Here is a 72,089-nt window from a genome sequence, read left to right on the forward strand (position 1 = left end):
GTCTTCCTGACTCTAGGGCCAGTATTTGTCCACTGAGCCATCTAGCTCCCTGAGGACATAAGGTTATAGGACTTAAACACCAAATAGAAGGGTGTGTGTATATATATACACATATATATCTGTACATACACACATATGTGTATATGTATTATGTATATGTGTATGTATTTTCCCTAGAGGCAGTAGAGAGCCTCAGAAGTTTCCTATTTAAAGGGGTAGAGAGTGTGAGCCTGCATTCCTAAAATAAAAATCCAACCTGAAAAAAGCATAGAACTTATCTAGAGAGAAAAAGAGGAGAACAGACAAACACCTGTAGAGTCACTTCCCCAAGAGTGAAAGACAGCATTATAAATTGCCTCTTCTGAGAGTTAAGTCCCCTGAAAAACCTGGTTTCCAAATCGAGCAAGTTGCCCTGTCTGTGTGTTTGCTGTTGTTGGCTGAGGTAGTGTTTTCTCAAAGCAATGTAGCCATTTTCAAGTGAAACCACATTCCCTGGGAGATGGAGCCTCATTACCTATTCTTACCATCCAGGAGGTGGTTTGTGTTTGGCGCACGTTTCGTTGCTAAGGTTGAGAGGGCCCTCCACATCCTGATTTCCATTCTGAGCGTGGAACAGTCTATTCTCTTCTTTTCCCTCACTTTGAAGCCATCTTTGCGTTGGGATCCAGAATAGTCTACATACATAGCTGGGTGACTACGTGTCACCATTTGGTTAGGGACATTTGAAATACACTGGAGGTGTAAGTCATAGCAAATTTTTAGGGGTCAGTAAAGAAATTCATGCCTCTTTCCAAGATGAAAAATGACTTTCCATTATGAATTTCGGGGCTCCTCTTTGGCCATTTTGAGATCTATCTGGAAGAAATAGTTGCCAATTACAGTTTGTGCTTCAAGATCATGACAATCTTATGTTGTCATCCTCCCCTCCTCCCCTTAGAATCTCTGCTTTCCTTTTAAGCACAGCTCTGGTATAGCCTTCTACTTAGGACTTTTCCGTATGCTCAAGCTGTTAGCACTGTTTTCTTTTTGAAGTTACCATTGATTCATTTATATGCTAGCATATCCTCTTTGTAGGATGCAGGCCAGTTCTATAGGTCAGGCACAATTTTGTTTTTGCCTTTTCTCAAAAATTTAAAAAAAAAACAAGTCTTTATCATTTGTATCCCCAGCACCTAGCTAAGCCCCTAACTTCAATTTTTGAATTCATCTAGAATTGTGGTCTAGACCAAAATGGGCTCGGGTAGCATCCCTTCTCCATCACAGCACACTAGGGACATGGAAGGACTCTGCAAAGCTTATAGCACCAAGCAAAAAGAGTTTTGGGCAAGACTTTTGATTCCATCTCAGTGAGGACACTACTATGCAAATGCATCCTGGCACTTTCCCATTAATAGTCTTAAAAAGTTATTTGGAGGCACTGAGAGGCTTATGAAGCTACTATACATTAAAGGCAAAACTTCTTGACTCTAAGACCAGCTCTATCCATTATACAGTGGATGCCATGAAAACCTACTGAGATGTAAAGCTACTTACTCAGGAAGACCTGAGTTCAAATCTAGCCTTAGACACTAACTGTGTGACCTTTGGAAGGGCCTTTAACCCCTGTTTGCTTCTGTGCGGTGGAGGAGGGGGGCAATCCAACAAAGGTATTTTATTTCCAAAAGATAAGAGCACCACAGGGGAGTAAAAAAGTGAGTAGAAAAGGAGAGATAGGGAGATAGAGAGATGTATTAGATGACTGCTGAAACTCCAATGAATTGGAACTCTTCCCGCCCCTACCCCTTATGATGGCCACATTATTGTTGTCAAGCAGGGCAGGGAGCAGATGAGAAGATCAGAACTGACCTACTATAATGAGAGGGCTGACAGATATGTCAGAAATCCCAGTGACTCTGCAGCAAGGGCATGGGTTAGATCAAAAGGTATAGCCTGACAGTCAAGTATCTTAGATTCAGCTCTAGGTCAATTATCAGGAAGTAATTGGCTGAACAATCCTGGCCTTTGGATATAGAATGACATGATGTACACCCATGCCAAATGCCACATAGCCCTCATAATCTAGGCAGGATAACCCAAACAAAGACCAAGGTGTCGACTGGGAGGATTCCAGAAATAGGGAGACCTAGCTGATCCTGCATGGAAGTCACCAAGCAGGAGCAAGGTCTCACCTCATTGCTCATTATACTGGATAACAAACCATTTTCAATCCAAAGTTGAGATGAGCTTTTTTAAAAGCTAAATCCTATGTTGCTACCTTCCAGCTGCCACTAAAAGATCATGGAAGGGCCATTAAAATGAATGATCACCCAGTAAAGAGATTGAGAGGGAAAGAAATATATTTCATTTGATGCTTATGACATTGAATCTGTGTTTGCTCATCTGTAAACTGGAGCTACTACCACCTTTCCTACCTCAGAGGAAATATGACTTGCTCAAGGCCATATGGCTAGGTAGTGTGGAAAAGAATACTGTGCAGGACTTGGCACCAGATCTCTTGTAATATCTGTGGAGGAAGACAGCAAGATTTTTCACATGACAAAAATGTGGCACCAAATCCAGGAAGTTTTGTTGCTGAAAAATATACAAATAAAGGCAGTAATATAAGTCATAGAGGAAGAAGACAATGACTTCATCACCTGCACAGAATTGTGGTTGTGCTCAAATTCATTTGTATGCAAATGAAGAGCTTGGAAATTCATAATCCTAAATCTGAGATAATTGCAACTCAGCTTGAGACACCAGCAGTTAAAACAAAATAAAGAAGTGATCTTAGTCTGGAGGGACATTCCCTGGCTTTTGTTTGGCAGTACTCTTAACCAGGTGCAGGCTTATAACCTCAGGATTTAAAGAGCTTCATTAAGGAGAGGCTTTCTAGTCACTACACCCTAGCAGTTAGGAGAAAAGATGACTGTCAGGTGGCCCTGAAGAAATGAATCTCATACTCTGGCATTGAGCAGTGACCATGAGACCAGCATAGTGAAGCACAGGGGGAGTCTACAGGGAGCAGCAGAGGACATGGGCAGCTCCGTAGTAGTGATGGTGTGAAGTAGCCAGGTCACTTTGTACTTTGGATACACGGGTTCCGGGAATATACCCTTTGCTCCTATTCCCAAACCATCACCATTTCCTACATGTGTTCCCTCCATTTCTGTTCCCTACCTGCAGATGCTCTCTACGTATGTGTCCTCATCACTGGTGGCATGGAGCACTCTAGAAGAGTGTACATCAAACCTTTTAATGGACAGCATTATCATTGAAAACAAACATGAAGAGCTTATTCTTCTATTTCATGTCCTTGCAATATCGGGGGGGAGGGGGTGACAGCCTTGAGGGAAAAACCCACTCCTTAAAAATACAAAACTGGAACCCTATAGTCATGCCTTAATCTTTCTACTAGTGAGACAGCGAAATATGGAACTTTGACAGCCTCTGCCTCAACTTAAGCAGCTTCAGAGTTGGAGCAGAGAATTTGGAGTCAGCAGATGTAGATTTGAATTCTCGTTGTTATACAATAGCTGTTTGGGCTTGGCCCAGTCACTTGACCTCTCTCTGCCTCAGTTTACTCACCTGTAAAGCAAAGGAATGGTACCGGCTACTCTGAAAAGCTTTCTCTGTTTCAAATCCTGTGACTGGTTTGCTGAAGAAATCCAACTCTCAGTACCAAAAGGCCATACAGAACCTTGGCCCAGCTCAGGTCATAAACCTTGCAGTGGGGAGGCAGCCCTTTGCAGGCTCTCCCTCAGAGTCTGGCGCTCCAACCTCAAGCTGATGGGCTGCGGCCAATCACCAGCCCCTGGGAGTTGGGGGAGCCAGGAGATAGAGTTGAGTTGTGACACTACAGAATATATCCACAACATCCAAAGAAAACAGAAACCAGGGAAAGGAGAACCCAAGGACTGACTCAATGAAAGGTTCCCAAAGGTTTCAGGTTTCGACGAATTTCCACAGACTTGAAAAATATTCTCCATGCTTCATCTGGGCACAAGAAGGAGCTGGGCTCCAAACAAGGGATGCAGACCAAGCCCCAACTGCAGGCTGCCCAAGACCCTGCCAGGTGTGTGGCATTTAAAGGGACTCCCTGGGGCACTGCAGACATGTGGCAGTTAATTCAATTCAACTCAATCCACAAGCATCTATTAGACACCTACTATGCGTCTACACAAGATGGCTTCCCCTATCTCCCACCCCTTGCTATGGCCCATGCCTGGGAGGGAGCCCTTCCTCACCTCCCCCTCTTGGACTGTGCCCCCTCCTCCCAGAATCCTCTCCTGATGCTCCTAACTTCTAGTGCCCTCCTTCCTCAAGCCATTCTGGGTTCAGTTCACATCCATTCTGCGTACACTCCAACAAGGGCAATACAGGTTTTCTCTCCAATTGGAAGCTAAGCTCCTCGAGGACACAATCAACTCCACATATTTCTTTGCATCCCCACTGCCTGACAAAGTGTCTAGCACAGAGAATGTACTCAATGATTGCTTTTTGATTAATTGACTCCAGACTTTCTCTTCTTCAACTGTTGGAATTAGGATTAGAAACTCTGAGGTAGCTAAGTGGCACCATAAATACAGTGCTAGGCCTGAAGTCAGAAACACCTGGGTTTAAATCCCTCCTCAGACACGTTTACTGTCTGTGTAACTGTGTGCGTAACCTCTGCCTCAGTTTCCTCAACTGTAAAATGGGGATAATCATAGCATCCTCATACATAATACCTAGCATAATTATACCGACCTCTCAGGGTTGTTGTGAAGATTAAATAAAATGCGTAAAGCACTTAGTCCAGCACACAGCTGGTTAGTGGGATGTTAGCCGTTCTCAGAGAGGACCAAAATGATATCACTACTTTGGATTCAAGTCACAGCATGCTGGACTGTAGCTGATCAGACCAATGTGAGCTTGGAATGCTCTACTGCAGGGTGGGCACAAATCGTAGGCACTTAATAAATGCTGATTTCCTTCCTTATTTCCTTCCCTCCCCACAGTGCCTCATTGGTATAGTGTTCCTAGGGTACAGGGCTGACTGCGCCACTCCCTGCTTCTCTTTTGTTCTTGTGTCTCCAGCGCCTGGCACACTTACGAAATGCTCGTTGGAGCCATTTGTTGAAGACACTCTAGTGGCTGCTCATTACCTTTAAGATAAAAGTCAAACATTGCTGGTATTAATAGCCCTTCACAAGCTGGCTTCCTTCAAGTCTCAACTAAAATCCCACCCTTCCCAATCCCTCTTAATTCTGGTGCCTTCTCCCTGCTGATTACTTCCTATTTGTCCTGTAAGTAACTTGTCTATACATAGTTATTTAGGGCAGCTGGGTAGTTCAGTGGACAAAGCATGGGGCCTGGAGTCAGAAAGACTCATCTTCGTGAGTTCAAATCTGGCCTCTGCTGCTTACTAGCTGTGTGACCCTGAGCAAGTCACTTAATCCTGTCTACTTCAGTTTCCTCATCTGTAAAATGAGCTGGAGAAGGAAATGGGAAACAGCTTTAGTATATTTGCAAAGAAAACCTCAAATGGGGTCACAGAGTTATTTGTATGTTGTCTCCCCCATTAGATTGTGAGCCCCTAGAGGCCAAGAATGTCCCCAGCACAGTGTCTGCCATGTTACTCCCCTTAATAAATAAAAATAAATGTATTTAAATAAAAATTAATTAATATTAAGTTAAATTTAAATAATTTAATTTAATTTTAAATTTTTTTAATTTTAAAAAATTAATATTAATTAACTTAAATTTAAATGATGATTTGATTTGATTTTTAAAATAATTATTTATTTAATTGATTTTAAGAGTAATTTAAAATCCAAGGAGCACCTCTAGAACAGAACACATCAAAAGAGATCAAGTCACTGCTTAATAAACACTTATTGCCAGCTGGCTCCAGTCTGCCTCTGCTCAGTGAGTGTTACTGCCCTCAATGAACTCTCTATTCCAGTTCAGCCAGCCTTGTTCCCTGGGTGCATCGCCCCACGTGCTGCTGCCTTGTCTTAGCCCAAGCTGTCTGTCCTCCGTGCAAGCATGCACTTCTGTTCTACGCTTAGAATCCTGAGCTGCCTTCAAAACCTACCTCATGCCACTTCCTGTACAGGATCTTCCCTGTTCCCTTACTTGCTATAGCCTTCCCCTAAGATTACATACTTTGTGTATGTTTTGTGTTTATTTTTCCGTGAACACATTTCTGCCCTCGAAGGCAGGGACTGTTTCATTTTGTTTTTGGATCTCTAGTGCCCAGAACAGCACTTGAAACCTAGCAGGGGCTTCTGAAATGTTTGTTGATTGAATATGTGAATCAGTGGAGCTGTCTAATCTAAGATGTAAACAAGGAAGCTGGGCTGGTGGTGAACAGTAGTGCGTTAGGCAAATAAATACTCTTCCGATTTCTCTTCCCATCAGGAACAACTAACCCGATGAAGCTGTTGCTGTGTCTGACACCATTAAAGGGCCCTGTTTAAGGGACATACACATTTGTCCACACTACTCATCATTGTGGAAAGAGCATCAGACTTGGAACCAGGAATATCTGGGTTCAAACCCTGTCTCAGTGGATTCCTATTGGGACTGTGGGTGAGTCACTTAAACACCGAACAGCTGATTCCTTACCTGTAAAATGGAGATGATCCTGACATCTTCCTTCTCGTGGGGTTTTGAAACAAATGAAATTGTGCCTTTATAACACTTTCACTAAATTCCATAAAAATTCTCCCATTGATAGGTTCTTTTTGTCCCTTTTCTATCTGAATCCATGGCCTTCATCTTTTCAGGGCTGAGTTCCTGGCACCCAGTCCATTGTACATATCTGAGGACCTGACCCTATGTTTTCTAGCCCCCAAACCTGGGTTCTTTACCCCCTCTTGGACTCTACCCCCAGGATCTATGCACCCTGTTGAACCTCTGGCCCAGCTTTCCTTAAACCACCTTAGGGGATTCTCTGGGCTCTGAAATCCACCGCTTTGTCCTAATCTAAGCAAACCATCCCCCTAATTTTCCAATCTCTGGTTTCAGCCCTTGCTGCCCAGGACCACAAGAGATGCCCAGTCACTTTTGCTTATCTGGATTCCTGTTCCTGACCTCTCCTGGTTTTCCCTGTCCTGTTGCCACCCAAGATCCAGAATGAGAAAAGGAGGATATATACTGGGGTATGTTTGTAGAAGTGATTATCCTGAAATCAACACAGGTTGTGAGCTGAGCTTTGGCTGTCATGAACCAACTGGTACATTCCTTAGAATGCCAAAAACACATTTGTCCTGGCCAGAACACAGCTACATAAAGAGTTGTCATAATACATTCTCTAGAAAGCCAAAATTATCTCACTGACACTCAAATCTGACATTACTCCTCTGTTCAAAAACCTTCACTACCTCCCTGTTGCCTACCAGACAAGATACGGGGCGGGGGGGGGGGGTGTTAATGCAGCATGTGTGCCTTTCTATGATGAAACAAGTCTGGGAAAACTGCTATATTCTAGCCAAATTAGAACAGCTCCCCTACCTCCCCCCCCCCATCACTCAACCCTTCCCTATCTCTGCCTGGTCATAGAGGTTGCATCCTTACTGCTCTGTGAAGACCTATGATCCTCTTGTATATTTCGGCTGATTCCATACTCATTCATTCCAAACTAATTTGTTTCTTTAACTCTCTCTGCACATCTCCATCAGCTGAAATATTCATCTTCCATCATGCCTCCACTCTGAGGCCATATCCTCCTTAACATTCCTTTAACTAAGAAGAAGGGAAAGGAACAAGTGTTTGTTGAGAGCCTAGTGCATGTCAGGCACTGGGCTAAATGCTTTATAAATATTATCTCATCATCACTAAGAGTGATCTCTCCCTCCTCAATTGCATGAAGCTCTGTCTGCTCCTGCCCTTTGCATACCTCTCACCTGCTATCTTGCAGATAGGGTTTAAGAAGTGTCTAATTGGAAGCAAAAACCAGAGGTTGCGTGGGGAGTGTTCCCAACAGTATTACCAAGACAGAGGCCACCACTCCTTCAATCTAATGTCCAGCTGTCAAAACACAGTTAACCAAGACCCAGTTAAAAAGTCCAGAATTCCTCAGAGCCCCTCAAGAATAGAAAGGCTGTGACACATTGAAAGAGATCAAGTTACTGGACTAGGTCACTACCTCCCTGGTGCTTTTTTTTTATACAGGGATTCTTAACCAGCTTTTGACACTCAAACCAAGAGGCTATTTTTAGTGGGCTTGGGATATTTATTCTTTAAAAAAACTATACTGGTACCTTTTGTTTTCATACTGTCACGTCTGAATGTCCCAGCAGGCCATTCCTTGTAACAAAGAAGAAAAACAGGAAAAAAAAACGGGTCAGTAATAACCAACACATGTATCCAATCTGACAGTATATACAGTGTTCCACACCCATAGTCCACCATCTCTACAAAAAAGAAGTGGGGGCAGAGGTTGCGATATTTCCGTAAAAAGGTAGCAGCTAGGCTCTTGAGCTGGCTTTGCCTAGAGTTTGATTGCCCTAAATCCTAAATTAAACTGGGCCTCTAGACAGCTTTATTCTGTGCTCATATACAACAGGATACCTTGCTATACAGAATAAAATGTCTGAGGAAATCCCTATTTGCTATTGTACCCATCCTCTTAGTTCTTTGCTCTTATATTCTCATTTGACATGTGCTAGAGGCATTTCACCGATCTGATGGCCCTTCTCTAAATGTTTAACAGCCCACACAGCCTTCTGAAAATATAGTGTCCCAAACTGAATGTAACACCCCCAGTTTGGTCTGACCAGGGGAAATGACAAAGGAACTATCACCTTCTTATTCTTGACCCCTATGTCTTGCTTTAATCAACCAGTTTATCAATATTTATTAAATCCCTACTACGTTCCAGGCACTGTGATAAGTGCTGGGAATACAAAAAGAGGCAAAAGGCAGTCCCTGCCCTCAAGAAACTTACAATCTAATGGGAGAGGCAACATGCAAAGAAATATATACAAAGCAAGCTATATATAGCGTAAGGAAATAGTGAATAGAGGAAAGTCCCTGGAATCAACAGGGGTTGGGGCAGACTTCCTGTAGAATGTGGGATTAGAGTTAATACAACCTAAGATCCCATTAGCTTTTTTGGCTGTCACAGGCCACTGTTGTTGATTCACCTTGGGTTTTCAATCCACTAAAACTCTCAAATCTGCCTCAGACATGTCTAATCATGCCTCTTCTACCTGGTATGATGATTTTTGGAAGCCTAGTGTAAGATCTTACATTGACCACAATTAAGTTTCATCCCATTTGGAGCAACCCAATAGGGTAGAGATCAATGCTCTAGCCTGTCAAGGTCTCTTTGAATACTATCTCTGTCATTCAGTGCGTTAACTACCCCCCCACCCGAGCACTGGATCATCTGAAAATTTGACTAAGATTATTGTCTATCTAAAACATTGATAACATATACTCAATCACACAAGACAAACACAAATTTCTGGGCAACTCCATTAGAAATCTCATTCCAAGAGGTGATTAAACTGTTAATGATTTGTTCTTTGAGTCTAGCTAATTAACCTGAGTGTTCTTTTATCTATCCCAGATCTCTCAATCTTTTCTATAAGAATAAAAAATGTGACTGGCTGCATCAAATACTTTGCTGAAAATCTAGGTGAACTCTCCGATGACCCTAGGATTCTTCTCATCTGTCGGGCCAGTATCTTAGTCAAAAATCAGGAAATGAAGTTATAACCTATATAGTTATGTCATGATGGCTCATTGGAATGACAATTCCTTTTCAAGACATTTAGTAATTGGGGCAACTAGATGGCACAGTGGGTAGAGCTCCAGCCTTGGAGTCAGGAGGACCTGAGTTCAAATCCAGCCTCAGACACTTGATACTTTCTAGCTATGTGACCCTGGGCAAGTCATTTAACCCTGATTGCCTCAGCAAAAAAGACATTCAGTAATTGTCATTTTAATATTTTCATAAGAGAATCTAAATTCTCTTGATTTCTTTTGCCCTCATGGTAATTTTTCCTCTTTGCTTTCTAATTTTAATGATTTGTGTTCTCTTAATTTTTAAAAATTAATTTTGATGATTTGTGTTCTCTTAATTTTTAAAAATTAGTTGTGGTGATTTAAGTTTGTTCTCTTAATTTTTAAAAATTAAATTTCATAATAGCACATCTATTTTCTACTGACCCATTCATTACAATTTTATTTTTATTGGGGAGTTTAGACTTGGTATTAGGAAAATAATTTTGAGGACACTCTCTCCAGTGCCTGAGGTGTAGATGGGTGAGGAGTTTGGGAGAAGTTTTGCACTTTGTTTTTAGCTATATCTTTTCAATAAATATTCCTTTATTAAAGCTGAATGATTTTATTCGACTAATCCATGCTGAGGAGAAAGCAAATGGCTAAATTGATAGTGGAACACCAATCTCTGGTACTGATGATATCAAGATATGACTAGCACTGGTGGTGATATTTGGGGAGAAATACACTGGAATGGGAACTCAAGCTGAAAGCATTGGAGAAAACCACAAAACCCCTCAAGGGTACTCCTTGGACTCTGAATAGAAAATGTAACTGAACTCTAGGAATCCACCCACAAGTGCAAGCAGAGTTGGAATTGGGAGAGTAGGTTCATAGCATATAATAGTTACACTAACAATTGGTTCATTTTAATTTGAGAAGTGGTCGTTTAAAAAAATACTTTATGACCTAGAAAAATGAACATCATTCAAAGTTCCTAAATCTCTCTCTAAGCTTTTCAGAGTCAAATGCTTCTCAAAAATATCATCATAGGTTTTGCTGGGTAAACAGTTTTGGGTTCATGGACCATGCTTCTTAATTATGTAAATGGTGAATTCCACTTTCTCCAAATGACCCTTATTCGTTTTTAAAACTTTTTCTGTCTTCCTGGTTATTATTGCTTGAAAAGTGATTTCTGGATTTCTCTTGGTAGTTTATAATGGTTTTTCCTTTATCATTGTAACCTTGAAGATTAACTGTGATGTGCTAAGGTGTGATAAATTTTTGATTCCTCCTTGTCAGGGTCCTGTGGATTCTTCCTATTAATATTTAACCAGTTATTTTTGCCAGTTGTAGGAAATTTTCTTTTGACAGTTTCCTGGAATAGGTGATTTAGTGTCATTTGGGGTTTTTTTCCTAAATTTCCTGGAATATCAGTAATACTGAGATTGTTTCCTTTTGATCTATCCTCCAGCTATTATTTGGAACTGCAAATTTTCCAATACTTTGGATAACTCACTGGGGTTGGGTTTTTTTTTTTGAGCCTATATTTCTAGCTACTTCACAGTATGAGCAATTTTATTTTCCACTATAATAAATCTTCTGTTGGTTCACTCTTCATGTTGTCCTCCCAATCTTATTTTACATATTTTGGGTGCTTGTTCACTTTTTTCTTTTTTTACTTTCTTCAAGGTCTTCCATTTAGTTTAGTGGTTTTCTTACAAGTGGCATTTTTAAAAAATAAGCTTATTTGATACATTTTGGTTTTGCATTATAATAATTTTTGGATATCTTCTATCCAACCCCACCACACCCCAGAATTAAATCCTACAAGGTAATGGAAAAAAAAGGTTAAGTAAAAACAACTGATTTGATGACTATGTTTGATAACATATGAACTGTTCAGCCCCTTTAGTTTTTGCCTCTCTGGCAAAGGGATAAAGATATGTTTCATTTTCTGTTCCCTGGAACTAAAATTATAATTTCTTAGAGTTCAGCTTTCTTTCAGTGTTATTTTCATTTCTATTACTGTATTCATTGTGTATATTATTTTTCTGGTTTGGCATATACCACTTTATATTAGCTCATACAGTTCTTCCAATGTTTCTTTGAATCCCTCATGTTTATCATTTCTTACTCTAAAATAATATTCAGTTACATTCAAATGCTACACTTTATTCAGCTTTTCCCAATCTGTGGGCATGCATTTTAATTCCAGTTCTTTACTCCCACAAAAGGGGCTGCTTTAAATATATTAGTATGTATGGTATCTTTCTTTGAAAGAATGTGATCACTGGCTCGACAGGAATAGTTTAAACACTTTACTCACACAATTGCAGATTGTTTTCAGAATAGCCTGATTTGTTTATAACTTTATCAATAACATCCATATGGCATTAGTAGGCTCTCTCCTCATTCAGAACAAATTGTTTATTATCATTGTCAATTTCACCAGTGTTGATGTCTCATGTATCCACTGAGGATTCCAACTGAAATGAAGGTTAAATAATATGATCCTAAAGAATGAACAAATAAAAGAACATCTCAGAAACAGTAAATTATGTCATCAAAGAAAATTACAACAGCGAGACAACATATCAAAACATTAGGGAGGTAGCCAAAGTAGCCTTTGCAGGAAATTTGTAGGTGGCATATGCCTATAATTCCTAATACTGGGTAAACTGAGGCTGATGGATCTTTTGAGCTCAGGAGTTCTGAGCTGCCATGGGCTAAGACAATTGAGTGTCCCCTCTAAGCGAAAAGCCATTATGGTAAAACTCTTGGAGTAGGTAGCTACTAGGCTATGTATGTAGTGGCAAACTGGCCCAGTTCAAAAATGGAGCAAGTGAAAACTCCTGTTGCTGATCAGTAATGGGATTAGGTCCATGCCTGGGTGGCATAGGGAGATTTATTCTCAAAGAGAGAGAGGAGTGAGGAAAGAAGAGATAGAGGAAGGGAGGAAGAAAGGGAGGGAAAGAGAAGGGGAGAGAGGAAGAGAGAGAAATAATTTTAAAAGAAAAGATTTGAGGGCAGCTAGGTGGTGCAGTGGTTAGAGCTCCAGCCTTGGAGTCAGGAGGACCTGAGTTTAATCTGACCTCAGACACATAACACTATTAGTTGTGTGACCCTGGGCAAGTCACTTAACCCCGTTGCCTAAGCAGGAAAAAAATAAAGAAAGAAAAAATTTGAATATCTAAACGCGCATCAAAAGAAGAGATCAATGAATTAAGTATAAAACAAAAAAAAAACCCTTAAAAATAAATAAATAATAAAACCCCAAATGAATAGAAAAATAAAAATTCTGAAAATGAATTAAAATGAAATTTTAAAAACTTAAATCAACAAAACTAAGCTTTTTTTTAAAAAAAAAGATGAACAGATTAGACAAAAAATAACCAATTTCATTTAAAACGGATGGAGATGGTGAACCAAATTACCAAAACCCCAAAATAAAATAAGCAGATAAAGCTTCCTAAGAAATAAAGGTAATTGTTAGAAACTATTATACTTATGTGCCAACAAAATGGATAGTAAATTAAGTGGAAAGATACTTACAAGTGTAATAGATGTATGGTTGTTAGCTGTCTACTATAAATAGAACTGGCCCACTTGTGACATGAATAGATATCTGTTCAGGGATCTATCCTAACCCATCTCTAAAGATTACAATTTTTCCCTTTGTAGGAAGTCAGTGCCTATACCAGCAACCTACCAAGGGAATGGCAGACAGTATCCAGGCCTAATCTCTTCTTCACTCTCTCATCTTCAAGAGTGGTATGAGACTAGAATTATATCTATCACATATCAAATATCTGTAGTCTTTGGGTATGATAAAGGATTCTAATTTCTTAAATACTTTTTCTAGTCAATCTTAAGATTAAATAGAAATAAAAGAAACTCTACCAAACTTCTTATGAGAGATAAATACATTCCTAATACCTAAACCAAGGAGAAAGAGAGAAAAAAAGAAAAATGAAATTATAAAACAATATTACTGATGAAAAATTAATAAAAATTAATAGAAATGTTATAGAAGTATATGCCAAGTATTGGCCTCTACGGTATGGCTGTATTTATGTCAGGAATGATTCAACACTGGGAAAACAATAAATAGAATAGGTCATTCTATTAACAAAGAAAGAAAAATCATGCATCATATTGATGAATATAGAAAGAGCCTTTGACAGAGTATAGTTGGAAACATCAAAAAACATAGGAATAAATTAACCTTTTCTTAGTGAGTGAATGATTTCCTTGTGAAATCAAGAGTTAGAGCTATTGGTAAAAGAGAAATGCTAGAAGGCTTTCTAGTAAGATTGGAGTAAAGTAAGGATGCCTATTGTCATTGTTATTATTTGATATAATTCTAGAAGTCCTCACTATAGCATTAAGAAAAAGAAATTAGGAGAATATACATGGACAAATAAAAGGCAAAATCATCTCCATGTGTAGATAATATGTTGCTTTACTTAGAGAAACATGGAGATTTGGTGTTTTTAAAAAATCAAAACAATTAGTAGCTTCAGTAAAGCAGCAGTACTTAAAATAAACTGACAAAAATAATCATCCTTTATGTACAGTCTGGGGTGGGGGGGACCCAGCAGGAAGACAGAGGGGAAAACCCCATTCATTGTAACTAAAATATATATTAAGTATTTGGAAGTCCATCTGCTAATGACATTTTCATTGTATAGAGATACAACTATTTTTTGAAATACAGAAGTATTCATTGTCCATGGATAGACTATGTCTATATAATAAAATTTACACTACCTAAATTAATTTGTAGATTTGTTACTATACCAAGTTCCCAAAGGGTTGCTGAATAGAACTAGATAATAAAATAAAATTGATATAGAGGAATTATCTCAAGGGAAAAGAAACAATGCAAAAAGTAGGCATATTGATGGTCTAGCATTATGAGATCTCAAATCATACTACAAAGTAATAACCATGAAATTTATTTGATACTGGCTTAAAAATAGAATATCAAAAAAATAAATAAATAAAACTAAAATATCAGTGGAACAGACCAGATAAACAAGACCCAGATGCAATTAAGCATAGTATCCTATGTTCAGTAAAAACAAGGAGACTCCCTATTCAACAAAAATTGCTGGAGAAATTGTAAAATAATTTGGCAGAAATTTGACAAATGTCTTGTCCTATATGCCATAATAAACTCCAATTGTATATGTGACTTAAGTATAAAAACTCACCTAATTAAAAAAAATAAATATCTAATCTAATTCAGCTCGCTAGGGAATAAATTCTTAACTAAACTAAAAGTATAAAAAAATACAAAAGGTGATTTAAATTGCATAAAATTGAAAAGATTTCACAAGAGCAAAATCAGTGCAGTTACAATTGTCTATGGGTTCACCTTTTGAGCTGAATAGATATATACATATCTACTTCTGTTAAATTCTTCTGTAGGAAATCAATCAATCAGATACTTCCATGTGTTGAGCTGGGAAAGCCACTTTTCAGGATCTATCTCTGGATATATCCTAGCACATGCTTTACCTCTGCCATGTTTTTTTTTCCTTCAAGAATCTCTAAAGGCAGGAAAATGCATGTAGACATAAAGCCACAGGTCTATCCTAGTGTATGATGGTTTGTCTTTTCACAGAGAGAGAGAGAGAGAGAGAGAGAGAAGAGAGAGAGAGAGAGAGAGAGAGAGAGATTGGAGAGAGAGGAGAGAGAGGAGGGGAGAGAGAGAGAGAGAGAGAGAGAGAGAGAGAGAGAGAGAGAGAGAGAGAGAGAGAGAGAGAGAGAGAGAGAGAGAGAGAGAGAGAGAGAGAGAGAGAGAGCTAGTCTCACAACTTGCTTTTATAGATGCCACTCCTCCGATGAGGGTCCAGTTTCCTTACACCCAATTAATCATTTCAGAGGCATTCTAATCAGAGTAGTTAATCAGTGTCCTCTCAGCAGAGTACCGTTGGAAATACTGACCATGATGAGGAAGTCCCCTTCAGGTAGCTCCAAAAAATATTACAAGTTCTATCATCTTCTCAGGTTAATTGGTTGGAAAACTCACATTTATCATTAGATTTAACTTATTCTAACCTATCGATGTCTTTTTGGAACCTGACTCCCTTCCAACACATTCCCTCCCCTTGTGTTACCTGAAAATTTGATAATGCCATGTATACCTTTGTCTAAGTTCATTCATTCACTCAATAAACAGTACAAGCACAAGGACAGATGCCAAGACACTGCATTGGAAGTTGCCCATGGGCAGTGCTGACTGTAGAGTAAATGCTGATAGTCATGTATTAGTAGCTGCCCTCTGGATCCAGCCATGGAGCCATGCAGCCTTACTGGCCTATCAGGAAGCCCACATCTTTCCATGTTGACCACAATAACGACTACTCAGTGTTGTGGTGAAATCTACCACATACCCCTAATCTATGAATATAAAAACCCTGTCAAAAAAAAATAAAAGGTGATGCATTTAGTATGTCATTACTTATTCTTGAAGAAGTCGCTGTAGCTCTTCATAGTCATTGCCTTGCTTTCTAAATGCTCATAGACCATTCTTTAGATGCCCAGCAGAGGTCTCTGTGGAGGGCAGTTTGAATGAGGAATGATTTTTCACCCTCTTTATGGGAGAGGGAGAGGGAAAGGGAAGAGGGGGATTTGCTCATGCTTGCTTCCACTCATTGGAGCAGGCTTAAGACATGACTTTTTCTTGAGGTCTCTGTTCTCCTTCTTTCTCCTGGAGGTGAGATGGAGGATGAAGAAAAATACAAAGGTGGAAGTAACCTGTATCTTTGGAGAAAATGAAATTAACTCCATAAGAGTTTTAGTCTAGAGGTCCCAGTTCCACCTGGCTTCCTTTCTCCACAACTCTAGAAAGCTTTAAAAAATGGGTTGTAAAGAGCATTCATAAAATGTTCTAAGACCGCAGTCAGTCTATTCATTGCCAAGCCATGAAGGTGATGTCTTGACCAGTTGAATTTGGTATAATCAATTATTCACAGGCTTCACCTACCTTTACCACATTCTATAGCAAAAACATCAACTCATGATGCAATTAAAATTATCTTTGTCTCATAACCAGTGTTTTTAAAATGCAAATAATCATTTAACAATAATAGTTAGCTTTTGTAAAGTGTTTTAAGGTTGGCAAAGCACTTTATGAATATTATCTCATCTTATCCTTACAACAACTCTGGGAGATAAATGTTATGATTATTCACTTTTTACAGATGAAGAAATTGAGGCAGACAGAGGTTACATGTTTTGATGCCTACTAAGTGTTTGAGACTGGATTTGAATTTACATCTTCCTGACTGTTAGCTTAGCACTGTATTCACTTTAACACCTAGATGCCTCTAACCAGTAAGCAAAATTTAAAATAAGAGAAACATTTAGTAATGAACCATGTCACTCCTTACATATTGCAATAAAACAGAACATGGAGTAAATTTGTTATTATTTCTGTGGCACCTCTAATTAGCCATAATTCAGTCATTCCCTGCTAGATTCTTTTAATAACCTAAGCTCCAAGCCAGGGAAAGGAAAGAGCAGCAGCTACCCAGCTTAGAATCTGTCTCCTAAGAAATATCCTCCATCTTCTGAAGCTGTTCCTTTGTCCATTCTCTCCAACTGTCTCCCCTGCATTCATCTCCAGAGAGATTTTAAAATACCCATTGTAGCAGAAAACACTACCCTTCTGAGCTTATGATAGCTTTCCTTCTTCCCAATCTAGGAAGAAATATAACTCCCAGGGTCTTTAGCAATTTAAGCTTCTCACTGGACAGCTAATCCATGCCTTTCCAAAATGATTGTCTCACTTTTAAAAAATATTTTTCTAGAATGTTTCCAGGAGGTGAAGCTGTTGGGTACCAGTGTGATGCCACTGTGGGTAGTCATTGTTACTTATTTGGGCCAAAGGTAGTGAATGTAGCTACAAGAATCTATGATGGTGCTACCTCGGTGACTCCAGCATTCTAGGGTTAGGGGAGCTGTCTTCACGCCTTACTACCTAAAGGTTAAGGCTCTCTTAGAGGTGGAGGCATTTGAAGCTAAATGATCATCATCAGAGAAGGCCTTGGATTCCTCAGTGACAGGTGAATGCTCATAAAAGGCTCTACACTGAAGAGGATCCATCACATAAAACAGCCTGCCTTTGAATAAGGCTTAGCAGGGTAGCCAGTCAAACACCCAGAGCCAAGTACAGACTCAGAACAACTTGGAAATGTCCTCCATGAATGCACTACCCATTTCTATAAAGAGATAAGGGAAGGAGGCTGCACTCCTCCCAGCTTAGCCCCTGAACTGCAGGTCAATAAAAAGGGGGTATGATAACCCTGCCAGTCAGCAATGGTGCTCAGAAGGCATCGCCTGTCTATGCAGACAAAAAGTTGATTTTGAATTCATAATCAGTCTTTCAAAAAGCAATACTCATGTTTTTCTTGAGCCATATGGAAAAGTATAAATTATTCTGAAGGAAATACCAAACTTGTTCCATGGAGGAGGTCACTGTTCCCCATATCTGAACTAGCTTTGGTCTCCTTGGTCATTTTATACTAACATGGATGGATAGTCCTTACCCCCCCCCCACCTCTCTCAAGAAGCATTATGATGATGATGGAAGGTTCTATATTTGGAATTAGAGAACCTAGGTTCCAATCCTGGCTCTATGACTTACCTCCTATATGATTTTAGACAACTTGCTTTACCTTTCTGTGCCTCATTTTCCTCCTCTGTAAGATCATTTGTACCTAAATAACCTCCAGGTCCCATCAACCTCCAAGATAACCCTGCAGGGATGGGCAGCAGTGAAGCATTACCTTGAAAGATAGCTATCCATCATGCCCAAAGGGCGATTAAACTGTGCCTATCCTTGGATCTGGCAATACCACTGCTAGGTCTATATCCCAAAGAGATCAAAGAAAAGTGAAAAGGAATACAGATAGATAGATAGATAGATAGATAGATAGATAGATAGATAGATAGATAGATAGATATAAATATACATATATATATATATATACACACAATAATATTTATAGCAACTCTTTTTGGGGTGGCAAAGAATTGGGAATTGAGGGGATTCCCATCAACTGGAGAATGGCTAAACAAGTTGTTGTATGTGATTGTGATGGAATACTCTTGTGCTGTAAGAAACAATGAGCAGGATGGTTTCAGAAAAACTTGGGAAGACTTACATGAACTGCTGCAAAGTGAAGTGAGCAGAACTAGAGCAATATACACACTAACAGTATATTGCAATAACAATCAGCTGCAAACGACTTAGCTACTCTGATTAATACAATGATCTAAGATGATTCCAAAGGCCTCTTGATGAGAAATGTAATCTACCTCCAGAGACAGAACTGATGGACTCCAAGGACAGATTAAAGTCTATTTTTTTCTTTCTTTATTTTCCTTCCTTTTTTCCACAACATAGTTAATGTGGAAATGCTTTGCATGACCTCATACATGTAAGGAAAAGAAGAGGAATGGGCCCCTCAAATGTAGTGAGACTCCATGTGCAAGGAGAGGATTCTGTCCTCTTGTGTGACTTGAAGGAAGGCAGAAACTAGCCTCTTCTCCTCCCACCCTTCTCTAACAGAGGCTTTCTTTCCTATGAGGGGGGGAAGCAGGAGGTTTGAGCCAGAAGTCACTTTGCTCTCTTCAGAAAAACAGGGCTAGAATTATATCTATCTGCTCTCTCAAATATTGATCACAAGGGATATGATCACTTTTGAGCCAGCTCTCGATTACTTGGGGGAGCTGGTTGGCACAGTGAATAAAGCACCAAGCCTGGAGTCAGGAAGACCTGAGCTCACATCCGGCCTTAGACACTTACTAGCTATGTGACTCTGGGCAAATCACTTAACCGTGTTGGCCTCAGTTTCCTCGTCTACAAAATGAGCTGCAGAAGGAAATGTACTCCAGTATCTTTGCCAAGAAAATCCCAAATGGGATCACAAATAGTCAGACACAACTGAAATGACTGAATAACTGATTACTTTGTCATTTCGTGGGGGAAGGAGTGACTCCAAGCTCTATACCCAAGGTTTGGCCCCTTCCCCACTTCATACCAGTTCCATAATGAACAAATATAGCACGTATCAAAATAACCCACTAATCCAAATCATAGCAAACCAGAAATCAGAGAATGTATATACCTGATGATACAGAATGAAGGTTCTCCCATTGGCCATGAGCTGACTCAGCTCAGCCAAGAGAAAGGGTCATGGATCTCACCCGAGGGGAACCTCACCAAAGTTTCCACAACAGGAAGCTGGAATTAGGGACATGATGTAGACTGCCTGCTTCTCTCACATCTTCCCAGTGTCTTTTCCTTCGGCCACCTGAAGTGGGGCTGACCTCCCCCATTTTCTCTCTTGTAAGCTGGAGGCCAGGAGTACCCAAATGATGAGCCCCTAAAGGGAACTTGACCTGAATGATGCCTGGCAGGGTGATCAGTGAAGCACCCAAAAATAATTACAGAGAGAAGCTACCTTCTGATTAGTTTCCCAGAACAGTTGATTGGCATCAAGGAAGATGAAATTTTGGAGGCAAATTTCAACAAAAAATTTTGTGTAATTGGTTGGGGGAGAGGAATTGAAAAGTGAGCATGGTGGTATAATAAACCCAACCAAAGATGTATTTTATGAAGCATCTTTTTCCAACTATGTCAGACACTATATGCAAGGGACATCAACACCTTCTTGAAACTAATGGGAGGAAACCTGCCCTTGACCCATAGCTCTCTCCTTTCACTACTGGCTAAGTTTCACTGGTTTCTAACCACAGACTTGAAGCACTAGGCCTCTTCCTGTCCTCCATGGTCCCTAAGCCTGCTGGGTCCCCTGGGGCTATCACTGCTAGCAGCCAAGGCCTAATTCCATTTCCTTCAGCCATGGCCACTATATCTTGGTGGCAGATCCTGGCCTGACTTCTTTTGCTTTCCTTATTCCTGCTCCAAACCAAGCCCTTTTGACCACAAGATTGTTTTACTGGATCCATTTCCAAGGGGATCTTGGAGAGAGAGAAGTGTGCAGAAATAAAGGATCACAGGACAACCAAGAGTGTATTGGGGTGGGGAAGGACTACTCATCCTCCACCAAATGGCCCCTGAATAACTCCCTCAGTTATATGACTTTGTTGGACCCATGCCAGTGCAAGCTGGCCTCAGAAGGCTCCCAGAGAAGGAATCTCAACTCTAAATCTTGAGCCCCACCCCTGCCCCATCCCTTACTGGTTTGGAATGTCCCAGCTTACAAACCCAGGCTCACTCTCAGCCAATCAGGAAGCTTCCTGACTATTGAAAGGTTGTGGGTGTTGGTCCCCATTTCCATCTAATCTCTGACTAACTAGTTACCTTTATCACTCTGCCTATACTTCCTCACAAAGGAAAACACTTAAATTACAACAATGTCCCAACACCCAGAAAAACAAGAGTTCTACCCAGCATCCATCTCACCCCCAGAGAAAGACCAATTCTTTCATTGTAGGGTCCATCAAGGAGAAGGAAAGGCTTTCTTCCTAGCTGTTTGTTGAATTGTCCTGGGCAGGGCTCCCCAGACAGGGATTGAGGTGAGGGAAAGGAGTCAAGGCCAGGTCACCACACAAGACAGACTGACCCAGCCAATTTGTGGTCAGACCAAGTTTGGACCATAAACCTGGATTCTAAACTCTCCCCTTTTCTTTTGTTTCTTGAGACCATATTCTGTGGGGATGGGAACAGGGGCAGGGGTGAGAACAACCCCAGCCTTGTTGTCTAGGCTGAAATCAGAAGGGGTGATGGGCTACCATACCAATGAAGGGCATTGGTGCTTCCCACATAAGGTATAGACAAAACTGTCCCTGTTCTAGAGGCCATTAGGTTTTAGACAGAATTATAGGTGTAGAGGTGCAAGGAACCTAGAGGCCATCAATTTAATCCCCTCCTCTTACAGAAGAGCAAACTGAGGCACAGAGAATTGAAATGACTTGTCCAGGGTCACATAAGAAACAGAAAAGGATAGGAGCCCAGGCCCTTTCACTCCAACTTCAGTGCCCTCCTCCCCCAGTGTGGAACTGCTGCCATTTGAAGTCAGTGTGGGTTGAGTCCAAGAATTGGAGTCAGCAGCCTAGAGTTGGAGCCCTACCTCAAACATTTGCTAGCCCTGTGACTGGGGGCAAGCCATTTCACCTCGGTCACCATTTCATTCACTATGAACATCTGTTTGTAAAAACTTGTACTACCTACTTTGCGGGGTTGTAGGAGAAAAGTGGGACTTTGCAGATCTTAAACACTGCACCAATGTAAGTAAATCAGTATTTCTAGTGGTAGTAGTAGTAGTAGTAATATTCATACCAAACAATGAAATTTGTACTTGTCAGTAAAGCTCTTTCCCGCACTTCCATCCATGTAGCACTAGGCACTTCAGTTCTCTTACTACTTTAGTTCTAGCAAAGTGCCCCTCCTTAGTTCTTCCAAACAGCCACAGGCTCATGAGGTGAAGGCAGGAGTTACCACAAGTGAGACTGTAGATGGGAAACAGCTTCTGCAGAGTTTCACCAAAATGGCTAAAAATCAGAGAAGTTGAGTTTGGAATGGCAAGAAGAAGGGAGAAAGAACAGGAGGAAAACAGCAGACAACAGGGAGCCCACTAAAACCTGATGCCTGGACCATGCAAGGTAGTAGTGTTAAGCTATGGAATTCCATTGGATTCCTTCTTCTTTGCGCTGATGTTGTTTCTCATTTGGGGAAAAGAAGAAGGAATCCAAATGCTGTGCAATTACAATGAGCAATCTTTGGCCCCTTTCATTGAGAGTGCGGTGACTTATGGACGTGGCATACTGAATACACTATCAGGAAAAGCTGGTGTATGAGTTGATTCTGCTCACTTTTTTCTTGGTTACAAGAAAAGACTCACTGAGAGTGGGACAAGTGGATCAAGAAAACATTTTTTGGAAAAAAAGAGGGATTTAATGAATTAGGGTCATAGAGCTGCAGACGTAGAAATGACCTTAGATCTTCATTAGGTCCTTTGCTGGGTCTTACCACGGGGAATTCACAGACTACTTAGAAGAGGCAGTCGATGCTGAAAGAGGCCACAGAATCTGGCTCATCTAGGAGAAGACTGGTTTAGCACGAGGCAAGGAAGACAGCTGACAATTGACAAGCACTCATTAAACATCTATTATATGCCAGGCATTGGGCAAGATGCTGAGAATAAGAGGACAAAGTAGAAAAGGCCCTACCCTCAAGGAGCTTCCATTCTATTGGGGAAGAAAACACAAACACAATTAGATGCAAAATAGGTAAGAGAAGGATGCTGGGATAGCATATACCCTTCCCCAAAAGGTGGATGAGCAGATGATACCCTCCCCAGATGGGGACAGCACCCATCCCCAAGCCAAGGTGGCAGCCAACATTTGCAGAACTGGACGGGCCCTGGGCAAGGTAGTTTTTGGGCTGGCTCAGGAGCAGGAGGTTCCCAGAGGCCTTGGGAGGCATTGTTACTTACTCCAAGTTCTGGACAACTGGATGAGTGGAGCCCTCCTGGCTCTGTCCTCCCTACAGGCCTCAGGACAGCTTTGGGAACAAGATGAGGAGCTGGTACTGCAGAGGGAGGGGAAGGGACCTGCTCAGTTTCCCTCATTGGCTCCCACCTCTGAAGTCACTGCTATGGAAATTCTAATTAGCCAAAGAGCAGAGAGCTTCTTCCTTAAAAGATTTTCTGCTCAAAAGAGTCCAGAAATGGGGTGCTACAGATAGAGATAACGTGCCAGAGACAAAGGCCAAAAGAACAGAGGCTGTTTCAGAGCACAACAGTCTTGTCCATTGTGAACCTGTGGACAGACTGCTGGCCTTGGAAACAGAAAGACTTGAGTTTAAACGTTGCCTTATACTTACTAGCTGTGGACCAGGGGCAAATCATTAACTTTACTTAGCCTTAGCTCTCTCATCTGTAAAATCAGGGTAAGACACATAGTAACTTCCTTACATGTTGATTGGGAGATAATGTATGCAAGTCACTATATACAAGGTAACTATACAAGAAAGGCAGGAGGCCATGGAGCCAGGAAGACATGGGTTCAAGTCTTGCCTTGGACACATACTGACACTGTGACATGGAGCAAATCCTATAATCTTTAGAAACTCTGAGCATTTCTCTAAGACTGTAAGATGCAGAGAAGGAGACAATCTATATTGGTAGAGAGTGTTTCCTCACTAGTCATTCCCTATATCAATAAAATGACATGTCTCACCCACCCCAGCACAGTGCCTAGTACAGAGGCTCCCAATGAACGCTTAGTGATGGAGTCCTGACACTACCGTCTGCATTAGATCACATGGCAAGTAGATTTCTTGCTCAGAGACCTGCTCTTGCAAGTGCAGATGGTATGTCTTACTACCACCCTCTCAGGAGTGGAGTGAGGAAAGTACACCATGAACTTCAAAGGCTTATAGAAACATGAATTATTAAGATGGTACTGCATTCAAGAAGCCTTCACATAGCATTGTCCAAGTACCTGCTCCGTTCCAGGCAATGTACACACAAAGTCAAAGGTGAAATGGTCCCTGCCCTCTACAAGCTTACAATGTAGCTGGGGAGACAACCTATACATTTATACACACATACGTACATGCATATATCATTACCAAAATAGACACAAGATAGCGATATATGTATATACATGTACATGCATAAAGAAAAAAAGGAAGGGTAGGAAGAAAGGAGAGAGGGAAGGGAGGAGGAAGGAGGGAAGGAAGAAAGGAAGGAAGGAAGGAAGGAAGGAAGGAAAGGAAGGAAGGAAGGAAGGAAGGAATATACAAAATAGATATGGCAGTGATATATGTATATGTAGACAGTGATATATACACATATGTAAAATGAATAGACAGCAATGAGTTGGTTCAGTCAGAACAGTAGGCTTATGAAAGTAAATTGAAATAATGGAGGATGTTATATACAAGCTCTTATGTACCAGAAAAAAATCAGATCCTTGAGTCCTAAAACTGTGATATTAGCCCAGGTCAAGGGGATGTGAAAAGAGGAAAGGGTCTATGGAAAAATTGTTGCATAGGTCTCAAGGCTGAAGTTGACAGCAAATGCCCTGAGAAACACTGGAGACCTCACAATAATATTTTTAAAAGATCTGCTGCACAGCAGTACAATGTGCAAATCAGTCAGTCATGAAGAAGGAATTTTGGCTGCTCTGAGGGGTGTTCCAGGCACTAGAGCACATCCTAATAGAGCTACACAGCCGTGCAGGTCATCAAGAGGACCAAGCAGATAGCCAGAGCTCAGAATGAGCATACATTGGAAACTTGGGAGAAAAGAGATCCAAATGGAAATTCTACAAGGAAATGGGCTTCAGAAGTCCTGGCCATGCTTTGTTGGTGTTATTGATACCATATGACTTCCATGATGTTCAAGTGTGTAAGGGTCAGAATTGCTGCCAAGGCACAAAAGCTCAAATCAAGCATTCTTGCTCTTGACCACTTATGCAACAGGGAGAACTTTGAGCTGCTTCAGTTTTTCCCTCTAAGGATAAATTCATTCCTCCCTCTGAACTAACAAAGTGAAGATTCTCTGCCAAAACTTTTCCGGATGGACAAGTTTTCAATTTTTGCTTCCCAACAATACCCATTTTTATAGTTTAACTATGTCGGGCTCATCCTAGAAGATAGAAAAGATAGATAGACAGACAGACAAACAGACAGACAGACAGACAGACAGACAGACAGATAGATAGATAGATAGATAGATAGATAGATAGATAGATAGGTAGATAGATGATATATGTTAGAGTTGAGAGAGGAGAAAGAGAGAGACAGAGAGAAGAGAGAGAGAGAGAGAGAGAGAGAGAGAGAGAGAGAGTGTGAGAGGAGAGAGAGAGAGAGAGAGAGAGAGAGAGAGAGAGAGAGAGAGAGTATTTATTATGTTTCTACTAGAAACAGAGCAGCCAATCAGATCTTGACTTGGTGCCAGTGCTAATTTCGCAGTAATATTTTTTCACAGGTAGAAGGGCAGATTCATGCCCTCAGCTGCAGCCCTCCCTCCATGCACAGAATGACTAAAACGCAGTCTCCAGCCCTGACCAGCTCACTGAACTCCAGACCCGCATTTCTAGTTTCTTACATCTGGATGTTCCTTTGACTCCTCAGCATCAACATTTCCAAAACCAACATTTTGGCCCCTCAAGTCTGCTTATCCTTGTGACTTCACTGACCACAGTTAGATCACAAGCTTTCCTCATCTCTGCCTTTCAGCATCCTTGAGGGAGAGTTGCTGGGCTTTGAATCAGCTCTAAGGGCCCAATCCTGGATAGATTCAATGTCTGCTTTCATGGTCATCATATATTTTAAGATTAAGCACAAAGCCTAGTACACAGTAAGCACTTAATAGATGTTTGTTGGTTGATTAAGATTTGCTTTTCTGAATCAGTTTTCATTTGTCCAGGACTAAGTGCTACCTTAATTAAGCTTTTCACAAGGCCATCTTGAGGAGTACATCCCCTCGTAAACCAGAGATAAAACCTCCCACCCGGGGCATCCACCTTGCTCAGATCCATGCACCCTGCCAGACTAATCCTTAGTGAAACTGCAACTGCATAGAGCTTAGCCCCTCACTTCTGCATCATTCAGTGCTAGGGCAGTTCTCCCAACTGCTGCTAAGCCCTCCTGGGTAATAGTGCCTGCCTCACCCCCTCCCCCAAATGTAAGTTCTTTGAGAAGAGGGTTGGTGTCATGTTCAAGGATTAAAAAAAAAAATACTTTGTCTGTAGCACAGAGCCATGCCTAGCAAAAAGCAAGAACTCAAAAAGTGTTTGTCGGTTTGCTTAAAAGGGTTGTAACAAAGGCAATTGAAAAGGGAAAAGAAAAGGAAGATTAAGACATTGGAAGAGGGCACCCCATCTGAATCCCCAGAATAAAGAATATGAGGCCCTTTGGTTCAGTCGAAACCTCTCCAGGAACTGCCTCTGCTGTATATCTAACAAGTGATCATTACTTTAACAATACAATCTAGAAGTTTGCCAGAAATTCCTGGCAAAGTTTTAGGAAGCTATCTAGTCTAAATTCCTTACTTTACAGATGAGAAAACTGAGTCCCAGAGAGGTTAACAGACTGGCCAAAGGTCACACAGGTCGAAATTGGCAACGCTTGGGTTCAAACACAGCTAGGTCTCTCACTATAAAATTACCATTCTTTCCACTGGGTCAGGCTAGACTACTGGATTGTATTGAATAAAATGAAATATTCTTACTACACTCTGACATGGTCCTATAAAAATAGCCTCAGGAGTACCAGAGCTCAGAATGAGCTGAGAATGACAAGGAAAGCAAAGGACAAGAAAAGGGGGCTTTTCCAGCTACATTGGGAGAAAATGAAGACTCAGAGAAGGGAGAGGACCTTTGGTGGGGGCGGATGGGAAGATGATGTTTGACAGCAGAGAGAAGGAACAGCTCTTCAATCCTTCTTTTGTTTCTGTTTTCTCTTCCAAGAAGAATGACCTTCTTGGTGGAAAGGAAAAAATCAAAATGTCTACAAAGGAAACTGATGGTCAAGACATGGAGATAGTAAAAGAGAACCTGGCTGCCCTTGATGAATTCATCACTTGTCCCAGGTGAGCCACATCCTTGAAAGAATTGGCAGATGTAATTGCTGATACAGTGTCAGTAATATGGGAAAGATCACAGAAAACAGAGAAGACACCGCAGGAGAAGAGCAAGTTTCTTGATTTAAAAAAAAGAAGAAAAGGAAAAAACCAGAACCTTCCAACTATCAGCCATTGAGCTTGGTTTCAATTCCTGGGAAAGTTCTATAATGGATCACTGAAGAGATGATTGGCCAACATCTGGAAAAGGAAGCAATGATTAGAAAGAGCAGCTCGGCTTTATCGAGAACAGGTCACACCAGCCTAACCTCATTTCCTCTTTTGACAAGATTGTTAAACTGGTGTAACCCAGGGCTCAAGCCTACGTATTTACCTAAAACTTTGCTCTTTGATGGAGACATTGATTACTCATCACTCCAAGCCTGAAAGGTTGATAATCCCTCAGTTCCTTTGAACAATATCATTTGTCTCCACATCAATTGCCGGAAGTGGGCAGCAATTTTGAAGTGGCTCAGGAGATTCTGTCTCATGCCACAGACATGCCCCTGGAAGGTAGCGTCTAGCCGACTGGAAAATGGAATCCACAAGACCTCTCGGAGGACCGTGTCATTCATGCCGTCTGGGTGGACATCCACATCAGCTCTCCTTGAAGCAGATGATAATGTTTCCTCCCCTAGAGTTTCTGGCTCCCTCCTCTATGAGAATCAGTTAACAAGCCTTTGTTAAGCACCTACTACATGTCAGACACTGGAGATTCCAAGACATCTAAATGACATTTATGTTATGTTTGGGGAGGTACAAAATACATACTTTGGGAGAAGCCCTGCCAGCTGAGGGGAATAAGAAAGGCTTCATGTGGAAAGCAGTAGAGTTACATATTAATAGAAATAGTATTTCGAAGTTTGCAAAGCACTTTACAAATATCATCTCATCTTATCCTTACAACAGGAGGTACATGTAATGTTTATCCCTATTGTACAGATGGTGAAACTGAGGCAGAGAGCGATTAAGTAGCTTGCCCAGGGTTACACAGCTAGTAAGGGTCTGAAGTTGAATTTGAACGCGGTTCTTCCTGACTCCAAGTCCAGTGTTCCATCCATTGCACCACCTGGCTGCCTGGCATCTTGAAGAAAAAGAGGAATTCTGAGACAAAAGGGAGAGGGAAGTGCACTCTGATGGGAGAAGGAAAATACCCTCTTAGCTCCAAGCGTTGGGTAGCCCTTTTCCTTCCCTTCTAGGTTGCACTCTTCTACCCTCCAGCTTTCTGTAGAGGTCAGGCAATCCCCTTGGCCTTGTCAGATGTTGTCTTCCTTTGTTTGTGGCCTGAAGTACTTCTGGTAACCGCCCTGGATGCCCTCTCACCTTGTTCTCCAGGGACCTCAGCCTTCCCCTAATACATGTATAGTCACTGGAACTGGAAAGAAAAAAAGACACTGGTGTGTGTGTGTAGTCCCAGTCAGAAAATCACCACCAGATTTCTCCTGCCCTCCACACTCTGCTACCTTCCCAATCTTTTGACACTTTGGTCCCTTCTATGCACTCCCTGGTCCAAAAGCACTAGCCTCCTGGAGGCTCCTGGCACATAATCCTCCATCTCCCATCTCCCAGACTTTGCACTAGCTGTGCCTCACATCTAGCGTGCTCTCCTTCCTCACCTCCACTTCTTAGACTCAAATCCCCGCTCAAACACTCCCTTCTGACAGGGCTTTCCTGGTGGTGGTGCTTTCCCCTCCAAAGTTACCTTCTAGCCACTCTGTAGGTGGGAGTGTGCTGGTAACTGTTTAACAAGCATCTCTCCAAGGGGTAAATGTGTCCATGACAGTCTTTGAACTTTAACCCGAATTGTGGCCACTTTCTAAAGTTTGGATAACCCACAAAACAATAAGTCAATAAATCAGCCCTGATTTGGAGCCGTTACCAGGTTCGCGGGCATAAAGGCCCACACTTAACATCTCCCAGTGGGTCAGAACTCACTGCAGTGCATTAATTTGTGTGTATACACAGTGTCTCCCCAATTTGAATGTAAGCTCCATGAGGGCAGGAACTGTGTTTTGCCTATACCGGCAGTGCTGGACGCCACGCCTAACACTGTGAGGGGCCTTGCAGGGACACAGGGTGGCTGAGGAGTCGTGATGAAGTCCAGAGAATGGGGAGAAGTGCTGCTTGTATAGCGAGCTTTCCTGCTCTCTCCCTTCTCTTTGACAGATGCAGTCCCAGAGATGTGGTGAATTGTCATGGGATCAAGGGCTCAGCTGCAGGCTTAGAAGACCTGGGCTCTACTCTTTACCCCAGGCCAGCGCTGCTGGCAGGAAAATTTAAATGCCTTGTGAGAATGAATGCTTTCTTTCTTTCTTTCTTTTTTTTTTTTTATCTTTGTGTGCCCGGGGCCAGCACAAAACGAATGTTAATAATAGCTGGAATTTACACGGCATTTCTTCGCAATTATTATCCCATTTGTTCTTCAAAACAAGAGGCAGAGAAGAGATTAAGAGAGGTAGATGCTGTTATTGTCCCCATTTTATAGCTGAGGAAACTGACAGGCAAAGGTTGTCATGCCAACAGCCACATAGCCAGTGTCTGAGGTAGGATTAGAATTCAGGTCTTCCTGAGTCTGGGCCCAGTGCTCTATGCACTGTACCTCCTAGCTGCCTGCTGTTGAATGTTATAAGTGTTTGAGGTAGGATTCAAATCCAGATCTTCTTTACTATTTGCTGCACCACATGTCTGAGCCCTGCATCTCCGGAGCCCAGACTTCAATGACCATGGCTGCCACATCAAGAGAAATCTCCTAATGTCTACACCCAAATGTCTACACCCAGAATCAGAGGCTTCACAGCTGGAAGTGGCAGATTGTAGAGATCCCAGAATTTCAGGATGGGAAAAGACCTATGAGGCCAGCCGGTCTTATCAATCAGCCATTCCTGGAAGGTCTCCAACGAGAGACCCCTACCTCCCTTAGCTTTTGTAGGTAGGGAGTTTTTCTTTACATTAAGCCTGATCTGCCTCTTGGTAACTTCTCCCAGTTGTTCCTATTTCAGTTTCTTGGGGCCAAATGAATCAAGTCCGATCTCTCTTTTACATGTAATGCCTCTCTAGTACTCCCTGTTCCTTGCACACAAGACTCATCTCCCAACTGTAAGTATTTTCACCTAGCCATGCCCAGGTACTCCTTCCTCATCTCTGCCTCCTAGCTTCCCTGGTTTCCTTCAAGTCCTAACTAAAATCTCAGCCTCTACAGGGAGCCTTTCCCAGTCTCTTCATTGTAGAGCCTTCTGTCAGAGATTTCTAATTTATCCTGAATATCTTATCTATACATATTTTGTTTGCATTTTGTCTCCCCCATTAGATAGTGAGCTCCTTGAGGTCAGGAATTGCTTTTTGCCTCTCTTTGTACCTTCACTACTTAGCACAGTGCCTGGCACTTAATAAAAGCTTGTTGGATAGACTTACTTGAAGACAGCTATTGTGTGCCCCCCTCCTTCTCCAGATGAAACAGTCAAGAGCTTGCACGTGGAGTGAACTTGAGGGTCTTCATCCACCTGGTCAGCCTCCTCTGGCCACTCCTCAATGCCCTTCCCCACTAAATACAATAGTCCACATGTGGTCTGACCTGGGTAGTGGACAGTGGGGCTACTTTTCCTTTGACAAAAGAGGGAGTTTTCCTCCAAGTGGTTCGTTGAGAAGTTTATTCAAGTATAGAACTGCTTTCTGTAGGTTAAGCCAGATTTTGCAAGGGGGAATTCCATGGAGTTGCACAGGGAGAGAACACACCCATGTATTAAGGCTTTCCAGAGCCCTCTCCCATTCCATCTTTCACCCCTCCCTACAGTCCTTGCCAATGACAGGAATATTTTATGGGCTGGACATGAGTAGGTCCCCAGCTGTGGCTAAAGTAATAGACAAAAAGATTCTCAAAGGTTAAGCCCTACTTCCTTAGTTTACAAATCCAGAGGTGAAGTCAGGGCCAGAGGTGGGCTAGAGGAGAGCAGGTACATTGGAGATAATAGCTCTTATTTCAAAATTTTAGAAATGTGGCCAGTTTTGATGAATATGAAATTTCCAAAATGCTGTAATGATTAGCTAAGTTCAATGAACAAGTTTTTCCTTAACTCAGTGTTGGACAAAAGGTCACTAATGCATCAGAGGGTGGTGTAATGGGACTGAGGGAGGTCACAGTGCTCCCCCAAAGCCTCCACAGCATCACCCCTTGATCCTTCGAGCCTGTGCCCATGGGCTCCTAAGATGGGAGTTACAGCCAGTGATTGATTTCTTGGTCCTTCAAAGACGACTCAATCACCTTTCATCGAGCTTTGATCAAGGGGGAAGAACTACTCAGCTGTCCTCAGATGACGCATCTATCCTGGAAAACTGCTACTTGACCTTAGTTGTGCAACACCAGCCGTGGAGGTGGTCCCAGTCTGTGGTGCTAAAGACGTTCCTCCGAGCCTTCCTTCTAGGCTCCCTGCTCCTCTGAGGGTGTCCCAGAGCTCCCTCATCCACTTAGGAGAGACCCTCCTGCTCTTACTGAAGACAGTGAAGCAAAATACAAGCACCACCCCACCTGAATCCCGAACTCCGCGGCTACATGGGCTCGAATGAGCACAACAGTACAGGTGTAAGGGGACAGACTTCCTTTTGACAGGTAACATCAAACAGCAGCCAGAGAATTGGCCTTGCAGTCAGGAAGACCTGAATTCAAATCTTGTCTCTGATGCCTACTAGCTGTGTGACCCTAGGCAAACCACTACACTTTCCTGAAACTCGGCTTCTTCATCCTCAAAATGTCAGCAGTCGTAGTACCTACTTCACATAAGAAAGGAAAAACGTTTTATAAATAAACATTGTAATAAATAACATATTAATAATAAATAAACAAACCATGTAAACATTACCTACTGCTGGAAAAAATATCAAAAGGACACCCAAGCTTGGTCTGAGGAGGGAGCTCAGAGTGCTGGCTTTGCCTCTAATACCCATGACCTTGGACAGACCTTTCTCTGAGCCGCACTTTCCTCTTGCGTACAGTGAGGAGATTTGTCTAAATCTACAACCCATGGTTCTGTGGCTGACTAGAAAATTGGTAGAGTTACAAATGTTTACAACTGAGGCATTCAATCCCTAGGCTTTTGTATTTATTGTTAATAATAATCATATGTTGAATATACTGTGTAATTATTATAGCTGTCGTTAGTAGTAGTAATTTTTTTTTTAAAAAGAGGAGAGGTAGTGTGGTGCAGGGGTGTCGAGCTAGCCTTGGAGTTAGGAAGAGCTGGGATTTAAACTCAGCTCTGGCACAACCTTGGGCAAATCGCTGCCCCTTGCGATGTGCCAGGCCTCAAGACTAAAATTGCTGAGCCGATGCCGATCTATGTTGATAGAACAAGCTTCTCTCATGTTTCCCTGCAACAATGGAGTCATAGGTCAGGTCGCAATAATAACAATGTCAACAACAACAATAAATAATAGGTCACATTTTTAAAATGTGGTAAGAAAACAAACAGCTTGAGATGACTCGTCAAGACTTTTAGAAATCCTTTCGTACAAAGTTTTGTTTTCTTTGGGCTAAGGCTCTACGAAAGCCGCAGCAGACAGCTGAAGTCAGTCTGTTCAGCTACTGAGACCTGCCCCAAGCTTTATTTTCTTCCCTTTTGTATCTTTGGGAAGACTTAGGGAAGGTAGAAACCTTACCACTTTTTACCTCCTGTTTCTCACACCCTTAAGTTGTTTTATTTGGGGAGGGGGCATTATTAATAATTTGAGGAAATTAGGCCCCATGGTCTCCCTAAAAGCCAGAGTCCACAAGAAGTTCTCTATCATCGAAGTCTTTGCTCCAACTCTAAGACTGGCAAAGTCTAATCTGATCCTTTAAGCAGATCTGGGGTCCAAGGCAAAAGGCTGAGCTGGGAGTCTCCCTTGTAAAATTCCATCCATTAACAAGAGTTCCTTTAAAAATAAGCCAAGGATTAAGTAAAGACAGAACTTGAATTATCAAGATTTGCACTTGAGACAAACAGTTCCAAATGTGCCCAATAAGCCGGAAGGTTGGCACTGAGGAGTAAACTAGGGTGAAATCAGGCTAAGGAGTTGCTCATGGATGGAGTAGCATCTGAGGAAGCATTGGCCCATCTGGCAGCTTCCTATTTGGGGAGACTTAGCACAATGGAGGGGAATTTGGGAATCTGTGGAGTTTTCCTTTAGGAAAGGATCTGAAATGCTGGCCTTGATTTTTCCCAACGCACTTAGATGTTGTTGGCCAGTGTTTTTCCATTCTTATCTTAAGATAATCATGATGTAACAGACCCATAAGCAAGCCTCCTGCCTAATTAGACCCCCTCTATAACTAAATAATGCTCATTCTGCTTCTTCTGTTAAAGGACTGCCAATGATTTTGGAGCTCTCTCTAGATTCCGGCACACTGAGACAAGGTCCCAGTCACCCCACCCTAGTTGAACTTCTGAGTGATGCCACTTTTCTCTCTCTTACCTTCCATCTACTCTGTATAGATTGTGTTTCTCCTAGTTATTTACATGTTAGTTCCCCCTTTAGAGTATGAGGGGGCCACGTTACTCCTTGTCATTGTATCTCTATCACCTAACACATAGTGACTAGTTAGTGCTTCCTGACTGGCTGATTAAGAAGACAAATACAGAAGCCAAGGAAACTGAGGCCCAGGCAGTTTTTGTGACTTGAACAAGGTTACACTGGTAGTAAGTGGAAGAGCCAAGACTTGAACCCAAGCCCTGTGCTCCCAAAGCCGGCCCTCTTTTTTTATTATATCACTGTAATCACTTTCATTGTAAGGTTTGGAGTTAGGCTATAAATTTGCTTCCAAAAATTCTTAGTTCTTTCCAAGCGCTGTTAGAAATTAGTGCTAAAAACTGAGTGTAAGAAGTATCTGATCGAAACAAGAGAATGTTGTACACAATAACAGCCTCATTGTTCGATGACTAATATTGATAGACTTAACCCTTTTCAGCAATACAAGGATCTAAGACATCTCCAAAGATCTCATGATGGAAAATGCTATCCACATCCAAAGAAAGAACTGTGGAGTTTGAATGCAGATCGAAGCATACTGTTTGTTCTTTTTTTTCTTCTGTTGAGTTTTGTTTCCTCTTTCTGGTGGTTCCTCCTATTGGTTCTAATTCTTACTTACAACATCACTAATGTGAAAATATATTTAATAGGAATGTATATGTACAGCCTACAGCAGATTGTGTGCCATCTAGAGGAGGGAGGTGGGGAGGAAGGGGGAGAACAATTTTAAACTCAAAAGCATGTGGAAGTGATTGTTGATAAATCAAAATAAATTAATTTTTAAGAAAAGAAGTATCTGATCTTAAGGTTGTTTCCTAAATCCAGAACTTCTCCAGGTAGCACCCTTTGGCCCAATTTTCTCCATTTCCTGTCCATTATGACCAAGCTTTCCTCTTCAAATTCATTTGGGGAAGTGATACATGTGTCCCCTCAGAACTCTATCATCATCAGGAGTTATAGAGGGGGTCTAATTAGGCAGGAGGCTTGCTTATGGGTCTGTTACATCATGATTATCTTAAGATAAGAATGGAAAAACACTGGCCAACAACATCTAAGTGCGTTGGGAAAAATCAAGGCCAGCATTTCAGATCCTTTCCTAAAGGAAAACTCCACAGATTCCCAAATTCCCCTCCATTGTGCTAAGTCTAGGACCCTTTGTTTTAAGGGGCACAAGGTACTGGAAAGTCGTGACATCACTCAATATTTTGGCAGAGTGGAAAGAGCATAGGATTGGAAGTCAAAGGACCTGGGACCAAATCCTGTTTTGCTGCTTGTAGATGTGACCTTAGGAAAGTCATTTAACCTCTGCAGATCTCCTCTTCCTAAAGAGAGCCAGTTAGACCAAGGACCCGTGAAGGTCCTTTCCAATGGTCAACATGGGATGTTACCACCAGTGGCTTTGGTCAGTATGATAAAGAATAGAAGAAAGGGGAGAGCTTCTGGGGAATAGGAAGGAAAGACAAAAGAAGAAAAGGAGGCTGCAAGCTCCTCACCTCTCTGTGGCAACTTTGTTTTTTCTGTCCAGCCCACATCTTACCAGATTGGCCTAATGAAGCTTGAAGCTTCTTTCAATTCAACTTAGAAAGAGAGGTAGCTGAGAGATTGCACATTTTGGAAAGAGAAAGTCAACGAAAGGCCCAGATTTAGCGAAAAGGCCACAAATTAAAGCTCTCCTCCACATCCAAGGTTTTGGGAAGCCTCTAAAAGTGGTTTTCAGGTGGACATGAGCAAGATTTCCAGGCTGGATGGGGCCTCAGCAGCCACTGGGCCCAAGCCACACCCAAACACAACACAAGAGGGGTCAGCAGCCTTAGCTAAAGACTCCTGGGAGGGGGAACTTGCTGGTCTCTGGGCTGTCTTCCACGCTGGCTGGCAGTTTGATGTTCAGCTTTAATTGGCTTCTTTCCACCTTCTTCCCTTTGCCCCTTGTTCAGTCTTCTGGGGCCAAGTGAAACTACCTCTTGTCCATTAAACAGCTTTTCAAATAATGAACACAATGATCGACTTCCCCTCCCCCTTTTCCCTCCTCCTTCCTTCCCCCCCTCCTCTCCCCTTTTTTCACTCTTCTCCTCCCTCCCTTCCCCCTACCTTCCTGCCTGTCTATCCTTCCCCTCCTTCCCTTGTCTCCCTCCCCTCCCCCACAACTTCTAGTCTCCTCTGGAACACTACTTGGCTGCATCCTCCCTAGTCGTAGACACAATGCCTCTCTGTGTCCATTTCAAAGAAGAGGGTTTGTTTCCCCTCAAATTCTTCAGTCGCCCTGCTTTCAACAGAGAGCTGTCAATAGAAAAGCATGTCCCCAAGTTTCTCATCAGCCCCACTGAAGGCGAGAGCAGAGGGTGGGCTTGGCCAAGCCAGAGCGACTTTTAAGAGGCTGGTCTTTCTCAAGGAAAAGTAAATAGCTACTAAGGGCCTCTGGCTCACTGAGAAAATGTACTTGAATTTTCAAGTGGTCTCCATTGTCTAGATGAAGGGGTTCTTACCTGGGGTCCTTGAACTTGGATTTTTGTTCATATTTTGATAACGGTAGTCAATGTAATTAGCTTTCTTGGTAATTCTATGCATTTCATTTTGTGTATTTAAAATCATTCTTCTGTGATGGCATCTGTATAGAATTTGCTAGACTACCCAAGGTCCATGACACAGAAAAGTTGTAAACTCTCAGGCTAGAAGGAGGATTTCAAAGGCACTGCATACTTTTTGCAAACACACACACACATACACATCCTAACTCCATATAGATAGCATATATGTGTATATATGTGTGTGTGTGTGTGTGTGTGTGTGTGTGTGTGTGTGTGTGTGTGTGTAAAACATGTCCTGACTAGGGAAAGGTAGCTATATCTCTCTTTATCTCTGTCTCTATCTCTATCTCCCTCTCTAGCCTGACTCCAAATCTTATCTCATGATACAATGAAGAGAGGGGGGATTTGGGGGTCTATGGCTTGGTTTTAAATCCTGGCTCTCCACTCACTACCTGTGTGACCTTGGGCAAGTTACCCAAACTAGCTGGGCCTCAGTTTCTTTACTTCACTTAACTTATGCAATACATAGATATAGGTATATAAATATAGATAGAAAGAGATTATTAACCTGTTTTGTGGGTGAATGTGTGTGCGAAAGGGATGTGTTGCATAATTAGGGGACTCAAGCCCCTCCAGTCATTTCTAGAGCATCTCTTAAAAGGAGTTGTAGACCCTCATTAGAATGCATGTTACTCTCCCCTGTTTCACAATCCATCCATTCCTTTTCTCCCCCGATGGAAAACTGCTAACTTGGCTTCTATTTCTGCTTCTTGGCCTGGAAACCTGAACCCAAGAGCCACGGGCATTCCAGCTGGGCCCACACACCCTCTCTCCCACCCCATGCAAAGTTACAGCCTGGGCTGAGCTCAGAGAGACATGATATTTTCACAGCCATGGAGTAGAATTCCCAGGTCTCATTCTAAGAATTGGGATTTATGAGCTGATTAAAGGTCTCAGCAGCAAAGCTAGTCCTAGTGCCCTATGGCAATACAGTCAGAGCCTTGCCCTTAAAATCCATGGTGCCTGCAATATGTCCCTATCTTGAAGGCAGAGAAAAGATGTTAAACTATGATCAGAAGACCACAATATCACAGTTATAGAGTCCGAAGGAACAACAGAGGTCAACTCACCTAACCTCCTCATTTGTAAAATGAGGAAACTGAAGCAGAGAGGGGGGGAAATGATTTATCCAAGGTCATACATCTAGGTAGTAGCAGAGCTGGGTAGTATAGGAAGCTTAAAAGACTTGTGTGAGAAACCATGGGTTCTAGTACCACTTCTTCTAGTTACCAGCCTGGCAGAGGTGAGCCCCACAATTCCTCTGAACCTCAATATCTTTACTTGTAAAAAGAGGTCAAACAATCCTTATACTACATGCTTGTGTGACCCTGGACAAGTCACTTATCTCTTAGCCTCCATTTCCTCATTTGTAAAATGAGCGTGATTGAACTCCATTGCCTCTAAGGTATCCTTCCACCTCTAAATCTAGGTCTGATCCTAAGCTCCTGAGTCAGCAAATCCGGCCACTTAACTGCATAATCAGGGGCCAATGTATTTAGCATCTCTGAGACTCAGTTTCCTCATCTTATAATAATACCAGCACTCCCTACCAGCCCAGATTGTTGTGGGAGGATATCTATAACTCCTAAAATACTATATGAGCTATTAATCTGATATTATTATCATTGTAGTTGTTACTAAACTGCAGAAGAAATGTAAGGTATTATGCATGAGCAGTAATTAGGCATGGGCATAAAGAATACAGAGGAAAGGTACCATTGAGGAACAATTGGGGAGAGGTATTAGATCCATTGAAGACACAGCTCTTGTCATGGGGGAGAGCCTACAATCCAAGGAGGTAATGTGTACAGTGGGGCTGTTTGGAGAATAAGCATGTAAAATGTTAGCAATGAAAAAGAAATTTCCACCAGCATGATTCAGGACTATCACTGAGCCCTCGGCCATGTAACTTGTGCCTCCTGGACTGGCTTGGGTTTTGTCTGGACTCTTGTAACCAAGGATGACAGGCACCGGATGAGCTGTGTCTCCACTTACCACCGTGATATTTCATTTCCCCCATGCTCAGGGTTGACTGTATCCCATCCCAGACAGAAATCTTTCATAGATTGATCTCCAAATCTCAGAGGTAGAAGGAACCTAGCCTTCCTCTATACCAATTAGTAGCTCTTTACAATACACCCATCAAGTGGTCACCCAGTCTTTACCTGAAGACTTTCAATGAGGGAGATCTCATTGCCTCCAGGGCCAACCATTCCACTTTTTGATCATTTTAATTTCATACGAATATGTTTCTAACATCAAACCATAAATCTGGCTCATAACAACTTTCACCCGCTGCTCCTGGTTCTGCCTACAAGGGTCAGGCTGAAGTCTGATCTCTCTTCCACACAATAGCCTTCAAAGACTTGAAGACAGCTGTCACTCAACACCCCCTTTCTCCCAAATCTCTTCTTCAACCTAAGACTATGTATAGTCTCAAGACTCCTCACCACGTGGCTCCCTCTAATCTGGATGTTTGCCAGTTTATCAAAGTCCTTCCAAAGACAGCCCCCAGAATGGAATATAATGTGGGCTCCAGATGTGGTCTGACTAGGACCACCTACATTGCAGTTGATCGTGTCCACCTCTTCCTACCAATAATTTCTTTCTCCTCTAACCCATCCAGCGAGGCTAACGATCATCAAAGAGCAAGCAAACATATTGAGAGCCTACAGTATCAGGCACTGTGCTCATGGTGGGGAGCACAAAGACAGAAAGGAAACTGTCCCTGCCTTCAAGGACTTCACAGTCTATTGGGGAAGACAGCACGTACCTATATAGTCACAGGCTATGAACACAAAGTGGGTTTGAGAGGGGTGTACAAGCAGCTTTGGACATCAGAAAAGGGCTCCTTGGGTAAGCTTGAACTGGGTCTTGAAGGAGACTAGGGATCCTGAGAGGTAGAAGTTAAGAGTAAGTGCATTCTAGGCAAGAGGGACGGCCAGAGCCAAAGCCAGAGATGAAAAATGGGTTGCTCAGGATGAGGGACAATGAGGCCAATTTGACTGAACCATAGGAATGGTTAATGGAAGTAATGTGTGATAAAAAGGGAAAGAGTTTGGGACCAAGTTGTGAAGGGCTTTAAATGATAACAGAGGAATTGAAATTTGATACTAGACATAATAGAGAGCCATTGGAATTTCCTTAGTAGAAAAGTGAAATGGTCAGACCCGTGCCATAGGAAAATCACTCTGGCAGGGCTGGGGAGAATGGAATGGAATAGGAAGAGGCCTGTGGGGAAATGCTGCCAATCTGATCTTAAAGTACAGGTCTGAACACATCACTCCCCCTCCCTCGCAAGAATCTTCTGTGGCTTCCCAGTACCTTTAGGATAAAACACAAAATTCTTTGTTTGGCATTTTTTAAAAGACTTTCCCAATCTACCTCTGGTTTCTCTTTCCAGGTTGATTACACATTATTCACCCTTACTGCACTCCAAGGTCCAGCCAAACTGGTCTTCAGTTAGGTTAGAGGCATGGGAGTGAGCTGAGACTCACAGGGCTGGAGACCTGCAGCTCTCTCTTTATTCTATAACCAGCCATTTAGCGTTCATCCAGGTATACCAGGCTCATTTTTCATCTTTCAGGTTACATCAGAAGAGAGGGAACAGTAGTCTGACTTCTCAAAGTGGAACAAGGTTTCCTATTCTTACATAATTGGTTCATTGCCCACCTCACAGCAACCAGAAGAAAGTTACTAATTATGTAATAGTGAAAGTTAGGACTCAAAGTCTAAGGGGTTTCCTAGTAAAGGGGAAAATAAGAGGTATCCAATGTATAAACACACATCAGATAAGAAATAGTTCATTTATTCCAACTCAGAAAAGGACTTTCAAAGCCTTAAAGAAAAAGGCGATGGTGTCCATCACAGAATGATCAGCCAGAATTTAGCAGCTGACGTCTGACTACTGTTGTAATCTGCTGGAACATTGTTAGACAGGCCTCGTCAAGGCATCGCAGTTTAGCAGTTCTGCCAATTAGCCACCTCACATTTCACCTTTGCCCTGGATATGCTTGGTCTGTATTCTGGAGGACTCTTTCCTGGTGGGGGGTCAAAGTGCTCAATACAGGCACTTCCCCCTGCTGCCTGCCAGTGCTCTGCTATTGAACACCACTGCTGCCACCTTGCCAGTGAAGGATAACAGTGCACAATTTTTCTGACTTTCAGTTCAAAAGGTTGATGTTAAAGGAAGGAAATACATAAGAGGCTAAGGCAGCCTCACCCCAAACCCAGATGGTTAAGCTCTGGCTCTATATGGAGAGAGGTTATCATTATGGCAAGACAGAGAAAGGTCTTTCTTCTCCACTCCTTAATCTGAGCACATCTGCTTACTTGGAGGGCTGCATCCAAGAGGAGTAGACATCCAGAAGCTGCCTCTTCTTCCAACAGGTGTGGCACCCCACATCAGCTCTTCAGATTTAACAGCCAATTAGGAAACTATCAGCAAATGAATTCTAGCATACAGTAAGCACTTAATAAATACTTGTAGGTTGATTGATTATTTCCCTTTCCCAACTTCCACCAAAGAATGAGCAAATGCATACCCCAAGCAAATAGTATTTTTTGTCTACCATGAAAGAGTAGGAAGCTTAGAGCATAGTGGTGCCTAATTAATGCTTTTCCATTCCAATCCATTCCAATTCCTGATGTCTGCTTTGTATATTAAGTAGCTTTTCTAGAAGAGTCACTCCCTTTCAGAGGAGGACTAGACATGAGTCATGCCTTCTCTTTGTTTAAAAGATTTCCCCAAACTTTCAGGTTGGGGCATAATGAGCCAGGGAGCATGGCAGGGGAGGCAAGTATTCAGAGCCTAACTCCCTCTTTGGAATTTTTCCAAGACTGAACATAAATCCACAGAACCAAGGGCCAGAGTTCATTTTCTAGGAAAGTGTCCTTGGGTACACCAATATATGTATATGTCATCTGCCCCTGGCTATATTTTAAGCTCCTTAAAAGATTTTTTCTGTCCCTGTATCCCCAGTATCTAACACAATGCCTGGCATATAGTAGGCATTTGTTAAATGCTTATTGAATTGAATCATAACGGGGCTCTCTTATCCATTCAAAAGAGTTATTTTGTTCAAAGTACTTAGAGATCTCAGTTCTATCATTCTACTGCACCAAACTACAGGCTTGGGTTCCAGTGAGGTTCCAGAGTAGTGTTGAAGGCCTGAACCTACAGCTGAACATCCACACAAGGGTAGCAGCACTGGGCACAATCTTAAGATTCTACAGTTTGCATTGACCACTGATGAAGGGTGGTTGAGACCCTAGAAGTAGCCATCCTGGGGGTCAGACCAGCCAAGATTTTCCTTTACGTCTGATTCTTCCACACTCATGGAGGCCCAGCCACAGTGACCTTCTCATACACCTTACCATCACTCAGCTACAATATGAGGGCAGAATCAATCAGTCTCAAATGTCTCCAGCCCATTGAGTCTTTGGTGCTCAGAGGCACCCCCTTCGACCACCATTGTTTATGCCTCCCCCAATATGACTCACCCCCTGTGGCACGGATCACCACTTTTATGGAGGGCAATTGTGTGTTAATAGACAAATTGAGATGGACTTGGTAATATCCTCTGGAAGGAAACAACTGAGGCAGTTACCAAGGGGGGGATCAAGAAAACAACTTAGAGATTCACATAATCAAAACCAGGGAAGATTTATTATTTTAAGTAGGTGGAAAAAGTAAATCCTGCCTGTTTCACAGAATTAGGCAAAAGAATGCAGCATCTCTAGCTTTTGCTAACCATATAGAATGTACTAAAATAGCAATTATAGAATAAGAAGTGACTTTAAAACCCCTTGTTTTATAGGTGAAGAAACTGAGGCACAGAGATCAAGGGAAAGAAGGAGGGAAGGAGAGAGGGAAGGGGGGAAGGGAGGAAGGGAGGAAGGAAGGAAGGAAGGAAGGAAGGAAGGAAGGAAGGAAGGAAGGAAGGAAGAAGGTAGGGGGGGAAGGAGTGTAGGAAGGAAGGAAGAAGGTAGGGAGGGAAGGAGTGTAGGAAGGAAGGAAGAAGGTAGGGAGGGAAGGAGTGTAGGAAGGAAGGAAGAAAAAGGAAGGAAGGGAGAAGGGAAGAAGGAAGGAAGGAAAATGAGACAGAGGGAGAGAGAGTATTCAGTAAGCTCTTACTATGTACTAGGCACTATGGTAAGAACTGAGGACATAAATAAATACAACCAAAAAGAAAGATAATCCTCACCCTAGGAGCTTACATTCTAATGGAGGAAGAGAACACATATAAAGGAAAGAAGAAGGGGAGAAAGTACTTGTTGGAGCCAGAAGGAGTCCAAGGGTCATGGGTGGAGGCAGATTTTGAAGTTAAATGACCACACAGCTAGTGTTTGAGGCAGGTTTTGAATTCAGATCTTCTTGATGCCAAATCTACCAAACTACTAAGCACCCTCCTTGACCTTGGCATCTCGGGGATTCTCATCCAAATTCAATAAGAATGGACTAAATGCCCAGTGTGGGACAGACCCTGGAGATACGAAGATGTGGCAGGTGGAGTCACACTATGATGGCCAGATCTTTGTGCCTTGTTTTGGCACACCCCACCCCCCAAAGCCAATTGAAAAGGCCACAGAGAGTAAAGGAAGAGGCTTCAGCCAGGTGGAACTTGGATACTGCAGGAACAAAACTGAAGAGTTCAAGGACGGAGAAGCCAAGAGAAGCCCATCAGTTGGAGCATGCCTCCCTCTGGGTCTCACCTGCCCTTGACGATACCTGACTCTTCATTATTGATGAACAAGCCAGGAGGAGGGGAAGGGAAGTCCTGTGTAGACCAACCAGTGAACAGCACCAGATGCCCAAGAGAAGAACAGACTGCAGGCAGCCACCTGTGACAAAACCAGAAGGGGGAGAGAAGGGGGAGAGCACCTGAGGACCTCTCCCAACCCCCACCCCATCAGCATGGGGGAACTCCCTGGACTAGCTGATGGGAGCTGAGGACAACTGGGAGACTAAAGTGCTATGTCCTTCTGAGAACTCTGGCTTCTGAGTGTCTGTGGACTAGCTGGTGACTGCCTAAACCTGGGGTAAGCTACGGGCCTGTGTACTTCATTGTACAAATGTATTTCTGACAATTTTTCCCTTGATTCTATGCATGAAATTTTAAAGATAAGAACACTGTATGTAGCCAAGCACATTTGTCTGTTTCCTTGGGTAGTGGACATCATTATGGCATTATATGATAATAGCCCATCTTTATATAGCACAATAAGCTTTTCAAAGCACTTTCTAGAAATTATTTCATTTGATCCTCATAACAATCCTGAGAAATAGGTGCTATTATTATCCTTATTCTACAGATGAGGAACTTGAGAGTAAGTGATGTACCCGGGGTCATTCAGTTTGCATGTGCCTGAGGCAGAATTCGAACTCATTGTTCTGTGTGCCAGCTTAGCACACTACCCACTTTGCCCGGGCTGCCCAGCTGGTCACAAGAAATATTGCTGATTCAGGGAGGAAATGAGGATTTGCTAGTGGGAACAGTACTCATAGGTATACACATTTGATAAATTCATCCTGCTAATGAACCACCCAGGCCCACATAATGAGAGATGAAGCACATGGATAGATGCCCTCTAGGTGTCTAAGAACCAACACAGACACTTCTGCATATCCCTTCAAAAATACATATCCATGTCTATGCATGCACACACACACACACACACACACACACAATGAACGAGCAAATGAATTCTGCCATTATCCCCAGAACTGGCGTGTGCATCTATGGCCTATGCCTAATAGCTCCAAATCTCAGTCCATGCAATTTTCTGGACCAAAGTTCCCCCCCACCCCATCAACTACTTACTTGTTTATTTCCCAGTATTAGAATATACGAGGAGCTAGATGGCACAGTGCATGGAGCACTGGGACTGGAGTCAAGAAGATTTGAGTTCAAATCTAGCCTCAGACATTTACTAGCTATGTAACCCTGGGAAGGTCATGTAATCCTGATTGCCTCAGTTTCCTCATCAGCAAAATGAGCTGGAGAAGACAAGGCAAACCACTCCAGTACCTTTGGCAAGAAAACCCCAAATGGGGTCATGGAGAGACAGAAATGACTGAACAACAACATTAGAACATAAGCTTCTTGAAGGCAAGGTCTGTGCTTGCTTTTTATATTTGTAGCCTCAGCCCTCAGTTCAGTGCTTGATACTAATACTCACTTAATAAAGACTTTAATTCATTCAGGCTTCACTTTTCTCTTCTATAAAATGAGAATAAAAATACCAACTTCCTCACAGAGTCAACCAGTCAATAAACATTTATTAAGCACCTACTATGTGCTAGGCATTGTATCAAGTACTGGGAATACAAATGCAAATAAACAGACATTGCCTGCCCTCAAGAAGCTTAGCCTCTGGGGGAAGATAACTGCACAAAAGGAAGCTGAAAGGGGAAAGGAAGTACCTGGCAGGTTAACTAATAGTAATAACTAGCATTTACATAGTGCTTTAAGGTTTCCAAAGGGTTTTATACATATTAACCCATTTATTATGAGGCGTAAACAAAGGTCAAGTGCTCCACAAACCCTTTTGTTGTTGTTCAGCCATTTCCATTGTGCCCGGCTTTTCCCGGCCACTGCAAACCCGATAGCACTTTAAAACCTGTGAGCTCTTATTATTTCTCTGTGTGGAATTAGCTTTCCAAGCCTCCTAGATCCCAGGCCCACGATTGGGTTATTGTGCTTCTTAGAGTTTATCACTTCTGCAAAGAGTTAGAGGTAGCTTAGACATTGCTTTCCTAAAGGACTTTGGGAAACCTTGGTGCCTTTGAGCAGAACAATGGAAGGTTTGTATAATCTGCTTGTATAACTTGGGATAATTGATTAGATATTAATAGCTAGTTCTTTAAATATTGACAAAATCACAGAATTTGAGAGTTGGAAAGAACTCAGTGACCACCCAGTCCAACCCATACACAAAAGGAGTGCGTGGTATTAACAGATGTCGCAAGTAGTTGCCCAAGCCTCTGAGGGAAGACTCTCTAGAGGGGGCCCCACCTCCTCTCCAGGGGGATCCTTCCACTTGCTGACAGGGCAAATTGTTAGGACATTCTTTTTACATTTGATATCATGCCTGAATTGACCTTTTAGCAACATCCACTACTCCTGACTCACAAGTCTGTCAGGACAAACTGAATAAGACTAGCCCATGCTCCAGTGACAGCCCTTCAAATATTTGAAGACAGCTCTCATGTCCCCTCTTAGTCTTCTCTTCTCCAGGCTAAACATCCCCAGTTTTTTCAACTGCTCCTCCTTTGACCCATACTCAAGGTCCTTCACCATCCTGGTTGACCTCCTCAGGAAACAGTCCAGCTTTATCAATGTCCACCTTAAATGGCATTGCCCAGATTGAACATAGTATTACCAATGATCCCAGATGAGAGTTGAGAGCAGGGGGCTGTTCCCTCCTTATTCTTAGAAGTCACGTCTCTTTTAATGCAGTACAATTGTGCATTAGCCTTTTGGGCTACACACACTACTAAATCAATTGAGCTTGCAGTCTACTAAAAGCTCAGCACATTTTTTTTCCACAATATTTTTATCTAACCTTGACTCTGCCATGTTGCACTGATGCAGTTGATTTCTTGTGCTCAAGTGCAACACTCGACATTTATCCTTATTCAATTTCATCTTATTACATTAAGCCCCATGCTTGAACCTGTCAAGATCTTTTGGAGTCCTGTCTCTAATTTGATGTGTTAGCTAACTCTCCAAGCTTTAGGTCACCTCTGAATTTGATTGCTTATGCCTTTATCCAAGTCATCAATAAACATGTTAAACAGCAGAGGGCTAAGCACAGATTCCTTGAGTATTCCACTAAAGACTCCTGCTACAATGACATTGAATCACTACCAACTGCACTTAGACTCTGGCCATCCAACCAAGTCTGAATCCATCTGACTCAATTACTGCAAATCCATCTCTCTTCATCTTCTCTACAAAAATAGTATTGGATATTTTATTAAAAGCTTTGCTGAGATCTAGGTAAACAATATCTTCATTTCCTGGTTTAATAATCCCGTCACAAAAGGAAATGAAGTTAGTTTGGCTCCATATGTTCTGGCTGGAGTCACACCAGCTCTTTGTAATCACTGCTTCCCTTTCTAGAGGTTCACTAATCATCTCTTTGGTAATCTGGTCTAGAATTTGTCCAAGAATCAAGATCAAGCTATCTGATCTCTAGTTTGTGAATGTTGTTCTCCTCCTAAAAAAAAATGGTCATTTGCCCTTTTCCAAATTTCCAATTTTCCTGTTTTCTATGATCTTTCAAATACTAGTGATGCTGTATCAGCAAGCACATTCACCAGTTCTCCCAGGACCTAAAGATATAGTTCGCTTCTCCTGAATTCATCTTAAGCAGCTAAGTGCTCTCTTCCCCTATTTTTATTTGGTGATCAATTCTGTTTTTAAAAAAGCTTTTTTCAGTGTAAAGTTCATTCTTCTTAGAAGAGAAAACAAAAGCAAAATAAGGATTGAACAATTCCATCTCTTCTCTATGGCAAGTCAGCATTATTTCACCCACCCCAAGGAAAGGCCTGTCCTTTCTTTGATCCTCCTTTTTTCTCCCAATGCAGGTCAAATCAAACAATCTCCCTTCATTGTTCTTGGCTTCCTTCCCTGCTCATTCTGAGCTTTAGTACTCCCAACACCATTTTTCCCAGATCATGGCATGCTTTTATTTTTACTTTTCATTAGTTAGCCTTCACTTTCATCTTCTGTACATTTCCTCTTTACATTTAAGCAGGTTGGTGAGTTGCCTGTGCATCCACATTCATCTCTTCAGACAAATTCCAACTTTCCTCCTCATTGAAATTTTTCCCATTCAGAATTAGACTCTCCCATCTCTCCTCACCTTGTTTTTCCTAAAGCATCTTAGACCCTAGAATCCCATTTATTTTTCCTCTGTTGGTTATGAAATCTGCTTTCCCCAAATCTAGGATGCATAATAGACTGTGGTTCATTTTCTCTCTACCATTAAACTCATCACCTCTAATCTCATCACTATGCCACTAACCCAAGCCTTAACTGACACCACTTACCATGCTGATTGGAAGGCTGGAGGATGGCATACCAAACTCCTTCCAATGTCCTCCTTTACTGGGGCCAGAAACTGGAATCCTTCAGCTCAATCCACTCTGTATCTGATGCTCTCCCTGGTTTCAACTCCATGGAGCAAGATACCCCCCTGCTCTTTCCCCCATATCCCTACATTCCCCTCCCACTTTCCTGCCTCCTTTAGTGTTTTGTCTCTGCCCCCCTCCATTAGATTGTAAGCTCCCTGAGAGCAGAGACTACTTTTATTTTTGTTAATTGTATCCAGATTGTTTATCACTGTGCCTGGAACATAGTAGGTGCTTAATAAAAATGGATTGGATTGAAATAGACATTCCCCACCCCCACTACCAATAAGGGGGCATTCACCTTGAATCTGATTTTCACTAAAGGGGATTATGTAAATGCTAGTTATAGTTATAATCATAATAAATATGATAATATTTTACTCCTATTTTATAGAAGAGAAAACTGAGGCTATCAGTGAAAATCAGAACCAGAAGAGAATGGCACCTTGTTGGTTCTTCTATCTTTTGAAAGATGAAATTATCACTAAGGAAAATTAAGTAGTTACTAGCTTCTCAGCTTTTGACAGAGGTAGCAGGATAATTGGAGGATCCCTTCACTACTATATCATCCTTCTGTGCCAGCCTTCTGATCTGCTTTCCAAATTCGTTATCTTTAAATGTTTGATAGAATTCACTTGTAAATCCATCTGGCCCTGGAGATTTTTTCCTAGGGAGTTCATTGAAGGCTTGTTCAATTTCTTTTTCTGAGATGGGATTATTTAAGTATTTTACTTCCACTTCTGTTAATCTAGGCAATTTATATTTTTGTAAATATTTGTCTATTTCAATAAGATTGTTGAATTTATTAGCATATAGTTGGGCAAAATAGTTCCTAATTATGGTTTAATTTCCTCTTCATTGGTGGTGAATTCACCCTTTTCATTTTGATACTGGTAATTTGGTTTTCTTTCTTTTTTCTAATCAAATTAACCAAAGGTATACCTATTTTATTGGTTTCTTCAAAAAACCAACTCTTAGTTCTATTTATTAGTTCAATAGTATTCTTAATTTTAATTTTATTAATCTCTCCTTTAGTTTTCAGTATTTCTAATTTGGTATTTAATTGGGAATTTTTAATTTGTTCTTTTTCTAGTTTTTTTTTAGTTGCATGCCCAATTCATTGATCTCCTCCTTCTCTATTTTACTCATGTAAGCATTTAGAGATATAAAACTTCCCCTAAGAATTGTTTTCACTACATCCCATAAGTTTTGGTATATTGTCTCATTATTGTCACTCTCTTGTATGAAGTTATTGATCATTTCTATGATTTGTTGTTTGACCTACTCATTCTTTAGGATTAGATTATTTAGTTTCCAATTAATTTTTAGTCTATCTTTCCATGGCCCTTTATTACATGTTATTTTTATTGCATCATGATCTGAAAAAGATGCATTTAATATTTCTGCCTTTCTGCATTGGATTGTAAGGTTTTTATGCCCTAATGCATGGTCAATTTTTGTGTAGGTGCCATATACTACTGACAAAAAGATATATTCCTTTCTCTCCCCATTCAATTTTCTCTAGAGGTCTACCATAGCTAACTTTTCTAAAATTCTATTCACCTCCCTAACCCAAATTCATTATCTATTTACTCTTTCTTTCCAGATAGTCTGTTTTATACTCCAGTTCTTCCATTTCTCATTCCATTGGCCTTCATCCAAATACTGTCCAACATACTTCTTCTCCATTGTAGTACTGATATTTTCATATGAGTCTACCTTCTTAATATAAAATGCTACTCCACCCCTATCTGTTATGTGTCCTGTTTTGATTAAGGTATACCCATTCAGAACCATGGCTCAATCTTAGGTGTCATCCCACCAAACTCAATGAAATCTAGGAGGCCAAATTTGATTATGTTGGGACTTCTAATTTGTCACCTATACTTTTGGAATTTATGTGCAGATAGTTGAGGCCATGGGTTTTATTACTGATTCCTCTCTTGGATTTTTTTCTTCTGTAAACTTTCAGGTGTCTCAACTGTTACCTTTGTCCTTCATCGTAGCTCCTCTTCATGATACTGCATTTGAGAAGTACACATAGCCAGTCTTTTTTTTCTCCCAACATTTTTTTAGTTTAAAGTCTTTTTGCTTTGATTTGTAAGACATTTAGAAAGTATATTCTCACTAGCCTTTCTTAAGTGTACTCCAATAATCTATTATCCTTAGATATTCTTCAGGCCTCTGATGGGCTGCTGGACCTCTCTAATTCTACTTTGAATACACCTACTTACTTTATATACTTTGTGTAACTCTAATAATCTCCCAACTTATGGTAGTCTTGTCTTTTCACTGTCTTCATTTAATTTTGTTTCTTCAAAGATTATGAAAAGGTTTTGGATTGTGCAGTTTAATGAAGGAAATGTATAATCATCAGCTGTACTGAGTTCTCCCGTATGGCTGAAAGACAATAAAAGAATGTTGGGATCAGGCAGCTAGGATACTGGCTTATGTCTTCAACAAAACTCTTGAGTAAAATATGAAAAGATCTAGGCCAGCCAATAGCACAATTAGGGACATTCGGAACTAATTGACAGGCAGACCCAAAGGTGGGACATCCGCTTGGAAGGTTTCCAGGAGAGTTCAGCACAATTATCGATTGGCTCTACACTGGTTACCATTTTTATCAACAAAATGAGTAAAGGCATCAGCAGGATGCTTATTCTATGATAACCCAAAGATAACCCAAAGCTGGGAGGAAGTGCTGATATGCTAGGTGACAATTAGGATTCAAAAATAGCTAGACAGGCTGGAGTGGTGGGATAAATCTAATCAGATGAAATTTAATGGAAATACATGTAGAATTGCATCCTTGGGTTTAAAAAAAACATACAAAATACCAAGAACAGGATGAGGAGAGTTAGAGCAGTTTATCTGAAAAAGATTCAGGGACCTAAGTATACTGAAAGATCAATAAGGGTCAACAATGTGATATGGCTGTCATGCAAGATGATGCAGTCTCACACATGAAGAGGGGCATGTTTAGGTTTTTTGGCTGTTGTTGATGTCCAGTCATTTTCCAGTTGTGTCCAACTCTTCATGACACCATTTGGGGTTCTCTTGGATACTGGAGTGGTGTGCCATTTCCCTCACTGGCTCATTTTATACCCGAGGAAAGTGAAATAGACAGGGTCAAAGGACTTGCCTAGGGTCACACAGCTAGTAAGTGTCTGAGGCTGGATTTGAACTCACAAAGATGAGTTTTCCTGACTCCAGGCCCAGAGCTTTATCCACCGTGCCACCAACATCATAAGGAGATAGTAACATTGCTGTATCTGCACTGGGCACACAACATCTGGGGTACTGTGTTCAAATTGTAGAACCATATGACAGGAAAGATATTGACTGGTACATAGTAGACACTTAATAAGTGTTTGTCCTCTAATAGGCTAGAGGATTTCCAGAGGAGGGTAAGTAGATGTTGACAGGCCTCGTGTTCATTCCACATAAGGGTTAGTTAAAGGAACTGAAGGGGTTTAGTTTGGAGAAGAGAAGACTTAGTAGGTACACGGAAAGAGGTCAGACTTGCTCTGCTTGGTGCCAGAGGGCAGAACCAAAAGGCCCTGGGAGAAAAACAACTTCTCTTTGCAAAAGAGGCAAATTTACATTGACTTAAGGAAGAGCTTCCTAAGGATAAGAGCGACCCCAAAGTGAAATGGGCTGTATTGGAAAGTGCTGAGTTCTTTGTTTGAGGTGGTCTTCAGGAAAAGTCTTGATATTTACCTGGTAGGTTATTCAACAGATTTCAGATTTCTTGTTCCATTCTTGTTGCTTACATCCCCAGTGCCTAGCACATAGTCAGCATTTAATAAAAATTTGTTGATTGATTTAGGTATAGATTATAAGAGATTGCCACTAATGTCCCTTCTAACTCCAAAATTTGTTGATTCTAAATGTCCTAGTCAGGAATTGACATTGGCAAATATGAGACTTGGGATTTCAGACACAGGGACTAGGTAATCCAGCCACAGTGAGCCAGACAGATTGAGTGCTTCAGTTCCAGCTTCTTCAACTGCCCTCCTAGAGACACAGAAATATGATATTTGGGTGAAATATCTCTCAATCATTGACCTTTGGTCCATGAGGTTGAAAGCATGCATTTGTAATTTTCTCATTTCTAGCCCTAGGGCTTCTAAACAAATATGAATGCCTAACTCTAACCCTAACCCTAACCCTAACCCAAAAAAGTCACCATTGGTTTACTCTAAGATTGCTCTTTAGGTCCATTTTACTCTTCCATGCATATCCAGAAGGGTCAAAACTTCCCCAAATTTCATCCCAAGGGCCATAGGTCCTTTGCACTGATGAGTTGAGGGGAGAAAAGAAATAGAGAGAAACCAAGACCTCTAAACACTCCACCTCTATGGCTTATTCAAAGAAACCTTCCATGGGAACAAAAACCCTCAGATGGAGCCATAAGGAATGTTGGTTTCCAATGACCGGATATGGCCTTTGCTTTCCAGTAAGAGCTCTTTCCTTTCTTCACTTCTTTGTTTTTCTTTCTGGTTTCCCCAGTTTCATTAAGGACCTGGATGTCCTGACTAATACCATCTTTCTTCCATTATTATCATCAAGTATCATTATTATTGGCATCCTGGAGCTCGGCTGATCCAAGGGATTTACAGTCATTACGGTATTCAACCTCCAAAGCGGAAAGATTGGGCTCCGTGGTAATCCTTCATTAGGCTCAGCCCTGAAGCCCAAATGGTCAATCATCAGTGTCATGTGTCCTCAGAACTTATTCTGGCTCCTTCCTCCCATACTATTCCGTATCTGCTATTCAATTTAAGTCAACCCCTTAACACACTAATTTATCGTTGGAATTATAATATGGTGCCTTAAGGTTTCCAGTCTTTAGTCCAGATCATCTCACTTGATCTCTTGAGTGCCTCATGTAGTTCAGTGCATTACACAAGATCCATGTGGGAGCCAGGAGAAGTACAATACTATGTCTGCCCTCAAGGTGAGTTGAGGGGAGAAGTCATGCAGCTCCTTGGAAGAGGGGACTGAAAGTTCCTAATCCTGTCTTTTTAACCTTTGATATTGAAAAATATGATGATCCAATTCAATTCAATCTGGCCAACATTTATTAAGCCTCTACTATAGGCCAATATATACCATGCTAAATCCTGGGAATCCAAAGACAAAAAATGAAACCATTCGCACCTACAAGATGATATTATTTCATACACCCAGGTCCTAAGCTAGGGGGACAATGGGATCCGAGATTTAACGGCTCTCCCACCTAAGAGCTAATGCCCCCAGTTCCCCAGCTAAAATTATATTCATTTGTTTCATGACATCGATCTGCCACTAAATTGCAAAAACCCTTAAGAGAGGCAACACTTGATGACTACTCCAGCAATGGCTCCAGAATCATGAGGCACGTTGGGCGGGGCAAGGGCGCTCATTGATCTTGCTCTCCAAGGAGAGTTAGTAGCTGATCAATGAGACCCAAAGCTCAGTAGAAATCGTAGAACTGAGGAACTTCCAAATTGGAAGAGATTTCAGAAGCCATCTAATCCAGCCCCTACTTAACCCCTTTCCTTCCTAGAACTACAGAAACAAATGGCCTTCCAACTTTCATCTGAAAGCCTCCAGTGCTGGTGAACCCACTTCCTTCTAAGGCAGCCCATCACATTATAAGCAATAGAGAAATTTGACTCCACTCAGCGCGCTCAAATCTGATGGGTAGGGATCCATGCCTAGAACATGGCTCTGGAGGAACAAAATACCTTTTTTAGGAAGGAATATGGATGGGAGAGGGGGACAGTATCATTGTATGCATTGAAAATATATTCAGGTGAGGGGATCAAGGGAATACAGAGAGGACCAAATGTGGAAAATGTCCGAAGTGTAATCAGTGGAGGGAGAAATCAATTATATTACTATTGGAATGTATCACAGATCACCCAGACAAAAGGAGAGAATGGACTAGGAATGAGAAGCATTTCACAAACCTGGCATGGAGGTAAGTGGGATGAAACATTGCCAAAAGCAAAGGGTCAGCACTGGTACTACCTCCTTCATAGAACTTTCCCTGATGCCCCTGTCCCCACAATCACATATGCACATGTGTATACACACACACACACACACACACACACACACACACACACGCATGCACACAAAATACAAACACACAAAATTAATATTACGTTCTCTATCCTCACAAACTTCCAGAGAACTGCCTAGATCCCTCCCTTTGCCTCATCACCCTCCTATCCTGTATTTTGCTGTAATAGGAGGAAGAGTAGATCAGGAGACCCTTGATCACAGATTTTTCCCCAGGCCTGGTGAACAAATCACAGAACATCCAGGAAATGCAGAGAGTGGCTCCACTTCATCACCGCTTTTTGAAATTCTTGGGTTAAACTTGATGGAATTGGAGAGTGGCTAGCCCCTGGTGTTGATTTGCAAAAATAAGATACTTTCTAGAGCTGTTGTCTCCAAATTCAGGGCTGGGACCACCTGGGAGGCTGTGGCCTTGCCCCATAAGGGCATATATGATCAACTAATCAGGGAGCGGAAAAATGGGCCACATCACCCACTGTCCCTTAGATAGCCACAAGAGACTTGTCTCCAGCCAACCACATCTACTGTGATCCCTGAACACTCCCTCACTGTACCCTCTCCCTCCACTGTGCAAGTTCCCAATCTCCCCCTTTCTGTACTATGCATAGGTTCCTCAGGGTGGTTGTAACCTACCCAGCACTTAAAGAAGCATCCAATTAGTGTCCCCATTCCAATCTATCCTCTTTAGGACTGTTAATGTTATCTTTCTTAATCATCATTCTGATCATGTCACTCCCCTATTCAACTCTAATTCATCCCTATTGAGTCTAGAAAGCCTAGAAAAGATGAACTATTATTTCATCCTTTTAAAATTTCTACTTATGTAAGTTTTATAATGAATATACTTATCAATACAGAAGTGCATGCATATGTGTAATTTGTAAATATACCTACCACTTTGGGGAGGTAAGTGCTCAATAAATTTTTATTAATGGCGTGTGTGATTTTTGAAAAAGCATGGAGACTACTGATCCCAGGGAATAGTTGAGACAAGAGACAACTCAGAAAAGTATGAGCCCAGTAGCTTGAGAAAAAGTCAGTTTGGAAAAAGAATGCACACTGTGGGAGGAAATAGATCCTTACCTCTTGGTGATGGGGAGAGAGGGGATTTCTCTCGCCTTCCTCTCCTCCTGGCCATGGCATCCAGTGATGGAATTATGGTAGGGAGCCAGAGCAAGGCAAGACCAGAAGAGCTTTGAGAAAGACCATCCCCCAGTCATAGGGAGTGGCAGCCCTAAAAGGAACGGGGATCCTAGCTGAGTTCCCCAACTAAGATGCTGTGCCCCAGAGGAGCAGCATGAGGACACCTTAAAAGGGAAAGGGAAATGATTTCAGGGCGCCGTGGGGCTGGATAAGTGAGATGTCCAGTCATGCACTCCTTCAATGTGTTCCTTCTCCTAGTGAACTCTGTGTGTGCCCTCTCTTCCCACTAATGCTTAGTATATTTGTGGGAGAGGATGCCCCAGGTCTGCGATGGGAAAGGGAGTTTGGTTACTACTGTTCTTACCGTATTATAGTAAATGCCTTAATTATGTTAACTGACCCTGAAAAGGAAAATGTGCAAGTGGGGGTTCATGAAGTACAATGTTAAGAGGGCAGACCCACACAGTACCCTGAATGTGGAAGAGCCACCTGTTTGGGACCCAACCTATCAATTTGGGTTGAGGATGGGGGATGGGAGTGTTAAATAAAGAGGGAACTACAAAACTTACCCATAGAATGTAATCTGGAAGGCAAAGACTTATCCCCTACTTTCTTTTATACTTTCTTACATAAATATTTCCCCTTCCTTAACCCACTTTAATAGTTAAGCTATGTGAGGGAATTTTTTTGAAGTTTTGTAATTTTCATGTTTTTGTCTTTGTGTCTCCAGTACAGAGCAAGGAGCAGCATAGCTCTGGCTCTGACCTGGGTTCAAATCTGACCAATGACTTTCACTATCTAGTAACCTTGGGAAAATTAATTAAACTCCTTGGGCCTCAGTTTCCTCATCTTTAAATGTGGGGGCTGGGTTAGATAGTCTCTGAGGCCCTTTCCAGCTCTGGAGCCATAGAAGCTCAGAAGATATTTAATAAACTGAATATAATAAAGCAACTGACCTAAGGTGCCATAATGACCTCAAAGAGTCAGGATGGGGAAGAAGCCTTTTTAAAGGAAGTATTTTTCACCCTTCCATTTTATAAGCCACTGTTCTACCATGAAAATTGTACCAATGAGGGCTTCCAGATATGTTAATATTGTGTAGAAACCAATTTTCCTCCCTCTGGTGTGACCACTGGATTATCATTGGGACCCCCTTTAGAAAGCATTGCTTTCTAAAAAGAAAGAGACAGGTACCAATAATTCCCATGAGTCTTCCCAATTCGGCTTTGTAAAACTTCAAGTGTTTGTGTAAACATGAGTTGCTGTTAGTAGAGGTACCAAGAGTGAGGACCTATTTTCTCTGCTGGGAATGGACCAAACACAGAAAGCCTTTGACATCCCAAGATAGAGATGTCTGGATCTGCAAACTGAGCCCAGAGCCATGTGGTCAATTCAGCCAGTTCATATACTTACACACACATATCCTCGCTTCTAACTGAGATTTACTCATCTTCATGGAAAAGGAAATTCAAAAGCCCTGGCAGCCTCCCCCTTCCTGGGGCCCTGGGACAAAACCTGATCAGCTCTGGCAGAAGAGCTGCCTGAGGGAAGCATTTTAAATTGGAAAAACAGTCTACAGCGAAGGCAGATAAAACCCCTCAACTCATTTTTCTGTGTAGGTCATTTTCTTTATTGGAATTACAGAGCACAACCAAGAAATTCGACGACAGCAGTCACATAGCAAGAGTACGATCCTTTGCCATCTAAAATTACCCTGATGCAGAAGAACAGGATTTAGCTCTGCGGATTTGGACAAACACATATTAAGAGAAGTTGAGCCTATGCTGTTAGCAACAATTGGCCAGGCTTGTATGCACACAAAAATGCTTAGGTTACTTCAGCCCTGTGTATGCTGTATCCACCACAGAATATTCCCAAATGACAGGGTCTTGAGTTCCTGACTTACTTGCCAAGTTCCTTATAGTTTCCAGCTTTCAATTTAAAACAGATATGTAAAATATATGCTAATTGTCACCCTAATGGAAACAATGTGTGGTTCACAACTAGGATATCCCCAAAGCCCACATCCCTCCCACTGAGCAAAGGCATCCTGAATGAACAGCTCCAATCTGCTTTTTTTTTTTCCATACATACAATTCAGCTCACCCTGATGCTTCAGAACACAGAACAATCAATGAGATTGTAGCTGACTGCCAGCTGTCTCACACTTTGTCACCAGGGCTCTAAAAAGACAACAGCATTTGCTGGAGAACAGTTATGGAAAAAGCAGGTTTTGGTCAAAGGAGGAATTTAATCAAGTCTCCCATTTAGAGTCACTTATAAAATTCAGTACACATCTAGTAAGTGCCTACAATGTACCAGGCACTGTTCGAGGTACTGGAAACACAGCGCCCTTAGTAGGGATACAACACGTACACAGGAAAGTAAATACTCAATCATTTGGCGATTGAGAGAGAGAGAGAGCTCGAACAATTAGTCCAGGATCACGAAAGGGATCATATAGGACATCTCATGTAGGACATAACTTAAGAGCTGAGCCTGGAAAGAAGCTAAGGAGTGTAAGGGGTGGAGGGGAGGAGAGAATGGAGTCCAGGCATAGGGGATGGCCTTTAAAAAGTCAGAGGCAGGAGGGAGAATGCCAACTTTGGAAAAGGGCCAGTAGGGCAGTAGCTGGAAATAGATTGTGAAGAGATTTAAATGCCAAGCTTTTGGAGCAAGGGAATGTCATGGTTTCTCCTATGATTTACAAAGATTGCTTTACCAGCACTGTGGTGTACTGGGGAGAGGGGAAGCTGGAAGCTGGAAGCTAGAAGCCAAATTAGGAAACTGTTACCAGAGTCCAGGCTACAGGTAACAAGGGCCTGAACTAAGGCAGTGGCTATAGGAGGAGAGAGAAGGGGACAGACAGAAACTGTGTTGGGGAGGTAGAACCAACAAGATTTGGCTACTGATTAAAAATGGGGCCGGGGATGGGAGGGGTGAAGAGTCGTGCATGGCCCTAAGCTTATGCATCTGGGAACTGGGAATATAGCGACACCCTTGAGTGAAAGAGGAAATTTAGAAGAAGGATGGGAATAGGGAGAAGATGGAGTTTCCATTTGGATTTGCTGAGCTTGCAGCGCTGATGAGTCAGAAGTTCTGAAGTCTTCCACTGCAGACAAGTTCCTTCTATGATTTGACGCACCAGATTTCAGAGTTGGCAGGGACCTTGGTGGCCAGTCCCTCCAACCCTTACTTGTACAGGAGACCCCCCCATCTACTTCATCCCCAACACGTGGTGCTCCAGCCTTGAAAACCTACAGTGAAGAGGAGCTTACTGTTCCCTAAACCAGCCCATTTCTGGAATGGGTTGCTGAAGTCAAGCTCCAACCTGTAAGCATTTACCAAGTTCCCCCTGTGTGCCCATTATTGTGCTGAGGGCTCAGGAGGTTACAGAAGCAGCAAAAGCAATGGCGCTTGCTTTTGAGAAGCTAGCAGTCTACAGAGGCAGACAAGACACCCACAAATACAAAACAGGGAACACTTAGGATACATTCTAGAAGCACGCGATCATGTGAGACGTCCTGTCCATGCTGGAGAAGAGTTCACTGGGAGGCAGAGTCAGGGGAAAAAAGCTTCGCGGAAGCAATGTCTTGAGTTAGGCCTTGAGGGCTATGCAGACTTTAGCTTGGCAAAGAGACAAATAAAGGGCAGAAAGTGCCCTATTCTTATAAAAGTATTTTCTGCCAAACTGACATCTCAAGTTAAAGATGATTCTTTGCTTTCTTCACTTTGAACTGAATCTTTTTTCAGTCTTTTGGCCTTCACCAGTGCCAGGGAGGGAGTGAAAATGACAGAATCTTGAAGAAGAAAACTGGGAAATCCCAAAAATCCAGACTCCTAAATCCCCCCCAATTTAATCTGCAAAGTCCAGATAATGACAGCTAAGTGATTTAGGGGCATTTTGTTTCTGTGTTTTTCTTCCATCAAAAGGCCAGAATGTGACCTCAAGCCTCTGAGTTGCCTTACCAATGTGGCTTTAGTCCTTAAAATGGGCAGGATTAAGCTTGTCAATTCCATTTCCAGGAGGTGCTGATTCAAGGGCCTAGTAGGAGTCCCAACTGGAGCATGCAAAGAACATGTTGTTGCCTGGTGGTTAGATGATGCTTGAAGATTCACAAAGTACTTGACCTCCATTCTCATTGGACCCTCACAACAACCCTGTGAGGTAGGTAGTGCAAGTATGGAGGGTTGATCAAAGGCATTCCCTGGTCAAGGTCATAGGGAAAGGCATCTCCCTAGGAAAGGGAGTCATGGGTCCAGCACCCAGCCCTGATCCATTATCCTTAAACAGGAGATGTCCTCAATCCTCTCAAAGAGGGGCCAATGGGCAACTTCATCATATTCAAAAGGGAACTCCCCTGATCAACCCACTATACAGGTGTGAATATCCCTGTCTGGCCACACAAACTAATGCTCTTAAAGCTTTGTCCAAGCTCACTCAGTCAGCAAGAGGCAGAGACCAAACTCAGACCATAAAAAGCAAATGAGCAAGGAGACCACTAGAAAGATGAGCAACCATGCAGATATTGCTAACCACAGTCAAGAGACAGTCCTTGTGGCCTTACAGTATTGGAATGAGCTTGCCTTAAATCGAGGAAAACATGAGAGGAATGGTCATTTACCAATCAACCGATCTAGTCATGAGAATTCTTGGTCAACAAAATTAGTAATAATTGGCATTTCCATAACGCTTTCAAGTTTGCAAAGTGCTTTGCAAACATTATCTCATCTGAACCTCACCACAACTCTGGGAGGTAAATACTGCTACTATCAATTTTTAGAAGTGAGAAAACTGAGGTTCAGAGTAATTAGGTGACTTTCCCAGGGTCACATAACCAAAAAGTGTCAGAGGCGGGATTTGAGTTCAGTTTTGAGTTCTCAGTCTTCCTGGCTCCGATTCCAGCACTCTGGCCACTACTTCCTTTCCCTTCTACAATAAAACCCCCAAATACATGAAAAGCCAAAGGCAGAGATCGTTGCTAGTCCTGAAATTGCCATCTTTAATCTTCTGGTTTGCCCAACCTTATCACCATGGACATTGTTGAATGAATGAATGAATGAATGAATGATGAATGAATGAATGAATGAATAGCTTTTTGACATCTTCAGAGTTTGAAAGATGACTCTCATTAACAAGGTATCCATATGCACATTTCAGGGCAATTCTCCGGTTTACCCTCATTCAGGAGGGAAAGGTTTCTCCTGAGAAGCTAAGGAGTGAAGTTTTTTTCTAACCCTAAAGTTCTATAGGTCCATGAGAAGGAACAGAGAAAAGCCATAAAGGAATTATGTGCATATACATCAAAGTCTCAACCAACATATTTTTAGTCACAAAGCAGGTTGGAGAAAGTCAGGGGGAGATTGGGGGAGGCAGTGGAGGTGAAAGAGGAGACGATGGAGGAGGTGAAGAAGAAGACAATGGTGCTGCTGGGTTCCCAAGGCTCTTGAAGGAGGGAGGGCTCAACTCCTGCACCTCCTGAAGGCCAAGTGGGGGATGGAGGTTCATAGATCAAAAGCTGGAAAGGACCTCAGAGGCCATCTAGCCTGACCTCACTCATGGTACAGAGGAGGAACTGAGGCCCAAAGAGGTTAAGTCACTTACCCAAAGTTGCCCATGTGATCTTGTCAGAGTTGGGATTTGAACCCACATGTGTTCACCTGCAGACTCTCATAAGAGTGTCTAGAGAAGTCCAGAGGTGGGATGCGAGGGCTGAGGAGTCCACACATTTTCTATTTCTAGGGGAGAAGTTTCTGATAATAAGGCATGACGCTCAGGGAATACAACTTTCTCGTTGCTTGAGGAAACCCTTCCCCTACATTCCTCCTCCACCTCTCATTCCAGTTGGCAGCACAGGAAAGAGAGGTGTTCCAATGACATTTTGTTTGCCACACAGTTTATCCTTCCAAGCCTCCCCAAGATCTTCCCCACTGCTCTGAGAACCAGCTCACCAGGTGAGTGATGGATGAGGTCAGAGAGCAAATCTGGGGTACAGCCTTAGAGGAGGAGTGAGGAGTGCAGGTCTGGAGGGGACACCACTCACAGCCACAAAATCCTTGGTCTTTCAGTGAGGGCAGGTTTGAGGAAGGGAAGCAAGTTCCTATAGACATGGGATCAGCCTTGTTCTACCTGGCATCTAAGACCACAGTAGGACCAACAGGTGGAAACCTCAGCAAAGCAGATCTAGGCTCAGGATGAGGCAAAACCACAGAACAAACAGAGCCCTTCAAAGGCATGATTGGCTCTCTCAAGATGGACTCCTGAGCTTTCCATCCCTGGAGGCATTTAAACAGACAGCAGATGAGCGACCACTCATCAGAAGTATTTCAGCGAAGACTTGGGCTCATAGCTTCTGACGTCTCTTCTCCAATATTTCTATCCCCAAAAAAGTCTGCTTCACTTCCAAGCTCTCCAGGGCAGCACTGTGGGACAGCTGAGACTGTGGGACTCCCTTAACTCCTGAAACCCATTTTCCCAAGGAATGTTCAGCTTCCTATTTGCTCTCTGGAAGGAGGTGACATAGCCAGACCAATCTGAGGCACAATTTATCTTTTGTGTCCATTCTGAATCTTCTCTACTTCCTAGAACTCTCTAATTGTCCTGTGAAATATTCACAGGATCCAAGAACTTAAGTCTACAGCTGGAAAGGACCTCTGAGACCATCTACCCCCACACCCTTCTTTTGCAGGTAAGGAAGCTGAGATCATTTGAAGAAAGGATGGGTTTTCATTCAATTGAATCTCTAATACGTAGAATTTCAATGTGACTGAATAATTTAAAACATTTTAGAGGAGAAATGCATGATGAATGATGGGAAGCAGAGTCCCACAGGACTCTGCCAAAGAATTAGAGAGACCCAATTTCCTGGGTCTCCATGGTTACAGGAATCTATGAGTCTTCAGAGGGACTTTGCAACCCAAGATTACCCAGTTGCCCTACCTGGTCCTTTTCCCCTTCTGGCTGCCAGAAACAATCTCCTAACCTCAGCTCCCATAGTCCTTCAAATTCCAGCACCAGTCCCCACCTTCTTTCTTTGTTCTCTTGAATGGACTGGAATTCACCAGGTGACCCAGACCCAGCTCTCTGCTTTCCTAGGCTACTGCCCAACATGTCTGGTCTTAGGACTCTAAGCAGAGAAGGCCATCTCCGATCTCAGGAGGTGAACCCCTCCTAAGCAAGAAGTTTGCATGGGGCTTGGGAAACTGAAGAAAAAGGCTGGGGCTTGGGAAACAATGTGGTGAGCAAGGTGAACCCCTCCCACCTCACAAACTCAGGTCCTAGAAACTCCTTCAAGATTTGGCACATATGGATCAATCAGTCAATCCCCAAACATGTATGAAGTGTCTACTATGTAGTAGACACTGAGAATACGAAAACCAACAGACAAAGATGAACCAATCCCTAATTGCAAAGAGCTTGCATTCTAATGAGGGAAACAAACCCCCCCACACATACACACACATACATATGTACATATACACACATATATATATATAGCTATATAAGTATATACAGAATAAATATAGAGAGAATAAATATGAACAAGTACAGTGTTACATATAAGATCATTTGGGTAGGAGGGCTCTAGTATTAGAGGAGGGTAGGTCATGTGGTGCCTATGTCACTATGGAGACAAGAGACTTCAACAGATGCTATCCCAGAATTCAACTGAACTTGGGCTTCTGCCATTGTTGGGGGGGGTTGGAAGGAAAGTCAGCAAGGATGGGTTGATCCCTTTTGTACATCGACTCAGGCTTCAGCTCTTCTAGTGAGCCTTTAGCTCCGAGTCCTGCCTGGCAAGAAGCCAGTCCCAAAACTCCCTTGTGATTAACTCAAAGCAGGCAGGGAGCATCTGCACATGCTCAGTACAATCCATGTTACACTTACATATTTTTAAAAAAGGAAAAGGAAAAATCTCATTATTTTCTATATTCTACATGACTGCCCCAGCCAAACAGCAGCCTCAATAGACTGAGCTGCTTCTATTTTTCTTATATTGTCATTATATACAATGGACCAAAGAGCAAAATGTATTTCGAGTGGCCACAGTCTGCTAAAATTCTCTACAACACAACCTTTTACAAGAAGGTTGGAGCTGCCAGGCAGGAGACAGTCACAATGCCTGTTTTCTTCCTCATTTAATTTTTAACATCTGGATAGTCAAGCTTAGATATATGTTAGCCATCTAAAAATTTTTTTACTCTTTGGGGAAAATAATTCCTACTCCCTTAAGTTGAAAGTAAATTAGCTTCATTTTAAAAAATGTATTAACTCTTTACAATGCAGGACATTACAAGGTATGGTGGAGAGGGTGCGAAAGCTGAAATCAGAGGCCATGGGTTGGCTCTGCCATTTACCATCTGTCTAATCTCAAGCAAGTCACTTAATTTCTCTAGGTCCCAATTTTCCTCATTTGGTCAAATGAGGAGAGTGGATGACATGAGCTCTAAAGTCCCTTCCAGCTCTAAATCTTAGATTTTCTACTGAAATAAAATGCATAAACACCCATTAGCTCTGTAACCAAGGGCAAAAGTGCCCCCAGGCAACACTCAAAGACTATAAATTCCAGACAGATTGCTAATAATCTTCAACCAAAATTGTGGTGGGAGTTTCCATACTTGGGACTTCTTTACTTGAAATCACAGGTTGGAATCAAATAAAAGAATAACAGATGTAGCCCAAAAGGATGAAATGGAATCAATATATCTTTGGAGTTTCCTTTCCCATACAAAACTCTTCCAGTGTCCGTATGAGACGATGGTCCAATGAAAGAGATTATTGCAAGGACAAAAACCGTAGCATTTTAGAGCTGAATGAGACCTAAGAAAACTGGTAGCCTAACTCATGTCATCTTACAGATGGAAAACAAATGAGTCCCCAGAGTTTAAATGATTTGCCATCACACTAACAGCTCCCTAGGAGCAGGACCAGGGCAAAGGCCAAAGCTCCTAGCTCTCATTCCATTCATGTCATGGCTAAACCACCCTGGCTACAGTAGGCTTACTGTGTAATGGACATGCACAATGGAGAAGGAAAGGAGGGAGAGAAGATTACCTTTCCCATAATGCCCTGGTCCCAAGGCATAGGCACTGATTGGAGAAAAGCAGAGATTACTAAGAACAAGAAAGAGGAGGAGAAGGAGGAGCAGGGGAAGAGGAGTAAGAGTAAGGAGGCAGAGTCAAGAAGCATCCACAATTATGGCAGCAAGCAAAAGCAGTAGCAGAAGCAGCAGCAGAAGCAATAGCAGAAGCAGCAGCAGAAGCAGTAGCAGAAGCAGTAGCAGAAGCAATAGCAGAAGCAGCAGCAGAAGCAGCAGCAGAAGCAAGCAGGGTGCAAGCTCAGATGGATGTGGGCACACAGAAGTCAATGCAAGGGAGGGGACTACAGGGGAAACAAGCTGAGAGATAGGACTCTGACCCTGAATTCTTCACTGAGGTTCTCCTACACCACTCAAGTGATTGAGACTTTCCCAATTGGTGCCCAGAGATTGTTTCTGCAGATTTGAGAGGAAGGGAGGCTACTAGCTCCATTAACTTCCTTCTAGATTTGGAGATAAGTTGCCTTTATCCCCTGATATGCTTGTAACAAATATACTTTATGTTCAAAACGGCTTTGAGGCATAGAGGCTACAGCACCAGCCTTGGAGTCAAGAAAATCTGGGTTCAATTCCCACATCTGTCACATAACAATGATGTAACCTTGAGCAAATTAGTTACACTCTCAGTAACCCCAAGCAAATGTCTAAGACTGTAAGTTATAAAGCGGGGGCCAGTGTGCATTGGTAGAGGGAATTTCCTCACCAGGAATTCAATATACTAATGAATTCATAGGGCGAGCCCCAGAAATTCAAAATGCCTAGTGGGGAGCTGACTTGAATACCCCTATGGGGAGAGCAAGATACAAGCGTCGAGAGAGTGAGAGCAAGAGAGGGGGGGTAAGAGCGAGAGAGTAAGAATGAGCGAGAGAGAGAGAGAGAGAGAGAGAGAGAGAGAGAGAGAGAGAGAGAGAGAGAGCACAAAGGAAAGCTAGTGCAACAAAGAGTCCAGGAGAGTGGGGAAGAGAGAGTCTCTCTGGGTGGGGGCAAAACAGAAGTCACGTCAACCTCATGTTTCATTGCTGTCTTTGCATCCTCAGGACTTATCAGAGTGCCTGGCACATAAAAGGTGCTTAACAAATCCTAGTTAGTTGGTTATTAGAAAATAAGGTCCCCAAGATCAATGCAGTTCCTCAAAGTTTTAATTTGGAGCATTCATGTCATGACACTTTGTGAGACTTGTCAAGGATTCACTGACGCTTGTGGGGCTGGGGGCTGGGAGCTTCCGAGGAACTTTGACTTTTTCCAGGATCTGTTTAATATATTTTGTGGTGGTTGCTCAGAGGCATAAATCACCTTCACTACTACACAAAACTGCCTTTGAAGAGCATGCTCAAGGATCTAGGCAGGCTTGAGAGAACATCATAAAAGTGTGGACTGAGGGGAGTGGCCACTATGACTGTTGAGTTATAAGAGGACTCCACTGATGGGATTAGAGCACCACTGAAGGTACTTTTTCATAGCTGTCTGGACTACTATGTGTGTGTGTGTGTGTGTGTGTGTGTGTGTGTGTGTGTGTGTGTTTGTGTGGTTGTTCCACGATGGGGAAGCTATTCAGAAAGAAATACCTGAAACCATGAGGCTTTCCCAGGTCAACAAAGAAATATACAGAAAGAGGAATAGTTGAACATTGCTACTAAGCCCTCCACTTTTGACCAGGAGTTACTGAACAAGATAAGGTTGACCCAGAAAAATCAGAATGGATTGTGGAGTGTGCAAAATAACTGCTTAGAAGTGAGATACTCTAATACATAACCAGTGAACCATGGGTTTAGCTATCAGTCAAGCCCTGCAACCACTGGAGGCCTACCAGGTTCAATTATGGGAATATTTAGGGGTGGGGGAGAGGTGATGCTTGATTATCAGGCAGGAAGGTCTTTGATACCTTACTGGAATACATCACAGATGGAATGCAGAATCTCAGGGGACTGCAAGGCAACTAGTAAGCCCTTGCTGTGAGGTAACAGTGTTACATTTGTGTTCACTGGATAGCCAATATGGTGGCACTGAGGGCACAGGTGATAGCAACATGGAATTCCTACCTTTTCCCAAAAATAAATAGTTCTGTCCTAAGGTGGGATAGACTGTTGCAGAGAATGGTGATCAAATGTTGAGTGGCTGCTGAGGACTGAGATCACAGCAAACTGACCACAGTGACTGGGGAGAAGGAGGGAGGTGGGTAGAAGTGAAGGCTGTGTTTGTGCCTATGGCTCCATGAAAGCCAAAGGCGTATGCCTCTATGGCCTCGCCCAGGGCCAGGACATTGTGGATGAAGTAAGGAGGGAATTCATTCACATGGGAATCCCGTCTGTCACTTTGGACTTGGCCAGGAAATTCAGATGGACACTATGACTTCAGAATGTCTAGACCCAGTAAATAGACCCGAAATTTTAGTGTTGATTTGGTGCAGTCTCGGCCTCTGTTCAAAGTGCTGGCCAGGCCTGCTGCATCGCAGGCAGATTGTACCTCTTGTGCAGAAGACGACAGAAGGAGAAAGGCCTGTGCTAAATCAAAAGCACTGAGTGTGCCATGACCCCACTGGCTCCGGGCAGATCCAGAGAAGCCCAATTCCTTAGGTTTGGGAGACCCTGTGAAGTAATAGGGATATCTAAGGAACAAATTCAGGGTAAGGGCGCTCAGAGTTTTCCCCACATGAAAATATGTTCCTAAGGAACAAAATATATAACCCCCCTCCACAAGTGCCAACATTTGTCAAACTGGTCCCAGGGAAATGACTCTCAGAGATATAGGACCTTGGGAACCCCATCAAGGAGCTATTGGTCCAAGGAGTCCCATAATGGAGTCCCACAATCCTCATGCTTTGCCCACAGTGTCCACAGTAGTGCCAAAGAGGGCTGGAAAGATTCAGACTTGCACATATTAGTGAATCTCAAAGATCAGTAAGCCACTTCCAGAATTCCGTCTATCCATCTGACCACAAGCACTTACTAAGAGCCTGTTATGTCCTGGAGACACAAAGACAAACATAAATAGTGCCTATCTTCAAGAAATTCACATTCTATAGGGGCAGGAGATACAAGCCAATGAGTGAACAAACATCTGTGAAGCGCCTATGCTATGCCAAGTGCAAGGCTAGGCGCTGGAGACACAAAGACAAGGCAGCCTTCTGCTGGCAAGGCTGTCTGATCTAGGCTGGTCAGATTCCCCTGGAGGAGGAAGCTGAGGAAAACAAAGCTTGGGGCTTTGGCTGGGTGAACACAGGTCCCAAGGGACTTCTGGGGCTCCTGCTACTTTGAGTAGATCAGGGAAAAGAGTCGCTGGTGGAATTCCAGCAAAATGGCCGTGTGAGAGATTGTGTCTGATTCCATTTCCCCCTAATTATCTCAAAACAGTAAGAAGCACACCAAACAAAGTCATAAAAATAACCCCAAAAGGGTAAATCAAAGTGCTATGCTTAAGGCCATCAGTACAGACCAAAAACAAGGGGATGATGCCATGTCTACCCACACTGCCCTGTACTAAGGTTGACTGGACACTGCTCTGGGCACTGCATACAATAAGGTGCCTATTGAAGCAATGATGGATAAAAGCAAAAAGAAGCACCTGGAAACTCTGCTATCCAACCCAGGATTGCACACAAAGCCGGCCAGAAGCCTGTTCAGGCTCTAGGGGAGGGCAGGCCTACCGGGGCCTGCAGCCAGTGGGATGTGGGACCCAGCCTGTAGGAGACACAGCAGGAGACAAACTGCTAAAAGCGCTCCTGGTAAGGGACTGCCCAAGTAGATGAAAAGGGGGCAGAAGTGCCTAGGCATCTGGCATCTGGGGGCCCTCCCAGAGGCCTGGCATCAGGGCAATCGCCAAACTTATCAGCCATACCTTAGGACCAATCATGTGAAAAATGATGATAACTACCATTTAGTTAGAGCTTTGAGGGTTTGAAAAGCATATTACATATGTTATTTCATTTGATTCTCACAACCACCCTGTGAGACAGGTGACATTACTATTCCCATTTTACCCATGAGAAAACTGAAGTTGAAGAAAGGTAAGTGACTTGCCCATGGTCACAAAGCTAGTGTCTGGGGCAAGATTTGAACTCAGATCATCCCGACCCAAGTCCATCATGCTATCCAGCACACCACCTAACTGCCTCAAGGAGATGGAGACAAGGCAGAGACAACCAGGAGCCCTCTCGGAGGCCTTGAAAGTAGTGCAAACTCTAATATTTAGTGCCCATAAAAAGGAACCAAGGAGACAGAGGCAAAGCAGAGGGTCCAGGAGGGTGTCCGAGTGGCCTGGAGTCAGTGTGCTCTTTGATAAGTCAGGGTCACAGCACGAGACAAAGCAACCTCCACATTGATGATAGCACAAGGAGGAGATAGGGCTGAAGCCAGAGCCCATGTTAGGCCACCTAGAGCTCAGTAAGAGAAGCCCAAGCTTCGAACTCTGAAGATGGAGACAGCTCCAAACAAGGACCATAAGCTAAGCCACATGGAGAAGAAAGGGGCTTGGCCCAAAGACTAAGAGGGGTTGGAAAAAAATAAGAAAGAAAGGATCTGAGCCTGGGCTGCAACTTCCACAAGCTTGTAACCTAAGATGCCAAAGAAGCTTAAGCATCAAAAAAGCTGAGTGAGAGCCTTGACATGAGCTCACCTCCTGGTTAGCTCATCAAAACATCAAGAAATGCGCCTTTCTGAAAAGACTAAAAGAGGAAAAAAGTCATAAATTATCACAAGGAGGCATCCTTTGCCAGGGGAAGGGAGGGAGATCAGCAGAGAAACTAACAAAATGAGCAAACAAAAGCACCTAATACAACAAAGAAATAGTGTAGGGTAAGAAAACCACAAGATAAAACCTCAAGGGAAAAGCATAATTTTGTAGTAACTACAACCAGAATTCCTTCTGCATTCCCCTCCCCCCCCCAAAAAGCACAAAATGACCATAAAAATCTAAGGGAGAGTTGGATGGCCTCAGAAAATAACTGAAAGAAAAGCTAAGGAATAAAATTAGAGCTCTGAATGAAAAACTAAAAACTGATGGCTTCAGATAGAAAATAAAAAACTTTAACAACAAACTTGTGTTTTTCAGGGGCTGCAAAATTTTGTTTTGGTTTTTTAGTGGGAGGAAGGTCTTGAAGAGGGAAATATAAGGAGCATTGTCATGAACTCAATTTCCCTCAAAGATTGGAAATCTCTGGACTGTATCTCCCAGAAAGCTATGTATGACCCTGCAGTGTGATGGTGTCACTTAACTCAGACTCTGGCTGAGTAAGGAGGCTCTGTAGCCTGGGACATTTAAAGAGCACTGTGAAAGTCTTTTTGGAGACTGTTTCAGCCATCATAGACACAGGCAAAAAAGGAAAAGAAAACAGTAAAAAAACTAATGGTGCCTTGAACTCTAAATCCAAATGATAACTGTGAGAGCTTTAGCAGGAAGGAGTGTTCACCCATCACCAAGGAGGCAGTGTTTCCTAGCTTTAAGGTGTTTGGTTTGTTTCTTTCTTCTTTTTTTTTTTTTTAGGCAATCAGGGTTAAGTGACTTGCCTGGGGTCACACAGCTAGTAAGTGTCTGAGGCCACATGTGAACTCAGGTTTCCCTGACTCCAGGGCCAGTGCTCTAACCACTATGCCACCCAGCTGCCCCTAAAGTGTTTGTTTCATTTTTTCTTTGTATCTTCAGTGCCTAGCACAAAGTAGGTAATAAATAGATACCTGTGGAATTTAATTTATATGCTGAAATTAAAGGGGAAACATAGTAGAGTTACTTTGGCTTTCCAAAGGCAAAAGCAGATTGGGGGGGGGGGAGCAGGGAGGTACTAGGCCTAAATCCTTAGGCACTATTGGGATGTCATTGGGACAGATGATAAATGCCAGAAGACCTTCAAGGACATGGTCAGCTGCCTCATGAATGCACTGCCAATGCTGGCTTTTGCAGATTCAAGCAAAAATTTTGTATACCAGAATTTGTATACCAGAAAAGTAAGAGTTATCAGAAACCTATTGCATTTTCCAATCAGAGACTCACAGACAGCAAGGCTTATATTATCATATCCAAAAAATCAAAGTTCTTGGCTTTGAAGAGAAAGGCTCTAAGAGTATGTGTTTGGAACTAGATTTCAGTGTTTGAACAGATGATAATCCTCTCATGTATTGGGACAAGTGCTAAATCAGATGCTGCGTAACAAAGTTAGCGCAGAAGATACAAAACCTTATCCAAGTAATGAACTACTTGAATACTAGAATGGAGCAAACAAAACCCAATGACTCCAGGAAACAACAAGAAATATCAGAAAAATTAAAATGAAAGGATTTTAAAAGTTTAAGAAAATATAAAGTATCTACTATGAAAAACAGCTAAAAATGGGTCAAGAATAATTTAAGAATCACAGGTTTACTGAAAACTATGACCAAACAAAAATTCTAGGTACCATACTTCAAGAAATCACAAAACTGCCCAAATCTATTAGACACTTAGGGAAAAGTAATAATTGAAAGAATTCACCAGCCAAGTCCTGAAAGAAATCCCAATTAAAAAGAAGGAGGGGTGGCATAGCCAAAATCCAGAACATATATTTCAGTGAAAAAAACTACTACAAGAAACTAAAAATAAAGAGTTCAAGTATCAAAGAACCATAGTCAGGATCATACAAGACTATGTTGTAACTATATAAAAGAGAGAAGATTTTGAAATACAATATTCCAAAGGCAAAAGATGAAGGCTTACAACCAAGAATAACTTATTCTGCAAGATTGAATATAACCCTAAAGGGGAAGGTGATGGGCCTCTTGATTAAAAAAAAAAAGATCAGATATGAGTAGAAACCCTGGAACACAAGCACAGGAGTCAAGAGAAAGCTAGAAAGATAAATACATTCAAGCAATTGGAAGGGACTAAACAGTGATGAAGTGCTTATAGTATTATAGGGGGAGAAGAATTGTGTCCTTTTAGAGACACATCATCTTTCAATGTCACAAAGAGAATTAACAAAGACAGACACAGTGCTTGAAAAGGTTTTGCTCTATTTTTATATTTGCTTTACGAAAGAAAAGAAAAGGGGGAAAGGAATACATTCAGGAAAAAATGAGCAGAAACTTACTTTTTCTCATAATCAGGCTGTTAAAGGGCAATATACAAATATGGAGAGAAGGATGTGGGAAGCAGGTATCTTATGAGCTGAGTTCTTTTCTGAACTGGCCAAAGGAAGGTTGAAACACACACACACACACACACACACACACACACACACACACACACATACATACATATGGAGAATTTAATACACAAATAATTAAAACAACAGGGACATGGGAGGAACACAAAGAGGGATTATAAAGCTAGAGAGGGAAAACATCCTTCATCTTTGTAATGTGATTTATAAAGGGGAGAATTAAAAGGAAATAAAACATAAGGACCAATAATAGGGGTCTAGGTAAGGAGAAGAAAAAAGGGCCTAGGGAGTAGAGGCAGACCACTTTTTACTAGTGTGGATCAATCACATTCCTTCTCCTTCTTCAACTCCTTTGTAAAGAAGTTCTAAAAATCAAAAAAAATAAAAGGATGGTTTGGACCCCAGGGATTCAAACTACATCCCCAAAAGACAACCTAGTATTGAGAGGGTGGCCTAAGTTGGAATTACCAAATAGAGCACTTGAGTCAACAAGTGGTGACCCATCACCACAAAATACAAGGAAGCAGTTGGTGCTGGCCAGGGCACAGCGCTCTATGGCTATGAAAACCCTAGATGATGGTTTTGGACATCTGAGTCAAAAGAGGACTTCAGGGTTGGTACAAAATTGATTCTGCTGGCCCAAGATGGAGGGAGATGTATGAAGGATGTAGTTTTTGTTTTTAATGTGCTCAATGTGTTCAAATGAAAACAAATCTTCCTTGTACTACTTATCTGCAGAATAGAAGAATTAGTCAGTCTTTGGAGTTTGTGCGTATAGACATTTAATCTTTGAAAAGAGGTAGGTAGAACATGACAACATTCTGGTGGTGGCAAACCATCTTCCTCACTGTGCACTGAAACCAGAAATCTTCTCTAGTTGCCATCATGTTGTAGGAAAGTATTCTCAGGGTGTGGTTTCCCTGGAGGATACATTCTGAGTAAGTCAAGACTTTGAAAGCAAGTTTGTCAAGGAGGTGTTAGAGAGACCAGTTAACAGAGGCAAGTGCTTAGCTACAGCCTCAGCTAAGAAACACTCAAAGGGGAATACATAAGAATCTGATGTTTGAGTCCACTGCCAGTAAATTCAGGACGAAGATAGCATCCTGCTAAGGA

At 42.2% G+C, this 72,089-nt stretch overlaps 1 long non-coding RNA gene across 1 annotated transcript; it reads right to left on the reverse strand.

The window, feature by feature from the left end:
- Positions 1-28,032: 28,032 nt before the first annotated feature.
- Positions 28,033-31,033, reverse strand: LOC144456591 (uncharacterized). The gene is made up of 2 exons (XR_013485597.1): positions 30,723-31,033; positions 28,033-28,686 (listed from the first exon to the last, which is right to left on the reverse strand). It is a non-coding gene; the product is annotated as an uncharacterized LOC144456591 (long non-coding RNA).
- Positions 31,034-72,089: the final 41,056 nt, after the last annotated feature.

The sequence above is a fragment of the Phascolarctos cinereus genome, unplaced genomic scaffold (genome assembly GCF_003287225.1).
Source record: "Phascolarctos cinereus isolate Bilbo 61053 unplaced genomic scaffold, phaCin_HiC Scaffold_4;HRSCAF=312, whole genome shotgun sequence".
Taxonomy (NCBI): domain Eukaryota; kingdom Metazoa; phylum Chordata; class Mammalia; order Diprotodontia; family Phascolarctidae; genus Phascolarctos; species Phascolarctos cinereus.